The 70,887-nt window shown below is 33.5% G+C and overlaps 5 protein-coding genes and 1 non-coding gene across 9 annotated transcripts; 2 read left to right on the top strand and 4 right to left on the bottom strand.

Moving 5' to 3' along the window:
- Nucleotides 1-5,644: 5,644 nt before the first annotated feature.
- Nucleotides 5,645-20,518, top strand: LOC126705295 (uncharacterized). Of its 2 annotated transcripts, XM_050404188.1 has the most exons (18): nt 5,647-5,845; nt 6,496-6,669; nt 7,225-7,406; nt 7,871-7,976; nt 8,120-8,196; nt 8,905-8,992; nt 9,617-9,806; nt 12,067-12,193; nt 14,296-14,376; nt 14,484-14,585; nt 14,675-14,770; nt 14,989-15,063; nt 15,356-15,475; nt 16,269-16,397; nt 17,901-17,978; nt 18,778-18,864; nt 19,803-19,889; nt 20,010-20,518. In XM_050404188.1, the coding sequence occupies exons 1-18, from the start codon at nt 5,791-5,793 to the stop codon at nt 20,058-20,060; spliced, it is 1,905 nt and encodes a 634-aa protein (XP_050260145.1). In that variant the 5' UTR covers nt 5,647-5,790; the 3' UTR covers nt 20,061-20,518. The 2 variants fall into 2 exon arrangements, 1 of the variants encoding a protein (XP_050260145.1); XR_007648234.1 differs by lacking the exons at nt 19,803-19,889; nt 20,010-20,518 and adding an exon at nt 17,673-17,785 and having other exon boundaries at nt 5,645-5,845; nt 18,778-18,795.
- Nucleotides 20,519-21,977: 1,459 nt separating this feature from the next.
- On the top strand, nt 21,978-22,049 carry TRNAT-UGU (transfer RNA threonine (anticodon UGU)). Its single transcript has one exon. It is a non-coding gene; the product is annotated as a tRNA-Thr (tRNA).
- Nucleotides 22,050-23,771: 1,722 nt separating this feature from the next.
- LOC126706397 (B3 domain-containing protein At3g19184-like) lies at nt 23,772-31,692 on the bottom strand. 3 transcript variants are annotated; one of them, XM_050405812.1, is made up of 9 exons: nt 31,474-31,688; nt 31,102-31,370; nt 29,409-29,553; nt 29,237-29,338; nt 28,330-28,361; nt 28,066-28,228; nt 26,308-26,514; nt 24,168-24,351; nt 23,772-24,026 (listed from the first exon to the last, which is right to left on the bottom strand). In XM_050405812.1, exons 1-9 carry the CDS (start codon nt 31,606-31,608, stop codon nt 24,007-24,009), a joined length of 1,257 nt encoding a protein of 418 aa, XP_050261769.1. In that variant the 5' UTR covers nt 31,609-31,688; the 3' UTR covers nt 23,772-24,006. The 3 variants fall into 3 exon arrangements, with proteins under 3 accessions (XP_050261769.1, XP_050261771.1, XP_050261770.1); XM_050405814.1 differs by lacking the exons at nt 31,102-31,370; nt 31,474-31,688 and adding an exon at nt 29,650-29,766; XM_050405813.1 differs by lacking the exons at nt 23,772-24,026; nt 24,168-24,351 and adding an exon at nt 25,643-25,908 and having other exon boundaries at nt 31,474-31,692.
- Nucleotides 31,693-32,917: 1,225 nt separating this feature from the next.
- On the bottom strand, nt 32,918-36,696 carry LOC126706785 (B3 domain-containing protein Os01g0234100-like). The gene is made up of 7 exons (XM_050406334.1): nt 36,504-36,696; nt 36,332-36,412; nt 35,405-35,430; nt 35,147-35,312; nt 34,863-35,069; nt 34,145-34,235; nt 32,918-34,023 (listed from the first exon to the last, which is right to left on the bottom strand). Exons 1-7 carry the CDS (start codon nt 36,555-36,557, stop codon nt 33,305-33,307), a joined length of 1,344 nt encoding a protein of 447 aa, XP_050262291.1. The 5' UTR covers nt 36,558-36,696; the 3' UTR covers nt 32,918-33,304.
- Nucleotides 36,697-45,971: 9,275 nt separating this feature from the next.
- On the bottom strand, nt 45,972-50,384 carry LOC126706734 (B3 domain-containing protein Os01g0234100-like). Its single transcript, XM_050406268.1, has 7 exons — nt 50,254-50,384; nt 49,972-50,063; nt 48,517-48,548; nt 48,232-48,394; nt 47,937-48,143; nt 46,961-47,051; nt 45,972-46,844 (listed from the first exon to the last, which is right to left on the bottom strand). Exons 2-7 carry the CDS (start codon nt 50,026-50,028, stop codon nt 46,327-46,329), a joined length of 1,068 nt encoding a protein of 355 aa, XP_050262225.1. The 5' UTR covers nt 50,029-50,063; nt 50,254-50,384; the 3' UTR covers nt 45,972-46,326.
- A 6,847-nt stretch (nt 50,385-57,231) lies between these two features.
- Nucleotides 57,232-60,036, bottom strand: LOC126706946 (B3 domain-containing protein At5g42700-like). The gene is made up of 6 exons (XM_050406537.1): nt 59,713-60,036; nt 58,933-58,964; nt 58,678-58,840; nt 58,384-58,590; nt 57,739-57,828; nt 57,232-57,603 (listed from the first exon to the last, which is right to left on the bottom strand). Exons 1-5 carry the CDS (start codon nt 59,818-59,820, stop codon nt 57,754-57,756), a joined length of 585 nt encoding a protein of 194 aa, XP_050262494.1. The 5' UTR covers nt 59,821-60,036; the 3' UTR covers nt 57,232-57,603; nt 57,739-57,753.
- Between the last annotated feature and the right edge of the window lie 10,851 nt (nt 60,037-70,887).

The raw sequence follows: 70,887 nt of genomic DNA on the forward strand, positions 1-70,887 counted from the left end.
CATATGAACTAAGAAGATAGAGAAAATAGAAGTAGACACCAAAATACCAAGAGAATCACAAAGAAGACGGAGAACTTACCTGTACAAAGTAGACACCGATGAAACCTTCAGAGAAACGGTGAATCAATGAAACCTTCAGAGAATCGGCGAATTGATGAAACCTTCAGAGAATCGGTGAAATTGAGATTGAATCGGCGATACTGAGATTGAACAGCAAATTGGTGACTCCGAAATACAAACACAATAAGTTGAGATGCTAAACAAAACAATAAAATACTTTGCTGTGAGATAAGCTAAACCGATTCGATGTATGAGATAGAACAGAGAGGAGAGAGCGAAAAAAAGGGGAAAAAAATTGGTGAAGGGGATTTTATAGATCAGTGATGATGGAATTTGTGAGATGGTAGAGAGGAAATCGGTGGTGGCTCATGATTCATGAATGGGAAGAGAATAGAGCAAAACGGAAGAAGGGAGAAGAAAAGGGTATGGGAGAGTGGAGATGGAGGCGGTGAATCTGTGTCTGAAGGAGAAGATGAAAGTGATATTTTAATTGGGATGAGAGAGAAAGACGAATAAAAAAAATAATAAACAGATGTGCTATATTGGTCCGTACCGTGCCAAACTTATAACGGTACTGTAGCATGTTGTAAATTTTTGACACATTTGGAACACCTCATGAGGCTTGAATAGTGGTGTTTGGTGTGTCAAATGCCAAATATTTGGCATTTGACACACCTGATGGTAGTGCTCTTAGTTTGGTTTTGAGATGTTCAAAAATAAATTTGTTGTTTTCTTTATCAGTGGGATTAAGCTACATGTCAAATTAAGTATTTATGCATAATCATGTTTTATTGTTATAATTCTAAGTATTTTAAGTTTTGATATAAATGTTAGTTTGAGAATTTTCTATGTGCAGAGAAGTTTACATTTTTTTTTTCTTCTAATTTTATGGAGTCACGTAGAGACCTAACAAATTACATGGGTATCATGAATGGGGATATAGAAATTGATTCATAACTTTTGGGAACATCTCAAAATATTCCTATGTCAATTTTTGATTCTCCACCTCAAGTTGAAAATGCCTCTTCTACAAAAGGAAAATGGAGCTCTAACTTTAGTGTAGAGGAAGATCAACTCCTAGTGTCAGCATAGATCAATACTAGTGTTGATGCCATACACAGTAATGAACAAACACAAAATACATTTCGTCAAAAAGTTTGGGAATACTTCACGTAGTACAATACATCCGGTACCACACGTATTGCTATCTCTTTGATAAATCGTTGGGCAACAATTAGTGAAAAGACAAATAAGTTTTCTGGGTGCATGGCTAAAGTTAATGCACATCATCAAAGTGGTATAATCGAACAAGATAAAGTATAAATTATATTGCAATAGTGTTAACATACCCATTCACCAATGGAGTATCGGGTGATTTGATAGATGAATATGTACAGATTGGAGAAACTACTACATTAGAAAGTTTGAAAAAATTTGTTACTGCAGTAATTGATGTTTTCTCTGAGGAATATTTGAGAAAGCCAAACAATGAAGACATTACTAGACTATTAGCTCATGGCGAACGCCGAGGTTTTCCAGGTATGTTAGGTTCAATTGATTGCATGCATTGGAAGTGGAAAAATTGTCCATATGCATGGAAAGGTTAATATTGTGATCATATTCATAAACCTACTATTATTTTGGAGGCAGTAGTATCATATGATCTTTGGATATGGCACGCATTTTTTGGGTTACTTGGGTCAAATAATGATATTAATGTGTTAGAACGGTCTCACATATTTAGTGAACTTGTTGAAGGACGTGCTCCTGCAGTGCATTACTTAATCAATGGTCATGACTATATAATAAGATATTACCTTGTTGATGGCATATATCTAAAGTGACCAACATTTGTGAAAACAATCCCAGCTCCATAAGGACATAAGCGAAAATTATTTGCAGCAACTCAAGAGGCGTATAGGAAGGATGTTGAGCGTGCATTTAGAGTGCTTCAAGCATGTTTCGCAATTGTCTATGAACCTGCACGATTTTTCCATCTTAAAACACTCCAAAAGATCATGAAAGCGTGCATAATTCTCCATAACATGATTGTTGAAGATGAGTGGGATGATAATGAAGTGGTAGACTTGGATTATGAACAAATTGATGGAGTAGATAATTCTCCTATGCAAGTGTTACATAAACAAAGTGATGGATTTATGTCATACATTGAGAGGTATGGACGCATTAGAGACCAAGAAATTCATTTTCAACTTTAGTTGGACCTCATTGAACATTTATGGCAATTGCAAGGTGAGTCGTAGGAACTTCCTTTTTTATATGTTGAGAAGCATGAGTCATAGGAACTAGTGCGAGTGTGTGAGTTTTATTGTAATTTGGTTTGAGTTATGTATGTGGGTAATCTATGGATTACAATGTTCCAGCTATAATATGTGTTCTATTTTATATGTTTTCTTATAAAGTTCCTCCATTTCATAATTCACATTGTTCCAAGATTGCTTTTGGACAATTGAGACGATAATAGGTTATCATGACGATTAATAAATTTTATTTAGTCAAAAGATAAATTTGTATATATATAATTTGGGGTTAAAACAAAATATTATTGTTACTTTAGTTTCTTATTTGCTATCATGATGATTGAAAAATTGTTTTAGTAAAAAAAAAAAAAATGTATAAGTATAATTTGGGGTTAAAAAAATCACTTGTTAACACTAAATGATTATTTGCTATCATGCGGCGGCGGCGGCAGCATTGGTAGTGGAAGAGTTGGTGGGGGCAGCGGTGGTGGCAACGGTAGTGGTGGTGGTAGTGGCGGCGATAGTGGTTGCGGGTGGTTGTGATTGTTGTTTATTGTAGTGGATATATTATTTTATTGTAGTAGATATATTATTTTATTGTGATATTTATATTATTTTATTGTATTGAAAGCTAAAATAGATGCACTGTTGTAGCATTTGAGTAAGTAAAATAGATAAAATAACTTTTTATGGTGCCAAATAACTAAATTTTTATCTCTACTGTTGTGGATTTAAGAAAGGTAAACAATTAAAAAATGATAAATTACAACTTATTCGCTTGTGGTTTGATCGAAATTTAAGTTGTCTATCTGTAATTTAAAATTTGACACTTTACCCACCTCAGGTTTGATCAAAATTTAAGTTGCTTACTTGTGGTTTGAAATTCTATGATATAAGTGTTTTGCTAGATTTTTTTAAATCTTATTTGATCTTGTATTTTTATGTTTTTGTGTTTTTATAGGAGAGAAATATAAAAGTTAAGAAAAATTACATATTTAGCCATGTTTTTAACTAAAGTGGGTTATGGAATTTTAACTGAGCTAACCTCAGGTGGGTAAAGTGTCAAATTTTGAGCAAATTACAATTTACCCACCTGTGATTTGGCCAAAAATTAAGTTACCTACTTGTGATTTGAAACTTGACACTTTACCCACTTGAGGTTTGATTGAAATTTAAATTGCTTACTTGTAGTTTGAAATCCCATGATGTAAGTGTTTTGTTGAATTATTTTTGATCTTATTTGATTTTGTATTTTGTATTTTGTATTTTATTTTTTATTTTTTGTGTTTTTGGAAGAGAGATACATAAAAGTAGAGTAAAATTACATATTTAGCTATATTTTTAATAAAGTTAGGTTACGAAACTCTAATTAAGCTAACCTTAGATAGGGAAAATGTCAAATTTTAAACTACAGGTAAGTAACTTAAATTTTTGCTAAACCACACGTGAGTAAATTGTAATTTATTATTTTCAAACTAGAGGTAAGTAATTTAAATTTTGGTCAAATCACATGTGGGTAGGTTGTAATTTACTCATTAAAAAATTAGTATTTTAATAAAACATAGGGTAAAATAATAGTAGATAAAATGCAATTAATAGAGTCTTATATGCTACGATGGCAATACGAATGCTATAATAACTAAGAGTAATACTACAGTTACAAACTATTTTACAATATTTTTACAAATTATTGACATGATAAATTTTTATTAGTTCTAATATGGGTCCACTACTAACATCACATTTATGATTACCCATTTTTATTTAAAAATTACTAAAACTATATTAACCGTTTATAAAAATATTATAAAATAATTTGTATCGGTATTATTCTCAACTATTAATAAACAAGGTCGCTGCCCACGCCACACAAAGACCAATAAGCATTAGCATTGGAGAATGCTAATGCTATATGTAAAGTGTATTTAGCATTTTAAGCTTCAAAACATGTTACATCTCGAAATGCTATAGAATTGCACTATAGCAGTATTCTAAAAATAATAATAATATTTTAATCTCATTTTCCCCCGAAATTTCTCTTTCCTCCCTCATTATTTCTGTTATCTTCTCTCTCTCTTCCTTTCTCTCTTTTTCATCTGCTCTCTCCTCTCTTCAGAACCGAACATCCTCCTCCTCCCACCATCAACATAACACATCACAGTGGAGAAAACGTTGATCTGGGTTGATCAACGATGGAGGAAACGTTGATCTAGTGGCGGCAGTGGCGGCGGTTTCTGGGTTTTGATTGGGCTTGATATGGGTTTTTTTTTTTTTCCTGTTGTGATCGGGGTTGATCGGCTGTGTCTGGGTTTTTGTTCTGGTGGGATTTTGGTGGTTGATTTGGGTTGATCAACGTGGTGGTGTCTGGGTTTTGATCGGGTTGATCTGGTGTTTTTTTTTTTTTTTTTTTTTTTTTTTTTTTTTTTTTTTCTGTTGTGATTGGGGTTGATCGACGGTGTCTGGGTTTTTGTTCCGGTGGGATTTTGGTGGTTGATTTGGGTTAATCAACACGGCGGTGTCTGGGTTTTGATCGGGGTTGATCTGGGTTTTTTTTTTTTTTTTTTTTTTTTCCTGCTGTGATCGGGGTTGATCGGCGGTATCTGGGTTCATGAGTTCCTTTGTGTTCATCAATGGCTGCGGGCCTGTTGAAATAGGTTTGGGTTTTCTAATTGTGTAATGTGTATGATGAGAGGCTGAAGTAGTTAGGCTGAAGCATTTTGGTGGTGGTGTGGTGATTGATGATGGTGGAGCCGTGGAGGTGGTGGTGTGGTGATTGATGATGGTGGAGCCATAGAGGTGGAGGTGTGGTGTGGTGATTATGATGAGAGGCTGAAGTAGTTAGGCTGAAGCATTTTGGTGGTGGTGTGGTGATTGATGATGGTGGAGCCGTGGAGGTGGTGGTGTGGTGATTGATGATGGTGGAGCCATAGAGGTGGAGGTGTGGTGTGGTGATTGGTGATGGTGGAGTCGTTGGAATCTGGAAAAAAGTGACGGTTGGAAAGTAGTAATAGAGAAAGATTAAAAAATAATATTTTAATAAGAATAGAGTTTTGGATGTAGAGGTATTATAAAATAATATGGTATAATGATAAAGTAAGTTTTTAGAATGGTAAAATAGGATAGCATTAGCATTTTCTAACTGAAACTTATATAACGACCTTTCTCACAAAAAGAAAAAAAAAGAAAAAAAAAAGGGAAACTTATATAACGACAAAACCCTCACAATCGTTTAAAAAAAGAAAAGAAATCTCAGATAAATACAAAAAAACAAACCACGTAGTGCTATAACTACAGCAAATTTCAACACAGACAAACCCCACACGTTCTCTTCTATAAAAAAAAAAAAAAAAATCTCTGCTAATCTCATCTCTGCCTCTCTGTTCTGTTTTTCTCTCTCGCTCTATTGCTCTGCTATTGCTACCGTTACCAACCACATCAAGCTACCATTACCAACCACATCAACAAAAAAATGGAGCTCAAACCTGGTCTTTCAGCTCTCGTTACCGGTGGAGCCTCTGGAATTGGTAAACTAATAACCATAACTGTCCTTTCTACTCTTATCTGCGAAAATTTTGAATTCTGATTAATTTAGCCGATTTGACATCGCAAATCATCCATATACAATTGCAATGGATACTGCATTTTTTTTATTATAAATTATTGTTTTTTTAAATATCGATTCTATAGCGGAGAGTTGTGTTTGGCTGTGCAGATCGGATTTGATTGTGTTACAGTTATCTCTAACAGATTGGAAATTGATTTTTTTTATTTTTTTGCCTAACTCGTATACTGTTGGTTGATGTAGCAACCGAGATGCGATCAAATTATCAAAAAAAAAAAAAAAAAAAATTACGCCTTGTAAATGCTATTTCAGTGTGTATGAAATTTTGTTTATGCAAACTGATCAGTGATCACCGCAATTGGGTTCATGAATTCAAAATGATTGGTATCTGGCTTTTTATAGTCGGTGAAAACTAATACATAAATTGAACAATTTGCGGGACATCCAAACAAGCATGGACACTTCATTTGGGGTGTCTTACCAGTGTTGTATCCATTGTGCCATGTTATAATTTTTCAAAAATTGATTGTGTTGTACCTGTACCTGTGTCTGTGCTTCCTAGTGGCGATGATTGTTGTATGATGTGGTCATTTGGTGGTGGTTGATATGTAGGTAAAGCGCTTAGCCTTGCTCTTGCAAAGAAGGGAATATTTGTGACAGTTGTTGATTTCTCAGAAGAAAATGGAAGGCAAGTAGCATCCCTAGCTGAAAAGGAGAGTGCCAAGTTCCACTCCAACTTAGAATTTCCATCCGCTATCTTTGTAAAATGCGATGTGAGCAACACGAGTAAGTGAAAAATATTTGTTTCTGCTATATGATCTCATTTTTTCAGAGCTTCTGTTTACACAAACACACACCCGCATGCTAGAAATTGGCATTTGGTTCATGCTTAGCACTATGAACTAGATTTTCTCTCAAAATGAAAGTATAAACTGTTTGGTTTTTGGAGTATTTGTATCCAAAAGTATTGCATATTGTAATGCTGTTGGTTTGCTTGTCTTAATTGCATCTTCATTAAACAAAAGCACAAGTTTAGCATATGTTGTTATGTACTCGACGTAATGACACAAAAACATCTATTGAGAGACTAATGTATGTCACAGAATTTTGAGAGAAAGCTTTCAAGAAAAGATAGAAAAATACTTGTTCATGTGGCACGTTTTTGTCTGCATAAATTGGCAAGGCATCTGTGCACACGTACACACCCACAAAATTTGATTTAATATTTCTTTTAGTTTTTCTCACTTTTTGAATTATAAAGGCAAGTAATTTCTTTGACAGGCACATTTATATAATGTGTTTGTTTACAGATAATAAATTTAATCTTTATGGTATGAACAGGAGAAACAGCTGCTGCTTTTGATAAGCACTTAGCGACTTATGGAGGATTGGACATCTGTATTAACTGTGCTGGAATTAGTACTCCTATTCCATTTTACCAGGATAAAACTGATGGCACTCATTCATGGAGACACACTGTTAATGTGAACCTGATTGCAGTTATTGATTGCACTCACCGTGCGGTATGCTTAGTATTTTGGCTTGGTTGTCCCTTATAGTTGCCTAATTTAGTGTTTTTCTGCATGCTGCGAGAAGCAGTTTGGTTGACAATGTTGACGACATCTTAGAACCTTCAGATGCAGAGTTGTAGAATTATATTCCTAGAACCTTCAGATGCAGAGTTATAGTTGCCTGAAATGTTTTAATAGTTTTTATTGCATTCTTTACTTTACAAAACGTGTTACCATTATTTTCAGTTTTCTACCAGTAAAGCTTCTTTCTACCAGCCCATCAAAGGGTCATTTAGCAATATTCTAGGGAGAGTAGCTGCCTAGAAATGAGATATGATAACAGGGCTTTTTAAAATTTATATTCAAGAAAAGAAAAATTGAAAATGGGGGGCATTGATGTTTATCCTTTGGTTTATTCATTGATCACAATACAGTAATTGGTAAGCAACAATAATCACTTAAAATTCTTAAATCAGATTAAGGCCATGGAATCTGCACAAAAGCCTGGTGTAATTATAAATATGGGATCTGCTTCTGGTCTTTATCCAATGTACGCTGACCCTATCTACTCTGGTTCAAAAGGTTTGTTCTATTTGTTACTTATTTGGTAAATATATACATTTGATTATGTATCAAAGTAAACACATAAAGAATCCTAAAATGTGTTTTAATATCTAATTAGTGCCTCTTTAACATATTATTAATAATTGGTTATTTTTTTGTAGGTGGTGTTGTTCTGTTTACTAGATCACTTGTACCCTACAAGCGTAAAGGGATTCGCATCAATGTGCTTTGCCCTGAGGTAAGATTCTGGATGTTCTTGGAGCAGGCAATGCCTTTGAGCTACAAGGCTCTCAGCATATTTGAACTGTAATTGAATAGGCATGTGATATGCAAGTGCTGAAAATTATCTTCTTTTTTCCCTTTGGGGGAGACACTAATGTTCATTTTTGTGACGTCAATTTATATGTTCAATCATATTTCTCATAGTGAAGTTCTTCTACCAATCATAGTTTCCTTCTGAATTTTATATCATGATGCAAATACAATCAGATGGGCAAATTTCGAACTTCATTTGGTATAATTGTAAATAAATTGCCTTGCAGTTTGTGCTTGATTTGTCCAACTGAAAGTTTTCACTCATATGTTCTGCATAAAGAGTGCCTTTAGAAAATTTGTGAGCAAATTTAGATGAACCTAACATTGAACCAACTATGCCATGCTTCTCTTTGGATCAGTGGCTACTTAACTATTTACAGATAGCTGAATACAGATTTATTGATCAACTCTTGTCAAAATGGGCAAATATCAGAATTGGCTGGCTGAATAAGCATCTTAAGGAATTGCTAATGACCTTTTTCCTGTTTTCATTTAAAAAAAAAAATTTGTTTATGGGAGGATAAGTATAGCAATTGTGCTTTGTTCTGACTGTGGATTGATAATCAACAGGAGTTCTCTGTTAAGGTTTTTATAGCATATCATATTGAATGAGCCGTGAATTTGAATGCAGTTTGTTCAAACTGAGATGGGCTTAAAAATTGATTCTAAATTTGTTGGCAAGATGGGGGGCTTTCTTCCGATGGAAATGGTGGTGAAAGGTATGGGCTATGTCCTTTTCTTTCAATGAAATTTGATTGGAAGTGGCCATGTGTCATTTCAAGTTTCAATAATGCTGTATTAGATGCTTAGCAACTTTCTCAAGTCCATTCCATGTTTCCTTTTACTATAAGAAAGATGCAAGGTAATATTTCTGGTACACATTGGTAATGTTTATAGTGTTTTGTTTGTAATGCACTGAATATCTCTGTTATCTTAGCTCAGCTATTTTTAGTGGTTTGGCCCTATAGAGAAGTTAAGGTGGGGCTTGGGACAAGGATGGATATAGGATTTTTTTTCTTTTTCTGATAATGAGAAAAATATCTTGCCTTTTTTTGCTTTGAAAGTCAGTTTTATGTAGTGTCAACCGTATTTAGTAAAAAGGTGCAAACTGAAAACCCTTGAGAAAGGCTATTGGCTATGCATTTCCACATTCTTCTAGTATCTTGTATATATATGTGTGCTAGTTTTCTAGGCAGGTACTTCAGGCATATTATTATGAAACCATGTGTTTCTTCGACTTAATTACAACCCTGTAGAAGAAACATTTGATGCAATTTATGATATCAGTGATTGTTTAACTTTTCAAATCAATTAATGATATTCCAAGATATTATGTCTTTTAGGTACTTTTGAGCTTATCACTGATGAAAGTAGAGCTGGTTCGTGCTTGTGGATTACCAATCGCAGAGGCATGGAATATTGGCCTGGTCCTTCGGAAGAAGCAAAGTACTTGCTGCCTTCTTCAAAATCTAAGAAAAGTTTTCCATTCAAAGTTGCATCAAATTTCCAACTTCCTCATAGTTTTGAGAAAATGTGGGTAACTATGTCAAACTTATATCTTTTTTTATCTGTAAAACAAAACTAAGTACAGTTTGTGGCTAGCCCCTTTTTTATGTTATGTGGTTGCTTTATGTGAATCTATATGAAGCTTCAGCTAGAAAATGTACAAGAAATGTTTTTTTTTTTTTTTTTTTTTTTTCCAACTCTAAATAATAGTTTACATTTCCTTTTTGGCTATCTCTAAATAAGTTCTTCGACGAAAAAGGTTAGAATTTTTACAAATTTTATTTATTTATTTTTATTGGTAAGTTACACTGACTCCATATGGATTTCGAACTTGTGACCTTGCCCTCCACCTTCCTTTGACAAGGGGACGATGTACCATTTAAGCTAGAGCTTATTGGCTGAATTTATTACTAAAGATATTATTGTTTTTTCACATTTCAATTTAAATGTAAAGGGTAGTATTGGAAAGTTTTATACTAAGGTATGTGAACTCTTTTTATACTTGTCTTTAAAACTTGTGCATTTTCAAGTGGGGCTATTATTTAGAGATAGATGGAGTGATATATAAGAGTTGTCCATACTAATTTTTAATTGGAAAGTTATATACTAAGGTATGGTAAATCTTTTTATACTTGTCCTTAAAACTTATGCATTTTCAAGGGGGGCTTTTTATTTATAGACAGAGGGAGTAATATATAAGAGTTGTCCATACTAATTTTTATTTATTAAATTTTATTCCAACTTGATTATTTTTGTTGATACGATTTATATATGAAGCTTCTCCCTTAAGCATATGGCCATCCTAACCTTCTATTTAGGAAACTTCTGTGTACCATGGTCCTCTTATGCTTACAGTCAAAGCTCGTCAGAGGCATTGGGGTGCATTTTGAACTGCTCAGTTTGTGCCAAGGATAGCCAGCTTAGTTCATGTATTTTAGTCCTTCAACTTAGAGATTCTTCAAAATGATCCTTTCTTAATTCATTTGTGCAGACCTTACCCTAATTTCAGTAGTGAACTATATGTAAAAGGGAAAAAAAATGTTGAGTGGGAAAAGGAGAGCTGATTGGGTGGGTATTAGAGATCATTTTTTTAAAATGGCTAATTACACGCTCACCTAGTGGCTCTTGAACCCACGGGCCACGATCTCACCCTCCCTCCTTGTTTTTTAAAAGGAGAGGAGGTACCGTTTTAGTTAAAGCTCATGGGTAAGTGGGATATTAGAGACCATATTAGAGACCATATAAGACCTCCTTGTTTGGACTGTTGCTTTAGGGAAATGCTTGACGATTGATAATTTACGTAAAAGGAAGGTGTGGATTCTGGATTGGTGCTACATGTGTAAGAGAAATGGTGAATCGGTTGACCATCTATTTCTTCATTGTCCTTTTGCTTCGGATCTTTGGTCTATGGTTTTGGGCCTTTTTGGAGTTTCTTGGGTTATGCCGCACACTGTTCTGGGGCTGTTATGGTGTTGGCAAGGCAGCTTTGGTCGTCATCGAAATGGTTATATTTGGTCCATCATTCCTCATTGCTTATTGTGGTGTCTTTGGAGGGAGAGGAATAGTAGATGTTTTGAAGATACTGAGAAATCTATTCCAGACCTCAAGCTTCTCTTTTTTAGAACTTTAAGGGATTGGTTGTTTGCTTTGCAAGATAAATCTTTCCCCTCTTTTATTGATTTCCTAGACTCTTGCAATTTTTGTATTTGATTTCTTTTCCCTTGTTCACTCCCTGTGCACTAGGGTGTCCCCTTTTTATCAATATATCTTATTACTTATCAAAAAAAAAACTTTAGCAAATTTGAATGGAGAAGTTTGTAAATAGTAGTAGCTAATTAGCTATGGGAGCTTAAAGAATTAGTGGCTCTTATGACATAAAAGCAATCTATTTTAGTGCATTCACAGCGAGGCACTTGGTGTTTGTGTGAACTTGTAAAACTCTCTATGAGGTGGGATTTTGGTTGTTTAAATGTGATTAATTTAATTTCTTTACTAATGCTTCATTTTATTACCACTTCATATCTTCCTTTTATATATATATATATATATATATATTGGCTTTTACGAATAAATGAAACATAGAAGCAATCAGCATTTATACCTTTAAATCAACTTGCTTATTGATTAATTAGTCATGAATATCTTGAAAGGCAATTGTTTATATATTTTTTTATTTTTAATTCAAATTAATTTTTTTTACATATATTTCCTTTTATTATATAATACAGTGGTTTGCTCATTACCTTTTGAAAGTTACTTACTATTGTTTTTGTTTCTTGCTCTTCAGAGTTGTTCACACCTTAAGTCACAATTTTCGTAATGCCACCCGCATTGTGAGCACGCCATTAAGATTGCCTATAAAACCACATCATGTTCTTGTGAAAATCATTTATGCTGGTGTAAATGCTAGTGATGTAAGTTTTTTTACTCCCATTGAAAGGATTATTCTGAGTTTGAAAATTTAGTTTTTTGGGACAAAATTGTTTTGTTTGTTTGTTTGTTTATTTATTTTTTTTTTTGCATCTCTCTCTCTCTCTCAGCATATGTCTAAACTTCATCATGCAATCAGTAATAATAAAACTGAATTTGGTGGCTGTAGTGGTTCAACTGGATGAATAGCCACTTTTTCAGTAGCACTGTTGATATTTGCCGTGTACATATAAGTGGAAAACATGGCCAAATATTGTGCCTTGTCCTGGTGACAGATATGATTTTTTATTTTTATTTTTATAAGTTTGGCTACAGATATGATTGCCCTTAATTTAGTAATTCAGCAAGCTTAGACATGATTAATAAATTGTACTTAGTGAGCAAAGGCTTCTATTTTATTGTTTTTTGATATGACACTTTGCCTACATATAACATAATTCATATTTTTTATTTTATTTTATTTTAATAATACTACATAATTCATATTCTTACTTTTGTCTCTGTTGTTAGTTTCCATTAATGATAGAGTCATTAAGCTCTATCATTAGTCACTGATATATTAAAACAAGTATAAAGCTTTATAAAATAAGTTTCCAGTTGTAGTGTAACATATCTTAATAGTTCATAAGAAAACGGTTTGACCAATTACAGCAACTAAGACATCCTGGTACCTGAGATTCTGAGCAGCTTGTTTTAGGGACCCCTTTATATTTTTCTCATTGGATTTTGGCCATGTCCCAGCACTCTTCTCAGTGCTTTATGATGCAATTCAGAATATGAATTCGAGAAAATAGAGTTTAAGAAGGGGATCAGAGAGCTATCAAATTAGCAAGAACATCTTAACTCAATCCCTAAATGGAAGGGAGATGAAAAGCCACAAATGTTGGTCGCTGGAAGTTCAATCAATTCCATCAAAAAAGCTGTTGTTACATCTTCAAAAAAATCTTTATTTTTTTTAATTTTTTTATTAGTAATAAAGATTTATTGATATAAAAAAAGGACACCCAAGTACACAGGGGGTATACAAGGGGGTACAGATCAAATTCAAAAATTACATAAATCAAGTAAATCAAAAATTGAAGAAAAGGATTGGTTTCTACACATTGACAACCAGCCCAATAAGGTTCTAAAAAAGAATAACTTGAGATCAGGTAGAGAACTCTCACTATCTTCAATGCACCCACTATTTCTTTCCCTCCAAGTACACCACATCAAACAATGTGGAACAACAATCCATATATGTCCATTACGATGGCGACCAAACCTTCAGAAAACTCTTGAATAAGGCAATAAGTTGCTTCTGTATCTAAGATGCAATCCCAATCACTAGGAGACGTCATTCACATGTCATAAAAATTAAAAGACTTAACATAACAAAATACTTGAGTTCAAGACACAACGGCAACTAAAATCAACCAAGATTGATTGCATAATCAAACTTAAATAACAATAGGTTGCTTCTTTGTCTAATAAGGCGCGATCACAACCACTGGGATGTCATTCACATGCCATAAAAATTAAAAGACTTAGCACAAGAAAATACTTAAGTTCAAGACACAAAACAGCAACTAAAATCAACCAAGATTGATCAGATAATCAAATTTATGGATGTCTACACTTCCTTTTAGTGTTCCTCTTTGGATGATTAAGTGTGTAAAAAGTACTATTCCATATGCTTTGCATCATTTTAACATGGTTGTTAAGGATTGACAGGTCTCCATATCTGCACCGTGTCAAAGTTTGAAGAATCAATTGGTCCATTGCCCAATCTTGGTAGGTAAGTTAAAGCATTGGTCAGTCTTCTCTGTTGTGTTGAGAGAAGGGTTATGGTAAGCACTGCTGAGGGGAAAACCTATTGAGGATACAGAGAAGAGATTCTGCTGGATGTGGAGAATTAAATGGGATGGGGGTGGGGGAAAATCTAGGAAATAGATGTCTCATGAAGTCAGGCCTTTTAAAAAAAATATATTTGTTGCCAAGTATTTTGATGTCAAGATCTTTTGCTGCCATTTTGTACAATAACTTCTACTCATAATATAACTTTCTCTCATTCCCATGTGCACATACTGACGAGGATTATTGACAGGTAAATTTCAGCTCAGGGAGTTATTTCAGTGGCTCAGATAAAGGCCAAAGCTCCAATCTTCCCTTTGATGCTGGCTTTGAGGTTACGGAAAAATGATGCTATTTCTTGATATTCCAATATTCTGTGGTTCAAACAAGTATGGCTGCCTATGGTGGTTAGTTGATCTTCATTTCACTTTAATGTTGCAGGCTGTGGGAATAATTGCTGCAGTTGGAGACAATGTAACTGACTTGAAAATTGGCACTCCTGCTGCAGTCATGACTTTTGGAAGTTATGCTGAATTCATAATGGTACATGATCTTGAAAGACATAGTTTTTTATGTGTTGAAAAATTTTATTTTATATCTGTGTCAGTTATTTGAGGGGTTTCACATCATAGGTTCCTTCAAAACATGTACTCCCAGTGGCGAGACCAGATCCAGAAGTTGTTGCCATGCTTACTTCAGGATTAACAGCATCAATTGCTCTAGAAAAGGTTACTCCTCATAAACACACTTGAAATATTGTTTTCGTTTTAGGTGGACCCTTTGTCATCACCTTTGCTATCTCAATTCACTATTAGTATTTAGTGTTTATTCACTAGATTCTTTGTTTTGTATCCTTCAATGTTTTCTGTTATAAGTTCTTAAGACCTTTTATTCAGAGACCACATTTGCCTCTTTTGACAATATTGTTCCCATGTGGAGCTTTCAGGCTGGACAAATGGAATCTAGAAAAGTTGTTCTTGTGACAGCTGCTGCCGGAGGGACAGGTCAATTCGCAGTCCAGGTTTACTTTTGACTATGGAGATACTTTTCTATGACATGAATTTGCTGTTTCTATGAATGTGCTTGTCCACATTCAACAGAAGCAGACAGTGACTTTATATACTCCATCTTGGTTTTGGGAGACACCTATTGAAATCTGTTTTTAATCATGTTATTATATAGATAGTACCACAATTTTTATTACAGAAGAAATGAATACAATAGAGAACATTAATCTCATCACTAACATTAATCGCATTGATTAAAATTATCTTTCTTATATCAAAAGGCAATATGAAATTCTATATCTGCAGCTTGCAAAATTAGCTGGAAATACAGTGGTTGCAACTTGTGGAGGTGAGGAAAAGGCCATGCTATTGAAAAATTTGGGAGTTGATCGGGTGATAGACTATAGAGCAGAAGACATTAAAACTGTATGTCTCTTTTTTCCTCATTTTTCTTTTCCTTTTTTTTTTTTTTTTGGGTGGTGGGTTTGGAAGCTGAAAGTGAATTCGACTTAATTTTATGTGAGGCAGCAAGTTAACTAAATCAGCCGATTGGTTTGACTACATCAACTTCTAGTTTTCTTTGACGATTTTCAGTTTTCATGGGCTTATAGAATAAACATGTGAAACTAAGCCATTCATATATGCATGTGCACAATTGTTAGCCATTAAGATAAATCACAAATTCAAAAGGCAAAACAGGCACTAGTGAACAGTTCTTTTGACAAAGCTTAGCTACTTTAGCAACTTGGCTGGTTATTTGAGATTCCCAATTATTCCATTCCCTGATGTTAGCAATTTGTTGCAGTCAAATTGGATCATTTTCTTCTTGATACCCCTTCTATATTTATGAGTTTTTATAATTCATTAAACTAATGCATGCAATCTGCTATATAGTTGTTCCTCTGTGGTGAACTAATCTGTATGAGATTTACAAAATCATTTAAACTCAAGTAAAATTGATTTTGGATCTGTTTGTACATTCCCAATTTTTCAGTGTAGCTTCCGTATGAAATTTATGTCATTCTTGAAATTATTTATAGAAAGCAGCATGAATTTGCACGAGCCAATCATATTTCTCCCAGTTTCTGTTCATTTAGTCTTATTTAGAATTCAGTGTTTTGTAATGCACTTGGTCATCACTTGGATATGCTATATGCTTTGAATCTGATTCATCCCATTGAACATGTCATTTTTTCTACTTTTTGTCACGATTTCCCAGGTTTTGAAGAATGAATTTCCCAAAGGTCTTGACATCATCTATGAGTCTGTGGGTGGTGACATGTTCAACCTGTGCTTGAATGCTTTGGCAGTCTATGGTCGACTTATTGTAATTGGAATGATATCTCAGGTTCGGGTTTTTTTTTATATTTTATTTTTTATTTTTTTAAGTTAGCTTCTCAGGCAACTGATGTTTCAATGCATTTCTTTGTGTGCCTTAAACTCTAAAATTTTGCAATCAACAGCGTGATTTGAGAATAGTTTGCAATATCCGCCCATGACCCAAATCAGTGGTGCACATTGCAAAAGTTCTCAAAGTTTAGGGTCCACATTACAAATACCTTTGTAGTTTAGAGAGCACATTACAAACACAAACACTCTCATAGTTTAGGGTGGATAGTTACCCGCTAAACTGTTAATTTTGACACTATTGTAGACGTTAGGGTAGACATTGCAAATTAACTTTGAAGATTATTATTTTATGCATTTAATATGAAATCTTCATATCTAACGTTGGCACCATTTAAGATAGAGTTTCAATTATGATCAAGTCAGCTGACAACTGTACCAATACAATAAAATTTAATTAACTAATAAGACCTAAGATAAAATCCAATTGACTATTAAAATTAGAATAGATTTCCAAAATTAATATTAAAATAAATTTTCTTTTACACTCCCGCGAAAATTTTCCTTGTTAGAATACTTACTGATTTTAACTTTTATACTTCCTCACTAATAATATGGTTTGAGTTTAAAATTATATTGGCAGCTCATATCCTGTATGCCTTCGCTTACAAGTTAGATTTAGCTCCAACAAGACAATTCTTCAGAAGTATAAAATTTTTACCACTTTGCTTACAAACATGGTTAAAGATGTTGATAGTCTTACTTGAATTATGCGTCCTATCAAATTAGTCATAGATCAGAATATTGAATAGTAAGCTTAGTTAAAATCTAAGCCACAATAGGTCAAAATATATGACATGGATTCCTGTCAGTAATAGATATCAGTGCCTTCATATTTGTAACTGAATATGTTACAATGATTTAACTCTAATGCTCTTTTTCAAGTTTGATAAATTACCAATTGTTCCAAAAGCTTAAACTATTAGGAAATTGAGAATTTAAACATTTAACAATAATTCCATCACTCTCCCACTTTTGTGGGCCTAGACTCCCCCTTAACAAATCAGGTCCAACATGTGGAATTTTCAACCTTTTCAATGGGAGGGTATTATTGAAACAAGTTTTGAACTCACGACCACTTGCTCTGATACCATGATAAATTACCAATTATTCCAGAAATTTGAATTGTTTAGGAAATGATGAATTTAATCATAATACCTACATATTCAAAAAATTTAACCATAATACCAACAAAGTTCTAAGCCCTGTGCCACAGATCTTATGATTGACAGGTAACTTGGAAGAGTTCTTGTGCTCGAATGTATACTGACCTTGTAGACCCTAAAATCTACTTCCCATCAATTTGTTGAGTCAACAATAGAGCAAAATGTATGTGTACCACCATTTTTTGTTAGCCTTTTGTTTCTATGTTTGATGACTGTTCTTGCGCATGGCATCACTGGTTTCGATTTATCTCCAATAAACTGATTCATTCTGGTCTCAGTATCAAGGGGAGCATGGATGGAAGCCATCAAATTATACTGGACTATGTGAGAAGATTTTGGCTAAAAGCCAAACTGTGGTATGTAGCAGCCAAAAGATCAAACTGCTGTTGTTATACATTGTGATTACTCAATTTTGTTAGTTTTGGTTTCTTACAGATGTTCTCTCATTTAACTTCTTACATTGTTAAGGTACTAAACATATGATTTCTGGTCCAAGTTTCAAACCCTTGACCCCATCATAAAATCTTATGCAGACAATCACTCTCCAAGAAATAAGTGTTTTTCTTGGTCACCTCTAGAGAATGTGACTTGCATTGTGCTCTTACTGGTGATGTTGTCACTAATTTCTTTTAGGCATTGAAATCACTCTTTTTCTTTTCATATATATATATATATATATATATTCTTTTTTGAGTAAAACCAAAAATCTTACTTTTAGTTTATCACATTACTGGCTAGTAGTAACTTTGTGAATTGTTACGCTCTGAATTTTATGACTGTCAGCATTTTGAGATTCTAACACCACGTGTCAGCCTTTGCCTTTTGAGCCTTGATGCAGAGACCTGACTGTTATGCACTTATGTTTGTGTGTCTCCCAGGAAAAAAAAATTAATAAAAAGAGAAGAAATTTAAACTCATGCATTTTTTTTTTTAAAATTTAGTCATTGAGCAAAGTGTACAAAAATAAGTCTGCAAAGTTTTCATATGATAATTGTTTAGACCAATTCTTTTGTGTTTCCTAAACATTAAAAACAAGTGAGTTTCTTTTTCTGTGATTCTTAGCAACCAAAAGGAGATCTAAATAAAATATTTTGGGGTGACATGATATTGGACTTCTTTGCAATTTTGTTGTTTTAATGATACCAATGTTTTCAGGCTGGTTTTTTCCTGGTACAATACAGTCACTTGTGGCAAGAACATCTGGACAGACTATTTAATCTTTTCTCTATGGGAAAGCTGAAGGTAATGCATATATCCTGGAATATGTTTTATACTTTTTTTTTTTTGTGGGGGGGGGGGGGGGGGGTGTGCAAGTGAGCATTTGTTTCTGTCTAGATGATTGTGAAAAGGTGGATAAACAATGTGGAGTAGCAATATTGTTCCTTTTTCATGTCATTGTGTGTATGTGGAATCGCTTTTATTGCATATTGTGCTGTGCAGAAACATAACAAGAAAATTAAAGCTAATGCCTTTTATGGCATTTCATGAATTTCGTCATTATACATCATTAGCAGGACATGATTTACTATTGTTCTTCTCTTTATTCATCCCAACATTCAGACTAGGACATGTATCCCCCACTGCCCCTCAGCCCACCTCAACTCCCAGGCCTAGATTATCTCCAACATGTATAACTTATGGTCAATAATAGGAGTAATTTTCAGTGGGTTGGGGGAAGGGCCAACATTGGACCAGGCTGCTAATGTGTTAATACTTGTTGATTATAAAATTAAATATAGGGACAATCTATAATGGGGAGGGGCAACACCTCTAAAAGGTGATGGGTGCTTCATGATGTTCTATGAGATGTGTTTGATCTCTCTGACCATTTCAATCGTTTAATTGTCTATTATACATGTGATAAGAGAAGAGAAATGAGTAGAATATTTCTCTTCCTTGATAATCTAACTTAATTTTTTAGCTTTTGCATTTAGCTAAACCCGCACCCCACACCCCCCCCCCCCCCCACAAAAACAAAAAAAAAAAAACTCAGTTTATGATTTTTTTTTTCACATAATATTTATTCACAAGTTACTGTGATGGGTAAAAAATAAGGATCAATAATCCTATCAACTCACTGATAGACTGTGTCATTGTTAGCTTTTCCTTCAAGGAACTTCAATATTTAAATGAACTTAGGTGATCAGATGTTCATGTTTCTTCTAATTCTTTTGTATTAGGTTGCTGTGGACCCAAAAAGATTTTTGGGCCTCCATGCTGTTGCAGATGCTGTTGAATATCTACATTCAGGCAAAAGTGTAGGCAAGGTATGCATTTCTGGGGGAAAATAAAGAGAGACGTTTTTCTTCTTATTCTGTCTCAGAATGGTTATAGTTGCAGAAAAAATTGCCCAAAAATGTTTATCTTAAAATAGGAAACTTTTACAGGTTGTTGTTTGCATTGATCCATCCTTCAGTCAACAAATGGCGAAATTGTAAGCAAGTGTTGTCAAAATATCTCAGATATAATTTTCATCAACTTTTGAACAATAAAATGTCAGTGTGAAAAAAGAAGATTGTGGGCTAGCAATATATACTGCTATTATCTGATGGAGCTAGTCTCAACAGTAATGATACTTAAGAAGGCACTGGTGATAACATCTTGAGCTTGTTTCATATCATTTTGTCATTTATTGTGAGTTACTGTTGGACAAAAGCAAAATAGAATAGAAAATAATAGTACTATGAAAAGCTTTGGTGCAAGTTTTGGTCCATATAAGATCCAAATCCTTTCTGTTGTATATATACTTTCTAATAATGTTCACTGCCCTTTCTATTTATCAAACGATGAATAAGATGTAACAGAAATTCAAGGCTCTTGATTATGTAAGGAATTCCAAGGTTATTTAAATTAGCCCAAGCTTTATATATTGATTATGAATGGAATTGTAAGGTCATCTAGAAGCATGTTAATGCCTATTTCTATTGTTGAATGTAAAAAATTCTTGATGATGGAGATCATTTCTGTGCATTTTGGGTGATTAAGATGATGTCTCAACTACCAAGACACTCTCCCAATTAAGTTGCTGTTTCAAGCACAATAGATTTCAATTTCCAGGGGACATAATTGTACGCTCTCCAATTTTGAGTATCTAATGCTCATCCATTTAGTTTCAGTGCAGCTAATTGAAACTGATGCGAAATTAATCTAATCATTGATGCTAAAGAGAGCGAAGAATTTGTGACAAATCCATAGGTAGAACTCACCCTTGAAAACCGGCTTACAAGGGGAGGGTGCTCAAGAGTAGTAATTTTAATCCAGTCTTTAGGTCGCCCCTTCTGGGATCTAACCACAAAGTCGGAACTCATTTGATTCCTTACTTAATGGGTTACACCCACTTAATTAGGGTGGTGGTTAGCTCTGATATCAAATGTTACAAACCCATAGGTAGAACTCACCCTTGAAAACTGGCTTACAAGGAGAGGGTGACCAAGAGCTTATAAACACACGGTTAAGCTTACACTTAACTAATGTGAGACACTAGGATCATAACCAAAATTCAAATACAAATGATCATTGCATAGTGCAAAAAAGATTACAAAATAATAAAGGGAAGATGATATAGGAAGTTGAAACAATTGAAGGTTTGAAGCAGAGATTGTTTGACTTGAAAAGAAACGCAAAACATTCAAAATGTATGGATAAAATATCATTTTTGTCAATAAAATTTAGCTTAAAATTTGAAAATTACAACCCCAAAAATTTAAAAGGTGTCAATTTCATCTTTCTATTATCTAAAGAGAATTTCATGTGAAGATGATATTATCATGAGAAGTGAAATTGATACATTATTGATTTTTGAAGTATTTAATTTTGGGATGCAAAAATTGAACTTAGTCAAAATCCTATAGTTGAAAAACATATTTTAAAGAGAGATAAAAATGCGGCCTTTTGTGGAACTATAAAGTCTATGAGTATTAGCCAAAACCTCTATATTTCAATTGGCCTTTCTAGGTATTTCTAACAGAGATATTAAGAGTTCAAATCCTCCACACTTATTGTATCTAATATCCATCTAATTATTAAAAAAAAAAAAAAAGAGAATGTTTTTTAATAAAAAAAATTTTTATTACACACTTATTGCACTTTATACACACTTTTTTTTTTGAAATTGTGTTTTAACAGTGTATGACTATAATTAATCTTTTCCAATTATGGTAGAAAACTTGTTGTGTTTTGTGTCAAAACTGCAAAGGTAAAGTTGTGTCAAAACAACCTCCAAAATATCCCCATTGTTATGCGTCAGGCAAAACAGGTTGAAGAACGATGTCGCTTCCAAGCTTTACTCCGTTAGGTTCGGATTTTGGCTCGTTTCTCTAAGAAATAATTATTTATATGTAAACGTATCATCAAGAGCCCCTATAGCTCAGTGGTAGAGCGTCAGTCTTGTAAACTGAAGGTCTGTAGTTCGATCCTGCATGGGGGCACCCTTTTTTCTCTTTCATTTCCCTTTTATCTTTCTTTCGACCGAAGCTTTTGCTGGCACCACAATTTTCCACGTCAACACAATATTTAAAAAATAAAAAATAAATAAAAATTATAACTCCTCAAAACCCTAGCAACCTTACCCCTCTCTCAAGTTAAGAAATATAAAGCCACAGTTTCTGCAAACTCTCTCTCTCTCCAGAAGTAGGAAGCCTTAAAGCATTCAAGATCTACAATGCATGGTATAGATTTTCGCTTATAAAGTTCAGCTTTTGTAAGGTTAGTTTTGTTTATATATTAATTAATACATAGTACTTTGTTCACCATTGAATACTCATATAATCAATTTCCAATTCAGTGTTCAAGAATTAAACCAAAATTCTAACTGCGCTATCATAAAATATTATTATTAGTATGAATTTTATAGAGTTGCGGTGTTCAAGAATTAAACCAAAATTCTTTTAAATTATCTATAATATTTTGTCCTCTGAAAATTTTATCTTTTTGATTTTATTATATTGTGTTTCTTAAACTATAGAAAGATTTTCTTTGGTTTCTGCAAACTCTCTCTCTCTCTCCAGATGTAGGAAGCCCTAAACGCACGGTATAACATTCAAGATCTACAACTCACAGTATAGATTTTAGCTTATAAAGTTCAGCTTTTGTAAGGTTAGTTTGTTTATATATTTAGTCCTTACGTTTAGATTTAGGTTTAGGTTTAGGTTTAGGTTTTAAGAGATTTATATATTACTACTATGTGGCTGAATTTCCCGTGACATTAGTTTTATGTTTTTTTTTTTTTTAATTTGTTTTATGTAAGGTTAGTTTGTTTACATCAGTTCTTTATCTCAAAGATAAGGCTTTTATTTCTACCGCAAGAACTATTTAGGTATGTATCCCTTGCAAGCACACATGAACTTAAATTGTCTTTTAATATATGCATGCTTTATTATTTTCTAATAATTTTCCCGTGCATCGCACAGGTTAGCAACTAGTTTCCTTTAATCTTCAAGATCAACAACTTATGTTTCCAATATTTAGCAGCATTTTGTTTAAATCTATTTCCTAAAACAATGTAATAATTTAGCTCAAGTTTTGCTACTTATGCGGAGTGAGTTCGAGGAACCGTTAGTTTAGTTTGAGGATTATCTGATTCTTTCTAAATTCAAACGCTAAAAAAAAAAAAAATAGCAAGAATTAGATATAAAGTGTGTACATAAATGAAAACTCTAAAAAGAGTACACAGAAAGACCAATGAAATTGCTAGTAATAAGCCGAAGAAAAAAGTGAACCCTAAATTTAACAGGCATTAGACATTCAATTTACAATTTGGGCTTCGCTCTCATCAAACTAGCCAATTGTTGCCTAAGGTTGAAACATGCAATTGAATATTTGGCAGGGACCAATGAGATTGCAAGTATCCAATGATCTTGTTCCACCCCCCCACCCAAAAAAAAAAAAAAATCCAGGAAAAAAGAGCGCACAGAAACCTGCACAGTTTGCTTTCTACTGAAGAAGAAAAAAAAAAGCCAGGTGGTGGAAAGAAGAGCTACATAACCTTGCAACTAAATATAAAATAAAGCTTAATTACAATATAAGCTTTTTAATTACAAAAATTAAACAAATTTCATTGCAAAATCAGATAAAATAGTCTTTCCACAAGTATCGGACAAACATAAATTGGGGTCCAGACAAGCAATTTTTTTTTTAAGAGAATAAATCCATTAACATTATAAGACATAATATTACAGTCATTGCTATTATATTAAAATACATTCCATTGATAAATCTGGCTAATTAAAAGAGCTGAAAAAGCATTCCTAAATCCCAAGTATACTAAATAACAATGTTAAGAAAAAAAGTTAACCTAGACAAAAACCTCAAGAATGATGAACCAAAATTGGTACATTGCAGAGGAAACACAAAATTCCAATTCTGTACCACAGCTTTCTTGAAGTATCAAAGACTACGCTTTCTGCCTGGCAAAAACAGATATATATGGAAAGTGAAAACTGTGAACCATGTGAAATAAGTAGTTTGGTGAAATATTACGTTTATCAGTTGCCATATATATTTTAAACAAAGGGACTTGAAAAGGTTTCAGAGTGGAAAACAATTACTTGCTCTGGTTCTTTTGGCAATCCTGTCTAACTGTGAGGCATCTGAATCCTTGTCCTTGTCTTCATTGTCCAACTTTGAGGCATCTGAATCCTTGCCCTTGTCTTTGTTGTCCAACTTTGAGGCGTCTGAATCCTTGTCCCTGTCTTCATCGTACGGTAATTCAGATGCCCTAATGATGTACACCTAGGAAGGACAATTAAGGTAATTACTACAAAAAAAAAAGAGAGCACATTTGTGTTTGAAATTCAATTTATACAAATGAGGTTTCATATGTTTATAGGAAAAAAAAAATAGTTCATTAAATTGTTAAATCATATTGAGCTCCAAAACAAGATATTCTCCATTTAGTGAAGACAAATCAACATTATATTCACAGAATGGATTGAAACCTTCTACATATAAATATTCAATTAAGCAATATATCTAGTTTTGTGTATAGAAAAATGCATGAGGCAAAAAATTCACATCAAGATTGTGCAACATATACCCCACACCCACAACATTTTCAGTTGATGTGCTCCAAGGGCGAAGCCAAGGGGGGGGCGAGAGGGGGCAACTGCCCCCCTGACTCCACCGGAAATTTTACATGCATACTAACATTAAGCAAATTTCCTTGACATAAAAAACAAAACACTCCACAGTCCACACTAGGAACAATGATAGAAAAAACAAAACACTCCAAACTTGGGAACAGTGAAACCTAGCATCAAAAAGATGGAAGAAAAAGTTACGATGTAGTCTTTACACAACATTTTCAGTTGATGTGCTCCAAGGGCGAAGCCAAGGGGGGGCGAGAGGGGGCAACTGCCCCCCTGACTCCACCGGAAATTTTACATGCATACTAACATTAAGCAAATTTCCTTGACATAAAAAACAAAACACTCCACAGTCCACACTAGGAACAATGATAGAAAAAACAAAACACTCCAAACTTGGGAACAGTGAAACCTAGCATCAAAAAGATGGAAGAAAAAGTTACGATGTAGTCTTTACACTCCAAGTCTATATCATACCAATCTTGTACCATGCTTTTTTTTGCCTTATCCCAAATTTACTCTTATCATCACTCACAGACTCATTACACTTTTTCTAGCTAATCACTAAACCTTCTTAGTAATCTTCAACTACAAGGCTTAAATTATTTGAATGAACTAAATTAGATGTTTAAAATTTATGAATTTAGATTACTATCTTACATTGATTTTTATTAACAATAAATTCATTATTTTTGTTCATTGATGATATGAAATTAAGAAATGATTAATTTCATTGTTATTTATTTTGATTAACAATTATTTGTTTTTTTATTTTATTTTAAATATTGATTAATATCTTTAAAGCTAATTTCGTCTTACAATCCTGCATGGACTGAAATCCTGGCTCTGCCACATTGTGTCCTATTTGAAATTATCACTCTACATTCTGCAAGAAGGCTAAAGCTCAAAGGAAGAAAATATGGATATTACAGTTTAGCATCCAGAAAATTACAAATGACAAGGAATTTTGAAACATGCAAAAAATTGAAGCCTGAAGGCCCTGAACAAAATTGTAGTAGCCCCAATTGCGCATGTTGAACAAGGAATTTTTCAGGGTTATATACTAGCTGTTTTGTTGATATTCAACATTATTACATCATGCATACCCTAACAAGTAGCAAAGTTGGTTGGGATTGCATCTCATGAAGTTGAGGTCATTGATTCGAAATTTCCCATGCAATCTCCCCCTTAGGGCCATTCAATCCTAAACAATGCATGCAATTCAAGGAAACTCAGAAAAGTGTTGTTCCGAATGAGATTAAGCAAATAAAGTTAGTGCTGCCTTGTGAAATGCCTATTCTTCTACTCATAAACACATCTGTTATTGTAGAGGTATTTTAAGTGGCCATTTTGCAGTAGAGTATTTAAGTTATAAAAAGGAATGACCTAGTACAGATTTTACAGAAATTTGTCAATATCAGAAATCTATCCACAATTGTCAAATAAATTTGTCAACACTCAACATCAGAATTGTACTGCAATTTTCAACATTGGCATATAGCACAATTTCCCATGCAACATTAATGCATCTTTTCTGCATGTGTAATTGCTTTAAAGCTCTAAAAGGTACCAATAAGGCATCAATCTGAGTCCACCTGCTCACCTTAAAAGTAGTAGGGTTAATTAACTGGAACACTAATGCATCCCCATCAACTAGTTCATGATCAATAGCAAACCCTCTCCAACCACCGCTAAGACCATTTTTTTCAGCAAGGTATTTTGTTGGGAACTCATCTTCATCCTCATCTACCAAAGTTATCATCTCATCCTCGTTGGGAAGGTGTTCCTTGCAAAAGTAGACTGGCAGACCCTATTGATAGGTTGTAGCAGAAATTATGACAGAAAGTAAGAAATTACATCCACTCGTATCAGCTATATGAAAAAAAAAATACCAATAATAATGTTATTATTCATTCTTTGAAAAGAACAACAAATCATGCCCAATTATTTAAAATGAAAATCAATGTAATGTCTGAAGTACAGTCAATTTTATATATAGGGGCAAATCCGTGATTTCTGCAATTAAAGATATTTTAGTAATTTAGTTCTAGAATATTCTAGGAGATCCAAAATATCTTAGATTTTATTTTCTTTAGGTCTAAGTTAGTGTACAAGTGGGAATCCTAATACTAGAGTACAAGAAAAATTCTTTATATAAATTGTGTTCAATGTAAGGGAGATGGAAAATAGACCAGTAAAATTGAGTGTTTTGAGCATAAACTCTTCCTCATTTTCTCTTATTTCTTTCTTCAATTCTTTTTTTTCTTTCTCCAAGTTATCATTCATGGGTACTATTCATATAGCGTTGAAGAGTTGAACACCCTAAATTTCTCTCTTATTATTCTTCTTTACACCGAAATTAAGCCCTTTCTTTTACCCTTCAAAACCCTAACATAGTTTCTTATACTAAATCGGCAATTCATCAAACCACCTTTAGTTCCTAACTCAATCCCATATCTCCTTCTTAAACAATTCTAAACCTAGATTTATAAATTCTCCGAACCCTAAGCCAAAAAATTGGGGAATTTGTCTTCATGTGGTTGTGGTGGGTCAAAGTTTAGCAGAATTTGTAGAAATGGGATTTGGAGTTGGGGAATAAAGAGTTTTAGTGTTGTATTAGGAATTAAAGATGGTTGGATGAGTTATTTGATGGCTATTTAGTAAAGAAAGTATGTGGGGATTTCGTGTTTTGATGGGTAAAAGAAAGGGCTTGATTTAGGGTTGTAAAGAAGAAGAATAAGAGCGAAATTTAGGATGTTCATGGGGTGTATGAATTGTACTCATGAAGCATGACTTAAGTGAAAGAAAAGAAGAAGAAGAGAAGAAAGAAAGAGAGAAAAAGAGAAAGAAAAGAAACCACAAAAGCCAATGTGACTCTGCTCAAAACATTCATTAATTTTATTAATACTCTCCATCTCCTTTGGACACATTGTGCACAATTTATATAGTAACTAGTAGTATTAGGACTCCTATACTGTGATCTCCTAGAAGATTCTAGAATTAACCAAATTACCAAAATACAATAAATTGATTAATTCAAAGGAATTACAAAAATTATAGATTTTCCCTCGAATATAAAATTTCCCATAACTAATCAAATAAAAAACTGTTTTAGGTTCATTCTTAGACAATAAAACCACATGACTTTTACTTCAATTTGACTTCATATTGAATAGGTGAATTCGCTAAATAAAAGCAAATCCATCTTCATGGCTGCATCAAATATATGACCAAGTTCCATCAATAAACTACATAGGAGTCCAAGAATTATAAGTGAGTAAATACCCAATACCTATATATTACTAAATAAACAGTCTTACTCAGAATATCACTTATTTTCAAGTACAAGGCATTGACATACCAGCCAAAATCCTCCACTGACATGTGACTGGAGCATGGGCTTTAAAAATGTTGGGAAATCAGATCCCAAATCCGATTCAAGCTGTTCTGCTCTCTCAATGGCATCCTGTCTTGCACCATCTGAAGCATAAAATCGGCTCAACAAAGATCCCCGCCGATAGCTCCTACAAGTGAACCCCACAATAATCATACATAAGCAACCCTCAAAATTCTCAGTCATTTATTGATTAGTAAAGTTTTTTAACAATGAATCACATATGTCAACCTTCTGAGACTCCCCAAGGGTTCAATTGGTACCTGCCATGAACCAAGAAATTGGCATATCAATCCAAAATAGAGACAGAAAGCATTTCAACAATATAAAGGGATGTCTAACATCCATTACCACCCAAAACATTACCTCCACCAATTTAAAGAAAGAATAAAAATACTGAATTTGTAATGGAAATCAATCACTATAATGACTTTACATTGACTATATAATACAACAGCCTAGACTAAAAAAAATACAGAGAAAGCAGAGAATAAGACAATACTAAATAATGAAACTCAAACCTAATGGTTGCTTTATGTAGAGTTGATTATTATAAATAAACCACACATGAAAATTAATAGACAACATCAAACCATCTTGGGTAAATTGCATCCTTGGTTCCTTACATTTCAATTTTGATCCCTTAAATTAATAAAGAAGCTTTAATTTGGTGTTTAAAAAATTCAGAAAGGGAACAATTCCATTTCCATCTCTAAAAATTTTCCACCATTTTCTTGTTTGCAATTTTGGTCCCTTAAATATGGGTTACTCATACTCCTCAGTATTCCACTAGTTACGTTAAGGGGCTAAATTAAAAAAATTTGAGGGACCAAAATCAAACCTTTTAAAATCAAAGAGACCAAAAATTCAATTTACCCAACTATCTTCTTTGTAATATTTACAATACTAAACTAGTAGATGCACAAAAGACACGCAAGTTGCAACTCAGGACTCGATAAAACAAAATCTAGAACATTTAATCTGAAATCAAACTAGTAACCAGTAAGCCCCTTAAATCTTCTCTAACAAAACGGTTATATTTACCAACTACTCATTAACTGTATTCAGCCAACATTATTATCTTAAAAAAGAAAAAGATGGAAACTTTAGGTAAAAGCAAAGTGATGAAAGAACTGACTTCCTTGTAATTGGGAGGGGGCTTGTTGGCAGTTCGACTTGATCTTCGGACCGGGACAGAAGAGACATCAAGTGATACTCTTGGCCTCTTCACCTGCTTTGCCTGTCCGAACAGAAAGAAAAGTAAAAAACCAAAAATAGAGAGAGAGAGAGAGAGGAGTTACGAAGGATACCGGAGAGGACTTAGGAGTAGTGGAGGAGGCCTTGAGAGCGAGAGCTAGCTTGCCAATATTGAGCTCCTCCATTCTCTTCTTGTTCTCTTCCAGCCTCTGTTTCCGGCATTCCTCATAGCTTCGCTTCGATTCCACCATTTTTGTTCTATCAAACCAAACCAAAGACGATTGATTTTGTTTCAAAAGCTTTTAGTATGAGAAGCTCTCAAAAGGTGGGGAAGTGAAGTAGTGATACACATACACTGTGCTAGAAGTAGCTGACCGTTGGACTTGGGCCGCCCTTAAAAATAAAATAAAAAGCCTTTGCCTTTGTAATTAATTCCTACTACACGAGTGAGACTTGTGTTTTGAGCGCCAATTTGTGTAAGTTTTTGAAACTTTAAATTCAAAATGTGACAACGTCACTCAGCACTCAGAAGTACAAAAAAAAGAAAACAAAAAAAAACAAATATCAGTGGATGTGGATTTGATTATTCTTGGAATTTTGGACATCGAGCCGAGCCGTTCCTGGGATTTGGATTTGGTTACTTGCTTTTACACTAGTGTAGTGACACTGAAGTGCTGCCATTTCCGTGGCGGCATTGGTGTGCCCAAAAGTGTCTGGTCTTTTAGGATCATATATATTAACTTTCTCAATTAAATTAGGACCTATCAATTTTATAAAAAATAAAATAAAAAATTTGGAAAAGATGTATGTGTTGTAGTCAATGTGATCATATATCTAAATTTAATTAAGGAATTTAGTGCCTATTTGGACGTACTTTTAGTTTTAAATCAGTTTATTGCTTATTCTTTCTACTATTTGCAGATTTTATATAAGTCATCTACTTATTTTATTTACAACATTCTCAACAAAAATTAGATAAACTATTCCAAATGAAATCTTTTTTGGTTTTTCGTAAATAAGGAATTTGACAGGCTAATACATACCCTTAAAAAAAAGAAGGTATGGTACCTAAATTTTTTCCTTTTTCTTTTTTAGGTACACATTTTTTCTTAACCTTTCAAATCTTTTGTTTTATTTTATTTTTTGGAATAAAGTTTCATTCTAATCCTTTAAACCCTTTAAAGTTAAGACTATAAATAAGTTGACCCGAACTGTGTAACAAAAGTTTAAGAATATTCATTTAATTCTATTTGGAACTCAAGTCGATGTCAAGTTTATCAACAAACTTGATTATATGTTCAAGTTTGGTTATTTGATTGTCAAAGAAGTTTGAGCATGTTCAGATACACTTGATTATAACTTTGTAATGATTATTTAAAAAAGTAAAATACCCTGCAATCCGAAACCCAAACCAACAAAAAAACTTGATTATATATGTTCAAGTTTGATTCTTTGAGCATGTTCAAAAGCACTTGATTATTATTTATTTTTTTCTTCTCATTTATAACAAACACTATAATTAATAAATAAATAAAATAGTTGAAGTTATACTTTTGTAATGATAACCGGCTTATTCAATTATTGATCTATTTAAAATTGTGCCAAAAAGGTAAATTAGTGTAAGGAAAAAAAAAAAAAGTAAAATATAACGTGACTAGACACTAAAATATGCTGACGTGGAGCCCATCTACCAATCAAATAAAGATAGAAGTACTGCGCACGTGAGCAGCAGAAAATGGGAAATTCACATTCATCTGAAATGAAATCAATCCCTAGCCAAGAGAGGGAAGAGGAGAAGATGCTTGCTTGGTTTCGGATGGCGGGTCGGGTACCGTCGTGGCTTGATTAGAGGATCCGGTGAGCATTTGGACCACTTGTTTGAATGAGGAAAGGTCAGCTTTGACGAAGGCTGTCGGGTACGGGTCGGCGGACTCGAATCTGATGACGGGTGGTTTTGAAGGAGGTTTGTTGTGTGAGAGATTTTTGGCGGTTCGGACTCGGGTCTTGCTGGCGATCCGACTCGATCTTCGGACCGGTAATGAAGAGATATCTGGAGTGACTCTCGATCGCTTCACCTGTCCGTACAAGAATCAAAATCCAAAAAGCAATTAATCTCAAAATTGGAAAAGCCGAAAAAAGAGAAAAACACAGAGAGTGAGAGAGAGTTGTGAAGGAGACCGGAGAGGATTTAGGAGTGGTGGAGGCTTTGAAAGCGAGAGCGAGTTTGCCTATTTTGAGCTCTTCCATTCTCTTCTTGTTCTCTTCTATTCTCTTTCTCCGGCATTCCTCGTAGCTTTGCTTCGATTCCACCATTTTTTCTTTTCTGAGTTCTGTTCACTTTTCCTCTTTGACTTTTTGTTTTCCTATGCTGGAGTTGGACAACAAACAACAGTTGAGCTTAATTACTAAATTTTGTAGCTTAATTGACATTTTTAACTAACAAATAACCGTAGTTAAAGTTAATAATTTCACTTGTATGGTTATTACTCATTAGAATTATCATGTGTATTATCTAAAAAAAAAAAAAAAAAAGAATTATCATGTGTAGTTGCAAAAAATACAAAAAAAAAAAGGGGGGGGGGTAAATTAGTCATTTGGTCGTTCAATTGTGCAATAAAGTCTAATTTGGGCCCTCGATTGATTTGTGTCAATTTTGTCCATCAACTATCAAAATTAAAATCAAATTTATTTCATCATGGAGTTGGTTCTACTTTTAGTTAAAGTTTTAATGGAATTATCCAGTTTGAAATTAACTTTATTTTGAAAGTTAAGAGACAAATGTTACAACCAAAAAAAAGATAGTTGGGAGACAAAATTGACATAATAATTAATAATTAAAGTAGGATATGTGATGGTTGGGGCAAGAATATGGGTGATGATATAAAGATAAGGATAAAAAAAAAAGGTTGGGTAATTATCATTTTCCTTAGAAAATTTAAGTCAATGGAAAGAATGAGGGGTGGAAGAGTACATATATTCTCCCTGGTTTCACAAAATTCTCTCCATAGCAAAGGAGATAACTTTTCCTGGCTTGGAAAAGAAGGAAAATTTATGAGGTATAATTTTAATTAATTCAGTTAATCAAAAAAAAAAAAAAAATCTTATAGAAAGTGGATGGATTGAGAAAATAAAGTAATAAAATAAACACAATACATTCACTTTTATATAGTGTCATATTTACCAATTTAACTAATTACATTTTTTATTTATGTAATACAAGCATGATAGCAATTTTATACAGCCTATATTGTTTATCTTCTCAAGTAAACAAAAAAAAGTTAAATTTATTTATAACAGTCCACTTTTTTTATAGAGATAAAAATATTTTCTTTCTTATAATTTTTTTCTCTCTCTCATATTTTTCTTCCCTCCACAGTTTCGACTTTCCTATCATTCAAATCAAACAAACCATTGATATCAACCAAAGGACTACCTAAACACCATACCTCTAAGCACTCGTACTTTTAGGTCCCGAGGAAAATGACTAAAATGGCATATCAGCAGAAATTTTAGGTTATATTAGCCTTTAAAATAATTTACTAATTTGAATAAACATGTGGGAGCTAGATTGTTTGGAAACTCTTAGAACACCAGGGAATGAAGCAAAGACATGATTGTGTGCTTATGTGAGAGATTGCAATAGCTCATAAAACTCTCCAATAGTTACATCTTTATCATATGTAATCCAGAGGCTTACAAAAAGAGAGAACCAATACGTACATATTCTGGCCATTACTAGCAGTTGATGACTGCATCAGGAGCATCAGTGTCTACAGTGATCACTGCTATAAATAGCCCAATTAACTTATAACTTACAAAAAGAAAGCAGCTTGAAGTTACTGTGCTGATATACAATGTTCCTTTGTGAATTGATGTGCGTGGAATTTCACAAAAAAGCTTTATACTTACAAAACATCTCTTCACCATGAAGCACTGAATATTCCTAGTCCTGGAACATACACCTCTAGTTTACAAAAAAGTTGCGAATCAATGACAGAAAAGCTCCTCGTTACCAAGGGGCATTAGCCACTTCTTGGAACACAAGCTCAAGCTTGTCAGCAGCAACATCTAGATTCTCAATCTCAGCATCAAGGCTTTTTATTTTCTCCTTTACTTCCAAAAGCTTTGCCTCCAAAGTTTGCACCTCCTCTTCTGCTTGAGCTCTTACAAGTGTAGCTTCTTTATACCTCTCTAATTTCAGTGAAATATTCAAAAGCTGCTCTAGCCGAGCACGCAGGAAGCCCACATTCATGCCTAACACCTCAAAGGCTTTCAAAGTCTTGTCCCAAGTGGACAAACTTTCTTGTGAAGTGGAAATCTTGCAGGCTCTAATGGCATCAGCAACATTAATAGTCTCAGAAATCATTCCAGCCGCCAATTTACAGTTAAGACCCTCAAGTAGATGTTCATGAAGAAATGATTTCTTACTGCAACAGAGCTCAAAGTACTTGGTCAGAAGGAATTTGGGGAGCTCAGAGTTTATAACCAGACCATTAACAAGAACGGCGAAATCTTCAATGCTTCTAACTTGTTTAAAATCAACCACGGAATCTGATAGTCTGATTCCATCCAAAATTTCTGAGCCAATATCACTGTCATCTTCTGAAAGATCCACTATAGGCCCAGGATCAGTAACACAGACCATAATACTATTCTTTTGAGTATTTTCTTGAGAAAGAGTCTTCAAAGCCTCATTTACTGGCTCTTCACAAGCCCTAGTATCCTTATCTGCATGATTTACACAGTTGGAAATAAATGACAATATAATGGAAGAAGAGTAGCATGCTGCAGTTATTTAAAGAAGATCAAGGAAAACAAGAACAACAATGTGAACTGCAAAGCAACTTACCGTACTTCATAAGTTTCATGCCAGCATCCAATTTCAAGAGGGCAAGAGCACCATCCACTTCATCCGAACCATTTGATCTGACAATGTAGACCTAAAATTGGGCAGGAAAAAGATGCACAGCTAATATGCATTGACAAGTAATAGGCTAATACCTCCAAGCAGTATGTAATAAATCATATCCTACAAATTGACTTGCTAAATTCCCCAAACAAAAAAGTATATAGGAGTGGACGAGACCTTTATGGGTTTTAATTTCTGTTAAGGAAAAATTCCAAAACAAGAGATTAAACCAACATTTTTGGTCCTCCTTTCAATTTTTTTTCCTAGTCTTTGCAGAATTCACTTATAAAAAGCAGGTACTTCGATGCAAGAGTCAACACCCAATAAGATAAACAATATTTACTCATTGAGTTGAATTGGTTTTTGACTTCCCCTCTATAGACTTCTCCAACCAACAGATTCAACATCAATTCTTATACTTTCTTTATTACTATTTTTTCTCAAAAATGACCACATATATATATATGATCTTTAATCACACCAAATCACTGTACAGGCATAGCATTGAATACAAGCATTCTAATCAAGTACTCAAGGAACATTGGGTGGAAGGTAGTGTTGGTAAGTCAGTTTGTAAACCTCTTGTATTAAAATTGGTAATAACTTCAGCATTTGTAAGGTAATGTATAAGTAGTAACAAAAAGGTTCAAATAACTACCTTAAATTTGGAAGGCTTGACTAAATGGAAAACGACAATATCTCCCTCCATTAATTTGTGAGAAATGGAAAAGCCTCTCCATCCAGCACTTAGTCCCACCTTTTCCGCAAGATATTTTGTTTCAAATGCTTCCCCACTTTCATCTTCCAGAACAATTGCTGTATCTTGCATAGGCAAATGTGCACGACAAAAGTGCTTTGGGAGACCCTGTCATTTAAAAACAATTGACACATACAATAAGTCTGTTGATTCCTACCCAATTCCACAGACAAAGTGAGATTTACCAGCCAAAATCCACCAGAAACATTTGATGGGAGCATAGTCTTGACAAGGCTAGGGAACTCAGGTTCTAGATTTGCTTGAATCTCTTTTGCTTGTTCTAATACACAAGACTGAGCTTCAAATGTATCATATAAGCTGTCTACTGTTGCTCTCTTCAACCGCTTAGGACTGTACTTAAAAAAAAGGAGGCAGCACTGTTAAAATGTCATTAAATCTCCAATATATCATAACAGATTAACCGGCAAATCAATCATACTTACCCTTGTAACTTCTTATTATTGACTGCCTGTTCAAGAATCCACAAAAAATTCCATTAGTTCAGTACTATAATACATTCAAAAGAATATTGAGATATTAGACAAACCAACAGAACGTAATTACTGTATAATACAAAGACAATAAACCGTATACTAATTTGAGAAATGTAGTATAAGACTAGCCAATGTGGTACTTCAGTACTCGTATCAAGCTGGCCAGCACAAGCAACTACAATATAGCCTGCATTTGGTTTAGTAACATTTTCAGAAATAAGGGGTACGTAAAGTAGGAGACTAGTGATTATGTAAACAACAAAACAGATAAATTTTCTTCTTCACTGATACATTTTCCAGGACTCCCAAAGGAAGAGCAATGCTAGAGGTACAGAATTTTTCACAACTTGTTAAGGTGATAAGTTGTAACTTGAGCAACATCATTTTCTAATGAGCCCACCACTCACACAGATTTTATAATATACCAATCACAGCAGACTCCGTCAATCATTGTGCAAAAAAGTTTGAAATTTCTGTAGCATTAGATTTGTTGCACACGCAGTACAGAAAGTTTGTACCTTTTTTTTTTTTTTTTTGCACACAAAAAAAAAAAAAAACCCAACAAAAGTATAATGACTTCAAAAATTATTTTATGTTTTCAATAGACCAAAAAAGAATGAAAAATGTGTATCTCTTTCGTTTTCTAAAAGCTGTTTTAAAACCCAGTTCCAGTTTAGGCTTAAGAATCAGTCATTTCCCCAAATTTCAAATTTCTTACTGTGTTCATTTTTCAACAATTTCAAAAAAAGAAGACGAAAGTTTCAAACAGCATCGAACAGACTGGTACACAGAACAGACTTTTCAACACTAAACAAGATTAAAGTTTCACATTTATTTTTTGTTCAAAAAAACAAAACAGAGGACAGTGATTCTCACTTGCTTATCAGCTATTTGGTTAAAGCCCGGAACTTTTTTCAGCAACAGCCTTCCCATGGTCTTTGTTGGCCGCCCTCGCTTCTGAGAGTTGAAAAGAAAAGCAAAAAATCACAGTAATGAACAAACAGTCAAACAAATGGCATAATCAGATAAAGAGAGAAAGTGGGTGAACCTTGGGAGAAGAAACAGTTGGGCATTGGCTCTGCTTTTGATCAGCTACAGCCATGGCTTTTGTTGAAGTTTGAGTTAAAACTCAGAGTTTCCTCTCTTGTGTCTATTTGACTTTGATTTTTTTGTTTTTTTGTTTTTGTTTTGGGGAATAAGCAACAGGGAAGCATTTGTGTATATAAAGTTCTAGAGGGAAAAACCAAGGACCGTTTGATTTAAAATTGTTAGCTAAATTAAAGGCTGAGTTTAAAAATTGCCTAGAAATAATAGGGGGATGGCTGACTGGCTGAGCCGGTTACGTTTGGTACTGAGCAGTGAGTTTTTTTTTTTTTTTGGGTGAGGGAGTTTTAATTTATGGCATTTGCTCTTGATGATAATTCTTTATCATCAGACTAAAACACCAATCGGTTTTTGGTGTAGACGGGGATTAAATCTCAGACCTCTTATTCAATCATTAAAAACTATATCAGTTGAGCTAATTAGAACTTACAAGTAGTATGAGCCTTAAATTTTAGGATTGAGCTCTAGTGATCTTGCACAATATGTAAAAGTTGCTAAGATTATTAAAACTTTTTTTTAAAAAAGGTTAAAAAATAATTGGATAAATTCTATTAACTTATCTTTGAGTTTTTGGTTAATGTTAACTAAGTTCAAAACATTTTAAAATTGATTAATTTGGATGATATTCATTTTTCTCTTTCTCTTTTAAGGACCAAATTTATTAGTTTTGAGATATTTTGGACATGTTAAGCGGTAACACAAATCTCAAGTTAGGTTAATGAAATTTACCCAATCAATTTTACATTTCACAAGGGTTGTAATTACACGGTAGATCCAAACCCAAATCTTAAGTAGTGGTGTCTGTTGGAAAAACTAGTTTTGCATCTCATACAAAACAAGTTATGAAAACAACACAAAGATCTATTTCATTCATGAGAGATAACATACAATTTTGAATTCTAAAACAAATGACAAAAAGCGTACCTTGATGTAAAAAAAAGAAAGTAGATAGTATCTTAAGAAGACCTTCAATCTTTATCTCAATTTCTCATGGTGCCCAAGATGTGTGGTTTCTCAATTAGCTCTTATGTACATTGATTTTCGTTTTTGGAAAATGTATTCAAGAGATGTTTTAGAGAAAACTATTTCTCTTCTTTTAATCATATGTATATTTTAACTACCTAAATAGTTACTTTATTTAGTAACTCTTATTAAATAAATAACTAATTATCTAATTGTGTTAGTCTTTTAGGCCAACCCAATTGGACTTTAGTATGTGACTTGGGATAGGACCAAATGGACAAATAAGGTTCTAACTCCAATGGGCTTTGAGCTTCTATCAATTCTTGATAAACCCAAAGTTACCATTAATTATATAATAAGTACCACTATGGAAATATAATTGCATCCTAGGCCTTATTAATAAATTATATCCCAAAACTCTGATATAATATCATTTGACCCCTCCATAAAATATCCATAATGAACAAAGTTATAATAAACTATCACTTTGTAAACAACTATTTTATTTCTTGAGTTCCATGTTTAATCCTTTAGTTATTTATATTTATGAAATCTAATTTCACTAAATATAAATTCAAGTAACTCTTTACTAAAGTTGCCGGCCTTGAATCACTAATTCCCATTAAATTTATCTCAAGGACATATTTTGTGTCTCTATATAAAAAAAAGATTATGGATTCCATCTTGAGAATATGTGTTCCCTCAATACTACATGCGGTTATCCAATATACTAAGATTTTGATTGTTAAATTAGATCTCACTCTTGATATATCAAAGCAACCTACATTTTATGATTGAGTTCACAATCTAATTTATAAGTCATTTATGTAATACACCATGACTACATACGGTCCAATACTAATTAGGTAATATATATATTAAAAAAAACTTTTTAAAACCAAATTTTAAAGAAAATTTAATTAGAATCAAAATTGGATTTTGCTTTTGTTAGCTTTCTATACAAATTAAATTGTTTAGATTTTTGTTGTTATTTTTTCTCTGAACTAATGAGCATATTTTTTATACTTTTTATATTCAAATATTTTGTATGCAAAGATATTGAAATTAACAAATTGTAATTAAACTAAATGATCCCCTGCACCATCCATTTAATTTAGGATATACAATTTGACCAACTTATTAATTTATTTTGTGTTATATTTAATGGAATTTCACAGACAATAATTGTGAATTGATATTGTATATATAGTATCCAATAGTAATTTTCAAAATTATATACCTAATAACAATGTAATGAGAAACTTGACGTAACCAATATTATGAAAATTATAAAGGAAAAACTATTTTAGTACCTCCAAATGTCATAGTCGAACTATGTCCTATATTTGTAATAACTCAAACTAACATTAATAGCATCATTACTGTAGGGACACAATTATTCAGCGACCCAAGAATGACATTGGGCTCGTGTGTAAAAGGCCCGAACAATATAATTCATAGAGATTGGGCTAGAAAGGTTGGACTTTGGTCGTTGGACGGCGGTTTAGTCGTGATTTCCATGGAAGCTCATACGAAGGTAGGTTTGGCTAGGATAGCTAGGCTTCACATTGGTGTAGCTCGGAGGGTTTGAGTCCTCGGACTTAGTCCGAGGAGCATCACATTCTTCCCACTCTTCTTTTTGTGGGATCTTTTTTTCTCCCCCTTCTCCCCTAGCTCTCTCCCCCTTTTTATACCAGTGTTTACTTCCCGTTTTTTTGTCTTCGTGTCAGTTTTGCCTTTTTGGGGTATTGACTTGTCCTATCAATCCATACGTCAGAGTGGTTGGGAAAAGTTAAATAGCATGGTCTGGAGTATGGGCTTGTCAGATGCAGGGCTCCACATTACAGTGTTGGCAGCTTCCTCCCTTGTACTGCTTTTGTACTGAGTTTGTCCTTTTCTTCAGGCGTTTTGTGAGGTGTTGAGCGCGAGATCGTCCTCGGCCACATTCTTGGGCCTTTGAGGGGCTTTCATCATACGTCCTTGGCAGAAGGGCTCCTCGGCCTGGGCTTTGGGCCTTGAATACAAAGTGGGTTGGGACCTCAGATTTCGGGCCCCACAATAGCCCCTCAAAATCCTACTGCCCGGCCTTGCGATTGGGGAGGAGGGTTTTGGTAATGTTAGGCCCAAACCATGACTTGCCCAGCTCAACATTTCTTTAATGCTGGGGTTTCTTCCTTTGCATGGGGGGCGCGCCAAATTGTGAGACATCCCTCTAGATTGTCTCACGCGGCGCCTTTGACGTTTCAGTGTTCGAGGCGTGCCATTAATATGTCTCCTTCACGAGGCTATCCAAACTTTATGGTTGCAGGCGGCACTGGGAGCTGAGCAAAGACTTTCTCGTTCGTAGCATTCCTTGGGAACATGCGTAGATTAAATGCCACCTGTTTGCCCTCTGTATAAGTAGGATAGGGGGTTACTCCTCCTACATATAAACCCTTCGGCCTCCTCCCAATTCATAATCCTTCCGCCATATTCACAATCTCCATCTCTAGTGTCATCCACCTTTAGAGCAATATGTTTGAGGCATGGGTGGGGATGAAGGATCTATATCCGCTTCAGAGGCACCGAATCCTTCCAAGACTCAAGGTGTTACAGCCTAGACAGGGAAGACATAGACTCAAGATGATCTTTCGCTCTGATAAGGTGGGAATGGTATCTCTGCCTCTTTCAGTCAAAATTCGAAGTAGGCATTGGTCGCATCAGATTCTTGGTGCGTCAGAAGTAAGGTTTTCCGTCATCAGCGCCGTCTGCTATATCGCAGGCGTGGCTAACATGAAGGCTCATCAACTTCCGGCTCCCTGCACCTTTTCTTCAACGGTGCCAGCCTCAAGTTGGGCTATTTGCACCTTTTCTTCAACGGTGCTAGCCCCGAGTTGGGTTCTTTTGCTGCCTGAGTTATAGGCATGTAAAAGTATTGAGGAATGGTCTCCTTAGACAACATTTTGGAACGGCAGCATCCCTCTTCTCTGCACCTCTTCTTCGGCTTTTTCTTCACTTTCTTGTATCTTTTCTTTCCGCTTATGTAGTTAGCTTTTAGTATGAGCTTATTCAAGCTTTTTTCATTGTACGTTGTACTATTTCTTTGTGCTAATAAAAGATGAATTTGTTTCCCTTAAAATACTTTTTCTTTTCTGCGGCAATTACTTTGTGAATGGATATGCTACATGTGTATGTTCCTTTAATAATACTTAGGACAGGAAGCCTTGTAACAAAAAGCCATTAATTTGAACCTATTGAAACTATCAAATATAATAATATCAATCAATAGCAGATTAAACTTATGAGACTAACCGAGGTAACAGCTGAGTGTACCGTGACGCGGGTGAGGCAGTTGCCTGAGAATGAGAAACCCAAAATAAACCATCCGAGATGGTTGTCGAGTAGTGTGGAATTTTGGCCGTGTTTTCGATAACACCTGGCCTCTGATCCGAGGACCGAGGTATGATTGTACCGGATTGTGTCCAAAACTTGTATTTTTTCTTTTAAGTAGTTGGTTTCCCCATAGGCTTGAGTCCGAGGACCATAGAAGGCCTTGGTTCTGTCCAAAACTTGTGTTTTTTCTTTTAAGTAGTTGGTTTCCCCATAGGCTTGAGTTCGAGGACCATACAAGGCCTTGGTTCTGTCCAAAACTTGCATTTTTTCTTTTAAGTAGTTGGTTTCCCCATAGGCTTGAGTTCGAGGACCATACAAGGCCTTGGTTCTGTCCAACACTTGTATTTTTTCTTTTAAGTAGTTAGTTTCCCCATAGGCTCGAGTTCGAGGACCATACAAGGCCTTGGTTCTGTCCAAAACTTGTATTTTTTCTTTTAAGTAGTTGGTTTCCCCATAGGCTTGAGTCCGAGGACCATACAAGGCTTTGGTTCTGTCCAACACTTGTATTTTTTCTTTTAAGTAGTTGGTTTCTCCATAGGCTTGAGTCCGAGGACCATAGAAGGCCTTGGTTTTGTTCAAAACTTGTATTTTTTCTTTTAAGTAGTTAGTTTCCCCATAGACTTGAGTCCGAGGACCATACAAGGCCTTGGTTCTGTCCAAAACTTGCATTTTTTCTTTTAAGTAGTTGGTTTCCCCATAGGCGCTAGTCCGAGGACCATACAAGGCTTCGGTTCTGTCCAAAACTTGCATTTTTTCTTTTAAGTAGTTGGTTTCCCCATAGGCTTGAGTCCGAGGATCATACAAGGCTTTGGTTCTGTTCAAAACTTGTATTTTTTCTTTTAAGTAGTTGGTTTCCCCATAGGCTTGAGTCTGAGGACCATACAAGGCCTTGGTTCTGTCCAAAACTTGCATTTTTTCTTTTAAGTAGTTGGTTTCCCCATAGGCTTGAGTCCGAGGACCATACAAGGTCTTGATTTTGTCCAAAACTTGTATTTTTTCTTTTAAGTAGTTGGTTTCCCCATAGGCTTGAGTCCGAGGACCATACAAGGCCTTGGTTCTGTCCAAAACTTGTATTTTTTCTTTTAAGTAGTTGGTTTCCCCATAGGCTTGAGTCCGAGGACCATACAAGGCCTTGATTTTGTCTAAAACTTGTATTTTTTCTTTTAAGTAGTTGGTTTCCCCATAGGCTTGAGTCCGAGGACCATACAAGGCCTTGGTTCTGTCCAAAACTTGTATTTTTTCTTTTAAGTAGTTGGTTTCCCCATAGGCTTGAGTCCGAGGACCATACAAGGCCTTGGTTCTGTCCAAAACTTGTATTTATTTACTTTTCGAAGGTTAGCCCCTCGACCAAGGTGGGGAGAGTTAGCTTGATGTTGGAAGCCCTTAGAGCTGCCTGTGCCATCGGCATTGCGAGGCGTAGCCCCTAGCGGAAATTTATGTCGGAGCAACAACTGCATGTCGCTGGAAATGGAGGAACCTTTGCAGACCTTTGCTTGATAGAGGCTTGACTCCACTGCCACTTGCGCCAACGCGCAAGCCTTCCCACAGACGGCGCCAATTATAGGGACACAATTATTCAGCGACCCAAGAATGACATTGGGCTCGTGCGTAAAAGGCCCGAACAATATAATTTATAGAGAGTGGGCTAGAAAGGCTGGACTTTGGTCGTTGGACGGCGGTTTAGTCGTGATTTCCATGGAAGCTCATATGAAGGTAAGTTTGGCCAGGATAGCTAGGCTTCACATCGGTGTAGCTCGGAGGGTTTGAGTCCTCGGACTTAGTCCGAGGAGCATCACATTCTTCCCACTCTTCTTTTTGTGGGATCTTTTTTTCTCCCCCTTCTCCCCTGGCTCTCTCCCCCCTTTTATACCAGTGTTTACTTCTCGTTTTTTTGTCTACGTGCCAGTTTTGCCTTTTTGGGGTATTGACTCGTCCTATCAATCCATACGTCAGAGTGGTTGGGGGTGGTTGGGAAAAGTTAAATAGCATGGTCTGGAGTATGGGCTTGTCAGACGCAGGGCTCCACATTACGGTGTTGGCAACTTTCTCCCTTGTACTGCTCTTGTACTGAGTTTGTCCTTTTCTTCAGACGTTTTGTGAGGTGTTGAGCGCAAGATCGTCCTCGGCCACATTCTTGGGCCTTTGAGGGGCTTTCATCATATGTCCTCGGCAGTAGGGCTCCTCGGCCTGGGTTTTGGGCCCTGAATACAAAGTGGGTTGGGACATCAGATTTTGGGCCCCACAATTACAATTTATCATTCTTGTGCATAAGCACGAGTTACATTCTAGTTATTTATAATATGCCAATAAATTAGATTTTAGGACACAAATCCTAATAGTGGCTTCACCCAGAGAGAGCTACCTAGTAGAGTTTTATTTTACAAAGATACACTTCTAGATTTCAAGACCCAAATTAATATTAAGAGAATCTTAGTAGTGGTGGCTTGAAGAATTGGCAAGATATTTGTTCATTTGGATATCTCATAATTTTTGGTAGTTTATTTGCTAAATATATGACATAAAAGATATAGTTTTTAGTAGTTTTTATGCTTAACGTGTGACAAAAGCTAAAATCTAAGGGTATGTTTGGTAACTGTTTTTTCTCCTTATTTTATATTTTTAAAAACAATTTTCTATTTTTGAAACTAAAAAACTTGTTTGGCAACTCAAAATGAACAAAAAACAAAAACTGTTCTCAAAACTCAATTTGTAAAGAAAACTGAAAACATACAAAATGTTGTTTTCAGTTTCTAGTTTTCAAAAGTCAAAGAAAACACGCATTTGATTTAATAAAATTGTCTCATTTAATGAGTTAGCATTAGAATTCAAATCCTAATAACAACATATTTTAGTATTTTTTTTTCTTCAAAAATTTTTTTTTTTTTAATTTCATCTAACCAAATATGTTTTTGATTTCAAAAATACAAGAAAATTGTTTTTTCTTTATATTCCCAAGAACAAGTTTTTAAAAATAGAAAACAAAAACTGTTACCAAACATAACCTAACTTTTTTTTTTTTTTTTAGTTAGTTATATTTATTATTTTTCAAAAAGATGAAACAAAAGACAAAAAGTTAGAAGCTTTAGGGGCTGTTTGGATTTTTTTTGTCATCACTTATTGTTCCTCACTCAATTTTCGTCGCTCATCACTTATTACTTTAAATACCCCAATTTCCTCAACCCCACCCGTTTGGCACTCATTACTCAATTATGCCGCTACTTTTTGTTTCAAAAAAAATTCAAAAAAAAAAAAAACTAAAAAGTCAAGATATGCGGCTAGGCTTTGTTTCAAAAGAAAAAAAAAAATTCAAAAAAAACCCAAAAGTCAAACATTGCGGCTGAACAGTGAGAGAGTTGTGAGTTTAATTATGGAAATGCCGTTGAAAACAGAGTTATGGAAACTGAAAACACCTAAAATGTGTTTTCAGTTTTCATAACCCATCACTAAAAAATTAGAGAATTGAGTGATGAAAACAAAAACTGGAAACAAAATCCAAACAGACTTCTTAGCCATGGTCCCATCATTTTTGAGTTGTGAGTTATGGAAATAGAATTATGAGTTATGGAAATAGCTAATCCAAACCGCCTCTAAAAGTGGCATCTAACAAAGTTATTTATTTTGTACCATACTTTACCGGATCAAAAGTTTTCATACTAGTTACCAAAACTGGTATGGTTAAGCGGTTAAGCCCCTTGAAATATTTCAGCTTAAATACCTATTTCAACATGTTTGGGCAATTCCTACGGAAAACACAATTTGGGCCAACACAACTTTGCTTTCTCTTAACTTTGTTTTGTCAAATGGTAGGTATGTGATCTATTCATTGCTTTTTCTTCCATCATGTGAATTTATTGAGATAGTTTGTAACCACAACTTTTGTGCAATCATTATTGCCATGACTTGATGTAGTTCAGTTATTGACTACAGTTATTCATTTTTTTTATCTATTTTTTTCCCAAATTGAGGAGATAAAATTTTGGTGAGACTGGAAAAAAACACCCAGATTTTACTAATTTTCTATTCTCTCATTCTCTCCAACCAAACACTCATAAAATCATTTTTTCTCCACTCTTTTCTTCTTCATTTTCTATTCTCACTGTTTTACCCCGACCAAACAAACTTTGAAGTCCACCACTTAAACAAAATTTGGTCCCATAAGAATTGTGAAGCTGTTATGATACTTTGGTGTTTTCGTTCCCTCTCCTCATATATATATATATATATATATATTGATAATGATGATGGGGGAAATATATTTTTGGGCTAACATATTGGACTGAGCATGGGTTTGCTTAAATATTTTAAGTGGGAGACGTACGTATGAAGCGTGATACACAATGATCATAAGAGGAACTACACAAGCCCACAGCCGTGCACAATGAAGTCTTGTATCTCTGTCATATTGAAACCACAATGCTCCTTTTTAGGTGATAAATAATAAGAATCCAATCTTAATTTCAACCCACCCAAAGATGGGTATTTAGGTGGTTGGTTTTAAGTTTTTACAAAGAAAATTACGCTCCTTTATATAAGAGAAATGAATTGAAAATGGACAATGAAAGAAGATGACTACTAATACAAAGTAGATAACAAAGAAGATGAGGACTAAAACATGAATAAATAAAAATTAATAGTAGCTGTCAGCTTTGGTAATCTTTCATGGACACTGATATTTTTATGACTTCAGAGCAACATTTTAGAATCCTGATTCCTTGTGATTTTCAAGCCTTTATTGAAGAGTTTCAAAAAAAATCAAGAAACTTTTTGCTTAAAAAACTTTCTCAGATTAAACAATTTTTATTTTTTATTTTATTTTTATTTCTCAAATTCTGGGTTGAAATCCTCATTTTCTGGATCAAATATATTGATTTTTTTTTTAAAAAAATTTATTAGGATGATATCCAATTCCTTTTTTGAGAATATTGGAATAAGAATTTTTGAACTTTTTTTTTTTTTTAAATAAAAAATTTCTAGCTTCACTGATTTTTCAGTCACTGATTGCTGACATGCAGCTATATCAAAACTCAAAAAGCTTACGAAAATAACATGACAGAGTGTCAGTGATGCTACATAGCAGTAGAGACATTAGAGATACTTCTCATTGCTTGGATTCGTTAATCTCTTCCTGTGACATAAGCTAACAAGTTCCACAAAAAAACAATATATACACATATAACTTCAAAAGCACCTTCTCACCATGGAGCATTAACTACTTCTTGAAACACAATCTCATGCCTCAGTCTCACCACCTTCACCTTCAAAGCCTCAATCTCATCGTCAAGTCTTTCTTTTGTTTTCTTTAATTTTGAGAGCTTCAATTTGAGAAAATCCATTTCTTCTTCTGCATGAGCTTGCTCTAGTCTAACTTTCGATTTCCTCTGAGGGTCCTTGACTGCCGCTGCTTCCATAGCAATGCTCATCAGCCGAGCCACTCAAGCACGTAAGAACTGAACATTCATGCCCAATAGCTCAAAGCCTTTTAAAGTATTATCCCAATCTTCAAAATCAGCTAGAGGGGTCAGAAGTTCACAAGCTCTAATGGCATCCACAATGTTGATAGTCTCAGAAATTATTTCAGCAGCCAACTTTCTACTAATATTTTTGCGCAGATTGTAATGCAGAAATGAATTCTGAGAACAGCAGAGATCATAATACTTAACCCTCTGGTAATCTGAGAACTGGGAGTCTATGGTTTCGCCATTCAAAAGAATGGTGAAACTGCTGATGCTATTAACTTCTTTAAAATTAGCAATTGACCCTGTAAGTCTTAGACCACACAGAACATCTGAGGCAAGATTTTTTCTGCCATTTTCATACTGATTTGCTGCATTCCCAAAACTAGTAGTAGTATCTAAATCCTTCAGGTTGTTTATTTGAATAGTCTCTCCAAAAATGTCTTGCATAACACAGTCGAAATACATAGTGTCTTTGTGAATTTTGATCTTCTTGTCTTCAATTGTTTTTTTGTTCCAAGTTCAACATCAAGGAGAAAAAAGAGTATGCCATCAGTTAATTATGGGGGCAGTCACAAATTCAGGAGTAGAACATAGAAACAAAATACCATACCATAATCATTTCCTCTTGCACAAGCATCTAAATTTGGAGGGCCAAAAAGCCCATCTACTCCAGCTAAACCATTCAGTCTCACCGTGTATACCTATGAGAGTGAGATGGGAGGCAACAATTAGCCTATATCCTTTTATTTAAAGGAAAACAGATTAAGAGTTTGCAATAGAATTTTAGTAAATAGACCCAAAAAATAAAAGGCAAAATAATAGAAGGAATCCGTATCTCTAGTACAAATCCTAGGAGCCATTGACAAATTGCTTGAAATTTGGTGATCTAAAAGGGAATCAACGTGGGGGTAAAACTCACTACAGTCATGACCTATGCTGCTTTTTAGCTAAATTCCATCTTTTACACCTCTGTTTTATTGAATTTGCAATTTATGGTCATTTTTCTTTTTGTTACAACTTTTGAAATACAAGTCATAAACTTGTAATACAGTCCTATAAATTCTAGGACATTTCCTAGAGTCCGTAGTATTAGTTTATGTAATTTTCTCAATTTTGCCTTTTTTAGTGATTTTCCAAATTTTTAGCCTAATTTCATATCTAACACGAATTAGGGTTTTCTTTAAGGATTTTCTAGCCACCTTAGGATTTCTTTAATATCTTCCTATAAGATAGTGATTGGCCTAATAGAAAGCAAGTTATTCAATAATACAATTTGAGAGAGAGAGAGAGAGAGAGAGAGAGATTCTCTCTTTTTTTTTGGCGGATTCTAGAATAGTTCTCCTTGTGGATTCAAGGAACCTCTTAAGGATTTAGGGGTTTGTTCTTGAAATAGATGTGTACTTTTTCTTATGGATATCCCGCTATGTGAAAATGAAATGCTTCTTCCAGGATCTTCCTTTCCAAAATGTGGCAATAAAACAAGTTATAATCAAAACCAGAATAATATAGGAACAATGAACAATAAGTCATTTATATACATGGACAAAGATAAACATACACTCAACTTAAGAGACTCAAATAATTACCTTGAACTTGAAAGTCCCAACCAACTGGAAAACCAGAACATCATCTTGGCATAATTTGTGCGCAATTGAAAACCTTCTCCATCCAGAACTCAACGCTGCATTTTCTGCAATATACTTTGTTTTGTACTCTTCCCTACTTTCATCTTCCAAAATAACTATTATATCATGCCTTGGCAAATGCATTTTGCAGAATTGTGCTGGAAGACGCTGCCATTAAATAAGTTAGCAGAAACAAATCTGTCTGGCACCCAGCTATTGTTACATTCTTGACCTTGGGATAGAGTTTTGAGCTTACCAGCCAATAGCCACCAGTAACATTTGACCTTACCAAAGTCTTGATAAAACTTGGAGATTCCGCTGGCAAACTAGCTTGAACCTCCATTGCTTGCTTCAAGGCAGAAGACTTGGCTTCCATGCGGTCGTATAAGACCTCAACCATGGCTCCATTTTCTTTAAAGCTTTAAGTAAATTACAAAGGCATCAATGCAAAAGGAGAACTTTGTTCTCTTAGGCATTGACTTTAATGACCAAAAAGAAGAAAAAAAAAAAAAAAGAAGAAGAAGAAAGAAGAAAAACCAACCTCCGGGGCTTACATGGAACAACAGATAACACCTGCTCATAATTCACAAAATAAATATTTCCCATCAATATGTCAATTGATTATATGAAATGCAGTTATTCCATATAAACCAACCAAGGAACTGGGAAATTCAGATGTTGCAGTAGAGACATATATAAAAGAGATCTAATAAAAGACAATCTCTATGAAATGTCTACAAGATCAATTTCTATTCCAAAGGTTATAAGGCTTATTGGCTCACACCATCAATTTTGGAGCTTTTTGTATATTAGTTAGGTACATTATGGCAGGTTGTATACCATACTCAGTTTAAAAACTTAGGCACAACTTATGGGGGCGGGCTTTCAGTGGATAGACTCTGTGTTGTTATAATGACCAAGTTTATGTCTTAATTATCTGAAAATCATAAGCAAAATGAAAACAGATCTAGACCATGAAAATTAACACGTCCCTAAAACTTAATTAAGTGAAGGGACCAAATTTGAAAATAAACCCGTACAAAAAATGTATACTTAACAAATATGAGACTCTCCAACACCCCTTATTACTTCTATGCCACAATTACACAAACAACACGAGCATGTAGAGCCAAAAAACAAACAAATCGGTCCCTAATATCATAATTAATTTCTGCTTTTTGGGAAGTCTCACATTGTTCCTCTGGTGTGAGTTTATGCATTAGGTGAACATCCCTTACCTAGTCGTTCAAACAATTGAGAAGTCACAATCTGTCAAGAATTACAAACTAAGTTGGAATAATAACTCCAATTATCACGGTATACAAGGTTGGATGCTGTTGCTGACTATGGTGTGGTCCTAAAGGAAAAATGAACAGAAAGCTATGGACTACACAGACATTGGTTGCATCAATCAAAGTGAGTGCCTAATTATACTAGGCTTGATTTTTATAACATGCATCCTCCTGGCTCAGGGTTCATACTTCATATTAGTCCCTTAAATTCTCATAAGCTTGCAACTATTTTCTAAATAAATTAATTCTTAATCCCATAAAATTCCAAAGGTGTCTGGGGGCTGATGATAAAGAATAATCATCATACTCATAGCGGCTCAAGCTTAGAATTAGTTTGTATTAGAATATTCATATGCAAGCGAGGTTAGTTAAGTATTGAAGTCACACATGAATGCTAATAACAAGAGTGAAAGGTAAATATAACATAATTGGACCAAACTCATTGGTTTAAAGTTTGAGTAGTGTTTGTTATACACAAACCTTTTTATACACACCCTCAAAAAAGCACTAAATTTTACACATTTGTACGCATATCCCAAAAAGCAACTGAAATTTGTTTTTTGGGGTGTGTGTTTACCCTTAAACCTTTGGGTCAAGTGACAATATTAACCCCTCAATTTGGACCCAACATCGTTTGGACCGTTTTGTCAAGCCTAATAAAACAGAACAAACACCAATAAATTTACTCAAAGATAAGTTCTCACTTGTTCAGTTCCACTTCCACCCTCAGAATCCAAACGCTTCTCATGGGTCAGGGACATCTTTGAGACGGTGGGCCAGCTTTCCTCTGCTTAATCTGATGGGGTACATAAAGATGCAAAGTGGTCAATATGCAGAACCAGACATGCAAATGCAAGGAAATGAGAGGTAGAGAGGGAAAGCTTTACGAGGTAGAAAATCATAGCAAAAGTAAAAAATAAAAGACTGAATCAAAGAATACAAATAATGAAATGGTGTTTTGCCTAAAGAGAGAAAATATGTACTACTTTTGTCATCCATGTGAGGTTGGCTCTCTCCTCTGAATTTTACTTTACTTTTTGTTGTTATGGATGAGATGCTCAAGGCCTCAGCATTGCTGACTTGCTGTTGTTCTGCTGTTTTTTCCACTTTATTGTTTGCCTGCTTGAGTTTATTTTGGTCTTCAAGGAGATATATACTCTTTTTTTTTTGGTTGTTGTTTAATTGTACTTTTAAACCTTTTTTTTTTTTTTGTTGAGAAATTTAACAAATAAAGTTTAAAAGTACAGTTAAACTTTAATCTTCAATCTTAGCTTAGGTATTTAAAAAAATTTCAATCTAGTCTTTAAAAAAAACCCAAATAGTCATAAATACATGTGTCAAAAGTTAACTCTAGCTATATATATATATTTTTTTGGAGAAATAATTACAATATGCTGTTAATCTCATAACTCGAACCCTTTCCTTCCTAGACCCTTAAGCATTTTATATATGAAAATGTGTCAATTCAGCTACAAGACATTTAGCTATAATTTTGAGTTGAGTTTAGGATCTTTTTGACACAAACTTACATGTACAAAGACTAAAATAATGGGTTTTAATTGGGTCAACTAATATTTAGCAAAAAAAAGAAAAAATTTTTTTGGGTTAACTACGTAAAGTCTTGTCTTAGACTGATGATTTCTTTTTAAAAATATTTACAATATATTGCTAATTTTGTAATTAGAACTCTTTCTCTCTAAACTTCCAATTACTTTATGTAAAGTAATATACTAATTCAACTAGAAGGCAAGAGAGCAATAATTAGAGAGTGAACATAATCAATTTAATTTTATCCTATCTATAGGAAAGAAAAGTGATTAAAAATAAAATATTTCAAAGGACGAGTACTAATATTTATATTGAAACATGCGATGATGGTTGAGGATTAAATGTGTAATTAAATATTAGTTTATTGAGCTTTCCATATATATATATATATATACACACACACATAAAGCAAGTCATAGTAAAGGGGTCTGAAGGCTAAATCCACAAAACACGGTAAACATGATAGATTGTCAGTGGTGTGTGTATATTGGGACTGTAGGGTGACTTTTTGAACAAGAGCAAAGCTTGGGTCCATTACCTTTAGCACATTATCTTTAGCGCATTGATACAATGAATGTAGTTAAAAGTAGATGCGGGGCACTATTAGAGCATCTGTATTGGTAGATGCATAATTTTTATCTATTTTACAAAAAAAAATAAAAATTATTTTTATTTTATAAACCTATTTTTATCAAACATCCATATTAGTTTGTCTATTCTACATATTTATTCAATAAAATATTCATTATTAACTCAATACCCAGCCACCATCAACAATTAGAGTAGCGGTGATCATCAACCCACACAACCACAATCATCAACCCACCCATCAAAATCCCAAAACCACTAATCAAAATCATCAAAACCCACTAATCAAAACTCACTGATCAAAATCACCAAAATCCACTAATCAAAATCATCAAACCCACTAATCAAAACCATCAAAATCCACTGATCAAAACTCACCGATCAAAATCACCAAAATCCACTAATCAAAATCATCAAACCCACTAATCAAAACCATCAAAATCCACTGATCAAAATCCTAAAACCATCAAACAAAGAAAAAAGATAGCAACAGCAATTAGCAAGAGCAGTGGTGATCGATGAGGCAGCGGCGATTGGTGTGAGTAGCAGTGAGATCAACCCCTCTACTAGAAAACCCATTGATCAAACAACGAGAAACAAAGGAGATCGGCAATTGGAGAGGTCTTTGTGGTAATTGGTGAGAGATCAGGTGAGACGAGAGATCAGTGAAGGTTTAATGGTGATGATTTGATCAGGTGATGATTTGATCAGTGGCAGTGGTTTGATGATTTGATCAAATGAGAAAAAGGAAGAGTGAGGTGAGAGTGAGAGCAACTAGAGACAAGGAGAGAGAAAAAATTATTAAAATATTAAATGCAAGTGCTACAGTAACTGTGCATATATGCATGGTTACGGTAGCAATTGTGCATTTATGCACAATTTTACACCCATTTGAGTGTTTTTTGGCCAAAATGTGCAAAATAAAGGGTTTTTTGTATTTCGCAAGACTTTACATTTATTGATGTGGATGCTCTTACAATGGCTTCAACGAGGATGAGTGTGCTTTTAAAAAACAATTATTATACTTTTTGTGATTAAATTATTGTCACATGAGTAATGACTAATAAGTGATCATTTAATATACTTTTATTTATATGACTTGAAACATAATTTGAGCAAAAGTTTAGTTATATATAGAATTTTTTTTTTAAAAAATTTATATATAAATTAAATAAGCTGAAAAAAAGCCATACTGAAGAGGCTCTAAAGAGACATTTGACAGTTTATTGTATCAATTAAAGTAAAAACCATTGGGGCAAGGTTATAAAAATCACTCAGCAGAAAAAAAAAAAAAAAGAAGGCGTTATGAAAATTGGTCCTCAATTTTTTGGTCTAATCGAGGTTGACCGATCGTTGGATGTGATGTTATAAATAACCATATTAATAATTAAATTATAGAAATAAATAACAAAATATATATAGTAAGCCGTAATATTTATTAGAGAATAGAAAAAACTCTAAGGGTATGTTTAATAACTATTTTTTTTCTCTATTTTCTGTTTTCAAAAATAATCTTTTATTTTTTAGACCAAAAAACTTGTTTGGCAACCCAAAATGGACAGAAAACAAAAATTGTTCTCAAAATTCAATTTGTGAAGGAAACTGAAAACATGCAAAATGCTGTTTTCAATTTCTAATTTTTAAAAATCAATGAAAACATGCATTTAATTTAATGAATTTGTTTCATTTAATGAGTTAGCATTAGAGTTTAAATCCTAGGAATAACATATTTTTAGCATTTTCTATTTTTTTTTTGAAAAACCTATATTTTTAATTTCAACCAATCAAACATGTTTTCGATTTCAAAAATACAAGAAAATCGTTTTTTTCTTTATATTTCCAAAAAAAAGTTTTTGAAAAAAAAAAACAAAAATTGTCACCATAAGTTATTACATTTATTTATATAAGATAGAAATTTTACTCTAGCATAATTTTAGTGTATATGTGTGTGAAGCTTTTTCCTAGAGACTTGAATCTCGGCTCTTACCTCTCATTCTTTGCAAGCACTTATACTTGTTGAGTGACCATGGCACCAATGGTGCGTGGTGGTCATATATTATTACATTAAAAAGGTAGAAAAAAATATAAAAAATTAAATTAACATTATAATAATCCTTTCATGGTAATTTTTTTCTTTATAATTTTTATAACGTAATTGAGAATAAAAGGATTTGATTGAATATATAAATTTCTTTTAAAGAATCTAAAATAAAAGAGTTTGAAATTAGACGTCAGTGAACTAAACTATTCCTTGAAAAGAAAAAAACTAGTTTTACCCCCCACGACTTAAGAATCTATTTGAATACCACTTATATTGTTGAAAATTGAAAACCTTGTAGCAAAATAATTTTTTAGAGGCAAAACACTATAGCAAAACCTATGGCTGTGTTTTTAAGTTTTTGGTGGTCCGTGAACGATAACCATGGGACCCACTAAAAAAAAATGCAAAACGCAAGTTCATTTGTTCGCAAACGCACACTAAGTGTGTGTTTGGGTAACGCGTTTTGCAACATTAAGCATTGTTCATGCGTTTTAAGCGTGGGACCTATGAAACTGTTGCAAACAAATGAAGAAAAACACAGGCCCACTGCACTGTGTGAACAGTGTTTTGTCATTTAAAAAATATTTTGCTACGATATTTTCAGTAATAAATTTTCAATTTTCAGCAAAATAAGTAGTACTCAAACAAATCCTAAGTCTTAGCTACAAAAGGTCTTAGCTACAAAACTTTAATTCATTTAAAGTTTTAAACTATTCCTCGAAAAGAAAAAACCGGTTAAGACTTAAGACTCCCAACGACTTAACTACAAAACTTTATTTCATTAACTCAATTCTTGCGTAAGGTAGTTAATTTGACAAAGTTCAATAACAAATAAAACACAAATAACCACAATCACACTAGAGATAAGAATTGTATACAAAGTGAAAACCCATTTTAGAAAATACTACCGTGGTAAAAATACTCCGAGGATGAAACCCCAAAAGGCAAATACACTATAAAAAATTGTTGCAATACAAACTAAAATTGCACTACACACCTTCATCAAAAAAAAAAAATTGCACTACACACCATTCAAGTATATAAACACTATACTCAAGCTTCCCGCTCCAACTAGCAACTGCAGACTCCTGCCATGTGCCTAATTAAGTGAATGATTGTCACTTGTAGACTCTTGCCCAACTTTAGAAATCTATATATATATATATATATATTATAAATAGTGGACATCATTAATTAAAAAGAAGGTGACTATCTCTCTCTAAACTTACTCTACATAAATTCTATTAGAGAAGTCACTCAAAGAACACCCACCAAACCCATGAAATTCTTTACCAAAAACACTCATTCTTCCATTCAAAACACCAGTCCTTCATTCCCACATTCATTCAATTTTTTTTTCATATACTTGATTAATTCAGATACCAACTATCTCAGCATCTTTTGTCAACATTCAAGCACTTCAGTATATCTAACACCAACAACTACACAACTAATACTCCATGGAGGCCTTGGGGACAGTCTGTGGATCCAGTGATTAACAGAAGGTCTTGGCGACCATCGAGGAGTTCGTGAGCTTTATCTGATAAAACTATTAGCAAAGGAGAATTTTCCACTCATACCTATAGAGGAGGGTGTGCATGCAGGCGATTCCTAAACTCGTATCTTTGTTATGTTTAGAATGGTCTTTCCTGATTTAAATTTATTGTGATTGGATTGAATTCTTTGAAAAAAAAAAAAAGAAGATGTATTTTATCTTTATTTTAAGGATTTCATAGGTTTCGGTTGGTGTTAGTCATAGATATTATGATAATTTTGTTCTGATTTTTACAATATATTTAATTTGTTCCTTTTTCACATTCCATGCCATCATTAATTGTTGCCATGCATTTTAATATGTTCATCATATAAAAACATAATAATGTGCATTATAGATCACTACAATTGGGAAATGTTAGATTAGATTACATAGGATAGGATTTAATGTTTTTGTTACTATAAATTTTCGCTACATTTGATTGGAATTTTTAATTTCGTGATTTCACTCTCTTGAATCCATAAATCCATGTATTTAGGATGGAGATGATAGGTGTCTCATCAAAAATTTAAAAACGATCACTTGAAATGATGTCATCCATGTATCTCCCATGTATCAGTAAAATTTTTATTAAAAAAAGAGAAATGTTACGTTCACAATGTTTTTACAATTTTTTTTACAAAAAAAAATCATAGGTAACATATTGTTATTGGTTCTAATTTGAATCTATCTCTTAAATTACTTTTTTACCTACCAATAAATACCCATAATAGCTTGCCACTTAGGATTTGTTGTGGTTTCTCAAAAAAAAAAAAAAATTATGAAAATATTGTGAGTATAAAATTTCTCTAAGAAAACATAACGATAAAACTCAAGATAAAACACCTGATTTTCTTTTTTGCATATAAATCACATGTTCTGTATATTAGGTTCATGCATATTCTTTCTTCATATGAAACAAGAGAAAGTTCACTGAAAAAAATAAAAGCTGCATCAAAAGAGTCGGAAAAATGGATAATTTAACATTAAAGTCTTTCTTTTAGGAGCTACCCATGAAATGATCTCATGCATAAGGTAGAAATCTTATCTAGGATTTGTATTTCAATATTTTCACATTCTCATACATTTTTAATATTGTTGTAAATATACGGTAATTAATTTCATGTTTTGATTTATATGTTTTCTTTGAGGTTAGATTTCTTTTGACTATCATGTTAATTTTAATTTTTATGGTGAATGTGAACGCTATCAACATTCTTTCAATATCGATTATAAAAAAAAAAATATATATATATATATATATATTCTTTCAATATCATTTATCATGTGATTATATATTGATTGTGGTATGGATGGGAAGACTATTTATATTGGTATTTTTTTTAGGAACATTTATATTTATATTGGTCATTTAATCTTACAAGACTGGTTATTTGACCAAGCAAGGTAGGTGCCTCCACACCTTCCCAATCTAACCTCTGAACCTAGTCTAGGGGATATAGGTCTTATCTATAATACTTTTTCATATATATATATATATATATATATATATTTTTTTTTTGTAATATTTTGGTGGATTGTGACTAGGAAAATGAGTTTTGTAATTGCATTTTTGTTAATTTGTACTTAGGAATCAATATCGTGTAATATTTTTTGTTCAAACATTTTGCAACTTACTTCATGTATTACTAAAGTTTGTTTTGAGTTTATCTTATTTTTTATTGTATAAATTAAATCAAGTGGCAACTCCATATGAATAGGTTATAGGGACATATCCATTGTTGAATCTCTACCTTGAAATTCGTTATTCGAAGTCTTGGTCTCCTCATGTTGCGATTCTCGCACACCCACATCAATTAAAAAGCCTTGCTTCTTTTTTTTTCTTTTTTTTTGATAACTAAAAGCCTTGCTTCTGAAACTATGACATTCATACGTGGTTTTGTAAACTTTAGCCAAATTTTTTAAAATAAAATAAAATAAAACTTCTTTTTCTTATATATCTAATTAAAATATTCATCATGACTTTTGTTTATATATATATATATATAAAAGAGAGAGGAGAGAGAAATTTAGAATAAAATAGAGAATAAAAGTTTTACAAAAGGCTACCATGCTTTCTAAAACTTGTTGAGCACTCTAGTATTTTGTAGAAATTTGAATAGCATGGGGGCCAGATGTGAATTTTTTTTTGGGTGATTCTTTACTACAGTATTCTTTAATTTGGCTAAAAAAAATGCTTGGAAGAGCCAAATGCTAATGCTCTCTTTCTCTCTGGCTGAAATGCATTCAAAATTAGAAAATTTGTACTTATATCATTTCAAATTATAGCAAGTTCTCCTGTGATTACAAGCACTTATTATGTACAATATTTCCAATGGCTATCACCCTGTTCATGGCAAAATTACAGTTGCCTAATGGGTGTATAAAAGATGACTTGGGACCTTAACATCTACATATAAACGTTCAAAAAAATTGGTTGAAGTACTCTTAAAGCTTTTCACTTGATTGCAATCATGAACAGCTCATGAAAATCTGCTTTCTTCCCAATTGCCTGAGTTTTTCACACTGGACTTTTCCAAACGATCCTGGCATTTGTATCATCCAATACCTTCCTGCTATTCTTTTCAATCGGAGATGGTTTCGAATGCTTTTCCGCAGCAGTTACTACTCACAAATTCAAGGGAAACAAGTGCAGATATTACAGAACATACTTTTGGGGCCATTCACAAACAATATATAGATTAAAGAACATGACCCTGCAGGATCATTCACAAACAATCAAGTAGCATTTAAACTTACCAAAATTTGATCCTCTTACGAGCGAGCTAATTTCATCAGCCCAACAGCTCCATCTACTTCAGTTAAACGAATTTCTCTAACTATGTACACCTATAGAAATAAGAGATGAGATGGAAAATAGAGGGAATTTATAGTTGAATCAAGTAGCAGCTTAACATAGCTCTAATATATTATTTAGACCAAACAATCCATTTGTGCACATGGGAAGATGTAACAAGAACAATGAAAGTAAAATTGCTCAAGAAAATGTCTCGATATATTATCAAAGAACTTTTTAGTCTTCATCATGATAAGCAACATCAAACTTCAACAAAATTAGCGCTTCTGTCAAATAATTGAATTTGAATTATAAATCTTCCCAACTATTTATAGTATTAGAAATCATTAGCTATGTAACTAACACTAACAGATTGGCATCCTTTTCCACTACAATAGGGTCTAACTTAAGCCCTAATCTGCCATTTACTAGCTTCAAAAAATCTTTCTGCAGTACAATTTCAAAGGTTTTGGAAGTGCTGACTGCCTCTTACAAGCACTTTCAAGGAAAATCAAAACAGGAGGAGGAAAATCACAGTACCACAGTGTTTTTTAGAGGAGTACCACAGTGAATGCTCATAAGCATGACAAAGAAGTTTACATGGTTACCTTCAACTTGAAAGGCAGGACCAACTGAAATACTAGAACATCTCTCTCACATAATCTATGCGCAATGGAAAAACTTCGCCAGCCACCACTCAGTCCCTTCCTAGCCTCTAGATAAATTACTTCAAATTCTTCCCCTCTTTCATCTACCAGTGTAATTATCGAATCATGGCACGGCATGTAATCTTTGCAAAAATCTCTTGGTAGACCCTACGATGCAATAAGTTAGCACATACTTATCAGAATTGCACTCCAAAAATTGTATAACATATATCGAAGACATAGTTTGGGGTGTACCAGCCAAAATCCACGAGTAACATGTGAGGGAAGCATTAATTTAACAAAGCTAGGGGTGTCAGCTGCTAGATATGCTTGAACCTCTTCCGCTAGCTCCATGGCAGAGGACTTGACATCATCACTTTTGTACAAATGATCAATGATAGCCTTCTTTGGTTTATTGCTACAAGTAAAACATGGATTTAGCATTTTTACAAGTGATTTAAGCTCTTTTATATTGAACCTAATTAAGTAAAACTTTAAATATATTCTGACCTTATAGACGTCCTTGGCTTCTTGGATCCTACCTGCTCAATATCATTCCCAATTAGTTGATGATTCCAATCCATGAGAAGAAACTACCAAGTAATTTGCTTAACAGAATTTACAAATTAAACAGTGCAATTAAAATGACACAAGAATATCTACTCCAAAGTGTGTGTGTGTGCACGCACAATTATGTAATACAGCCATTTGGGAAATATGGAACCATCACAGCCAGATTCAATTAGGATTCCTTTGGACTAATACAGGTCGTACTCAGTACACAAAATTCCCACTTTTACAGGGTCTGAAAGACATGATTGGTAAAAAACTTGGTTATAAATCCAATTGTTGCAAGAGAAGGAGAGAGGATTTGTAATTGACTTTCCTTATAAAAGAAACCCAACAATGTCACTGAGATACAAAACTCTTGGCGACCACATAAAGATACGAGGTTGAACCCAAAGTAAATGTGCCACCATGAGATTTATGGATAGAGGAGCCAAGTACAATTATAATTTTAGCAAAAGATAAGTAAACAAATGTGATAGTCATAAAGCAATTATTATCATATTCTTTGCAACCAAAGCAAGAAAACCTAACTAAGGTTTATTAAATTCTCTCCTTTGCTTAGTAGTATATGTGTACTCAGGCCATTTCTGCTGTCCAAAAAGTCACTGATGGGTGTTTCTCCTAGTCACCATGACAATGAACAAACAGCTAATATGCAAGATCAGATCACAAAAAAAGTAAAAGGGTAAAGAGGAAATGCAGAGGGAAAGAGAAAGAAACCATGGGCTTAGAAAACCAGGCAAAAGCCTGTTGGTCTTCCATATTAGCATAACCCTCTTCTAGTTTTTCATGTTTGTGTACAGATTCATCCAATTGCACGGCCTTCATAGCTGACACATACAGATCTCTCTCTCTCTCTCTCTCTCTCTGTGAAGTTGATTCCCTCAGTGAATAGCACCCAAGTCTGAGTCTCTCTCAGTCTCTGACCTCTCTTTCACGGTATTGGAAGATAGGAAAAGAAAGTGTTATTTTGTGTCACAATACTATTTTGTGTCACAAGACTAGACCATCACTTTTTATATAGGGCATACCGTTTTTTCTCTATCATTCACTGTCGAACACATTTGTCACTTTATTTACTCGGTGGAGGAAAAAGAGGTTGAGTGTTGACTGTTTTGTTTAAAGTTTACTTGTTTTGGTATATGGTTGATCCCTTGCCGTACTGACATACTCACACCATTCCGTTTTGGGAAAGAGATAAGCCAATGCAATAGACTTCTTTAGTCTTAAACACATGTTGATAGTAACATTTTTTAGGACCTTCGTTGTTCTTTCGTTTTATTTATTCATTTTTTAATTTATTTAACTACATCTGAGATGAGATCAACCAGTGTGGTTAGTCGAAGGTACTTCAATTTGGTCAAGTTAGAGACAAAACTTTGATGGAAAATTTTGACCAAGTACATACGAAAATTTTCTTACCTCAATTGAAATCTGCTGTTGCTATAATTAAATAGGACTCTTATAAAGGTTTAGTATAATAATACATTCTCCTTTTGCCTTTTTTTTTTTTTTTTTTTTTTTTTAAGAGAAATTCTAACGAATACTCTTAGAGCATTGGTTAATAACTATTTAAAGAAAGTTTTTTTGGGAAAAGAAAAGAAAAAATTATTTTGACATTTTTTTTTTTCATTTTTCATAAAAGTAATTTTAAAATTTTTTTAAAATGGATTATTAATCAATACCCTATGTGCACTCGTTAGTATGTCTTTTTTTTTTATAGGTTGTAGAGTAAAAGGCTTGTCTAATAATATTTAATGTGATTAAGTTAACATTTATAAGTGGTTCTAGTATCATTACTATTTTTATCTCAATTTTAATGTGGCAGACTATGAGTGGTTGTTTATCACTTTCACATGAACTCACCATTTATTTTTCTTATCACTCACAGTCTGTCATATTATAATTGTGGTAGGGTTATGGTAAAAAAGTAGGTGGTCCTAGAATTTTTCAACATTAAATGTTGAGATGAATGGGGATGTAATTATGAAGACTCTTGGCTTGCTTATTGCCCCAACCTCATTAGCTGAAAGCAATGACTTCGGCTGACCGTCTGACTTCCCAGTTATGGAGGGTATATCAGTCGGGTTGATATCTTTTGCCGAATAGGTGCATTGTAGTTCGATTGAAGCTAATTTGAGATGCCGAACAGAGTGGGGGAAGCACTCAATCATGATCTCTAATATTGTGTTATAACAATTAGCAAGGCACTTAAGTTGGGCTTTATGATTTGCTTATTCCTCCGTACCAGTGCGCCTCATTCCACTAAGCTCCACCCCATGTCCTCAAGGTAAATATTCTTAATTTTAATCACTTGAATTTGATTAATCAATTTGTAAAACCTTGCTGGAATGCCATGTGATTTTATCAAATATTGCCAATAAGCAAGAATTATAACAAAAAGGTTATGGAAGCTCTAAAAAATATGAGGCAAAAAGCCATCCAAACACTCCGAGGAGAATAGAAGTACTTCTATAATTTTACCAAAAAAACAAGTAAATAAATGCAATAGTCATAAAATAAAGTACTATTAACATATTGTTTGCAGCCAAAGCAAGAAAACTTAATTAAGATTTGTTAAAAAGTCACAATTATTCTATGTGGCAGATTATGACTGGTTATCTATCACTTTCATATAGATCCATTACTTTTTTTTTTTACCACTCACAATTTATCACATGGACAATTATGGCAAAGTTGTGATTTTTAAGGTGATCATGTTCCTAAAAACAAAATTGGTCCTAGAAATTTTGATTTAATTTCTCTAGTTTGCATACTATTATACATATAATTAGAAGGCCATTTCCACTATCCAAAATATCTAAGTCTTAGTCATAGGTCTTTGTCTACGACAATGACAAACAACTACTCATTTCATTCCACTTTGTTTGTCCTGATTGAAAAGTCAAACTTTTTAAGGGAACATCATTTATTGTCTTATCTACCTTTTAAAAATGTATAAGTTTTCAAAACTACCCTTAAATAAATTTATCAAAAAATTAAATTATTAATAAAATAGGGGTATAATAGGAACATTAGTAAATTAATGATTTTTATTTTTAAAAACAGGATAATATTTTGGGACATCTTAAAATGGAATAGAGGACAAATAAAGTGGGACGGGGGGAGTAATATGCAATACCATACAAAGAGTAAAGAGGAAGGTAAAGATAAATAAAATGAATAATTTTAAGGCCACACTCTTCACCAAAACTATTTCGATAAATTGTGATTAACTACTTATCACTTTTATATAAACCTATTATTTTTTCTTCACCTGTACTCATAGCCAATATGTGGATATGTGTGAGAATGTGAAGTTGATTCCCTCAATGAATAGGACCCAAGTCTTATCCAATTACACTGTTCTCATAGCTGACATATGTGTATGTGTGTGAATGTGAAGTTGATTCCCTCAATGAATAGCACCCAAGTCCGTCTCCTAGTCTCTCTTACGCGGTATTGGAAGAGAGGAAAAGAATTCTTTCTTATTTTCTATTTTTATTTTGAACAAAACGAATGAGAAAAAGAAAGTTGTGTCGACCATTTTGTTTAAACTTACTTGTTTTGGTATACACTGATCCCACTCTATGACTCAGACCATTCTGTTTCGGGAAAGAGATAAGCTAAATACAACCACTTGTCCTAAAAAGCTTCTAAAAGTCTAATCATGAATAAAGTAACAAGCGGCTATCAAATCACAAATTATTTCACAAATTTAATGCAGCAAACTGCAAGTAATTATTTACCACTAACACATAAATTCATAATTATGACAAAAAAAAAATTATGACAAAAAAAATTGTATAATAATTTGCCATACTAGATATTTTCAATAAACGATAACTTTGATGATTTTCCTTCTTGCTTCTATTTGTCTTTTTCTTTTTTCTTTTTTCTCAAAAGAAAATTATAGGATCTTTCCCCAAAATTTGTGCCGGATTCAATTCTGGTAGGTGGATGAAAAATTAAAGTGTAAGCAAGGTCGAAGTTGCAGATGATGCCAGCTAGCCAGAGCTATTGTAGATAGAATTTGACTTGCAGGGAAGCGAAATCAAAGCTAGAGATGACTTTCGAATTCATTTATATCCATATTGTCTATATAAATACAAAATATTAAATTAATTCACTCTATTTTGTATCAGATGTTCCAAATTAGAGTTTGAATTCACTCTATTGTGCCAAATACCTTTGTAATGTAAAACTACTACTTCAAGTTCTTCAAGTCCATTTAAGACTTACTTGCAATCAATTTGATGCTACTTCGAGCTTATTTAAACCTACTTCATTTGAAACAAATTAAAATTCTTTTACTAAAACTTATCATTAACTCAAGAATAACTAAAGTAGAAGCTCAATGAAGGATTAAGTTAAAATTTGTGCCAATGGGTCACAAATTAGTTACAGATCTTGCTGCGGTTCAAGAGAGAAATGCCCGAAGAAGGGGTTTGTGGTTGGACAAACTCTATGCAAAATCATATCTTAAAGATGAGATTTCACTTTCTTATGAATCTCATCTTGAGATTTCAACTATTCATAATTAGTGAAGATGATATTTTAAATGTACCTTTTAATTAAATCGCATGTTGAAGATGCGTGAGAAATGCTATCAAATGGGATTATAATTTTTAATACCTCTGATAGTGAGCATCATATTGGAAGCCCAACTATAGAAATTTAACCCTGAGAGTGAGGGATTTACAATAGAGACACATGATTTATTTTGGACAAAAATAATCGGTAAAAACTTTAAGAAATTACTACATTGCCTTGAAATCATATCACATTGTTCCAACCCATAAAATAAAGATTACGAAACCCCATTTACTATTTAAAAATAATAATAAAGTACATGATTTTGTTTCTAAGTTACATATTATAATGAATGAAAATTACATGGATAACTAGTAATGTACATTCCTCTATTCAAATTCAAAGGCTAAGTAAGCAGTAGGACAGGAAATTAGTAGACACCCATCTTGCCCGGTCCAAAGACCAATCTCCTAAAAAATGGACAATGATGATTTACCCGTTTACCATAGGGAATTGGGGTGGACCTAGGGATATGTACATATAGTCCATAATTTAGATATATTCAACTTTCAACACTCAAATAATCCAAACTCTTACTTGCTGGCATAATATAAAAAATTTGACTTACTTCTAGTACTTTTTTAACTGAACATCTCTTATTATTTTAAATATACAATGACAAGTGGTAATAAATTTTGTTGGAGATATTACACAAAGTAATAATGAAAGAACAAGATTAACATAAAAGACAAACAAAAAATAGATAACTTAGAAGCACAACATCGTTTTCTTTAGATAAAATTTGCCCCCCTACACTATTGTTGCTAAAGGGTTATTGCAAATTTGTCCCCAAGATACAACCAAGATATTGGATTCTACAGATCTTTTTTAATTGGACATCTCTTATTATTTTAAATATACAATAATAAGTGGTAGTGAATTTTGTTGGGGATATTACACAAAGTAATAATGGGAGAAAAAGATTAACATAAAAGACAAACAGAAAATAGATAACTTAGAAGCACAATATCATTTTCTTTAGACAATATTTGCCCCCTATACTATTGTTACTAAAGGGTTATTGCAAATTTGTTCACAGGATAAAACCAAGATGTTGGATTCTACAGATAGCAATTCTGGATAATAACCACGGGATTTCAAGTGAACCTAAGCTTCTATTTATACCCATAGGGTTATATTTCATCAAAAGGCAAGTATGGAGAGTTAAATTGTTTCATGAAACCATTCATAAGGCTTGAAACCTTTTCAATCTTTCTGAACAGTCACTAGAAAATTCTGAAGAAAATCCTGATTTTTTACTTTCGATTGGTTGAAAGTTCCTTTCAATCAATTGAGTGCTCTCTTCGACTAATCGAACAAGAATCGAACCTTGATTGAGATATCTAGAGACTCCAAGATTATTTTCTTACTATTTTCAATTGATTGAGCCAAAGATTCGACTGATCGAAAATGCTGAATTTCGAATTTTTACTTAGAAAATTCCAGAATTTGAATTTTCACTTAATAAAATAATATTCTCCAAATTCAAACATCATTATCACAACCTATCCATATATATACAATAAATTTTAATATCCACATTTTATTTAGTTAGTGGGTGACGTGGCGGTTTCTTAATAAAATAAAAGGAAATTCCAGTTAAAAAAGTACTGGAGGTAAGTCACACCCAAAAAAACAATGTATACCACAACATAGATCAAGGAAATTTCAAAATTGTATAATTTACTAACAAAATTAATCAAAAGCACTTAAAACAGATGTAGAAAACCAGGGTCAAAATTTTGTGGTTGGACCTATATAAAATCCGTGAGCACATTGTGGTTGGATAGAAGATCATTCATTATAAGAGTCTAATTTCCTTAAAAGAAAATAATAATAAAAAAGTTGAAAGCCACCAGTGATGATAATGTATGTTAAATAATTATTGGATAAATTTTTTTATTTTATGTAATGAAATTTCTATACCTGATGATGATGATGATGATGATCGGTTTAGGGGTGTGGACCGTGGCAAAGCCACATGTAGGCAAGGGGGCACTTTTTAAAATTATTTATTTACCCATATGTTCTAATTATATTTACAATTAGCTCCTAAGAAAATGTCACTTGTTCCCTTAAAATTTTTTTATATATTTAAATTCTTGTTTGTATAATCATATTAATATGTTTAGATTTTTTTTATTATAAATTAATTTATAATCCTCCCAAAATATATTTCAAAATATAATTGTGGGGCCAGAGAATTTGTGTCCCGACCCACTTTCCATTAGGGCCCAGGGCTCGTACCGAGGAGAGTAGTTGTCGAGGACAAGTAGTGAAAGACCAAATAACCTAGAGATGCAGTCGAGGATGATTTTGTCCCCGGCATCCCAAGGCCTAAAAGAGAAGAACGACATGTCATCAAAGGCAGCCTCCAAAATGCTCCCAAAAGAAAAGGCGAGTAGAATAGGACTCGCACGAGAGTACAGCGTGGGAGTGGTTCAAGGAGAAGACGTCACCTCCGCATTGAATACGCCAACAAACGTCCTAGCTACATTGATGGGAAAAGACTCCTGAACAGTGTGGTTTCGGTTATTGCAACTAACAAAAAGTAGGAGGAGGCGGCTGATGGGACAGGTACTCGAGTAGTTACTTGCCTGATTAACAGATGGAAGGTCAGGATCAACTGAGAAGAGTTATATAATGTAAAGGCTTATGCGCCAAAAAAAGGGGACCATGGTACCCAAAAAAGAGAAAGGAAGAATAAGAACATAAAGCTCAATGGACAAGGTCCACACCATGAATACCTTGACTAACCACTGTCCGGTGACCAAGGCCTAGACTTTCAGCCCACGCTCTACAAATTTTATTATTTGGGTCTTTAACGTGCGAACCCAACGCCAGTTTAGGATCGTTACAAATTGAGTCCTTACAATAATAGATATAGGTTATATTCCAAATGATAGTAAAATGTTTTTTCTTTGGTAAAATGTAATAATATCTCTTCAAATATAGTTCATTTTTATTTTTTATTTTTTTATGTCAGTTATTTTTTAATTGTTTTAATCATGTGCTTACAACTTATAATTGATTTGGTCACAATTTTGCTCCAATATATTGTTGGCAAATTGTTAAAAACAAAAAATCAAATAATATTCCTGTTGCTTATAAATCGTGGTCATATGACATGTGATTTGAGAATATAAAATAGTCTTTTATAATTGTAAAATTCAAAATAAAAACATAAAATATAAAAAGAAAATTTCAAATTATTCAACATATAAATTATAATTATACTTTAAGTTTCAAATCTTATCATATTTATTAAAAACAATCCTTGTAGTTTGTACTTTTTAGATATAGAATAATCATATACAATTTATATAAAATTATATTTCTATAAGATTAAGGGTAATCATGATTCCTAAAAGAAAATTTTCTGATTTCCTCATCTGGTGTGGATGGGTTGAGTTGAGTTGAGTTGTTTTTAAGTTATATTCCACCAAAGAACAAGTAGTTTATGTCTTATGATATGAGTTATGATTTAAAAATAAAACTGGAGTAAACATGCTCAAAACAGTTTCATTAACCCTTTACTCGGCCTAATCAATTGAGGAACCCCATAAAAAAATTTTAATTAATTAACCGAGGAACCAACTAATAACAATCAAGGCTCATAAATGCACAAAAAATTGAACATGCCTAAAGTGTACCTCAGTAAAGCCCTCACATAAAAGTGGCAGCCGAAAAAGAAGTCTTTAATTTAGAACCACTTGTGCACACACCAATATAGCAAACTGCACGCGCAGCTACTCAGCCTCCAATAAACAAAGCCCAGAAAACCAGATACAAAAACAGAGAAAACTTCCATATTGTTCTCTAGGATTGAGATGCTTGATATAGAGAGTTGAAAAAAACAAACTTTCAATCTAAATTATTAATTTATAAAAATAAGAAAGAGGTAAAAAAAAAGAAAAAAAAAGGTGTAAGTTAAAAAATGAAGAGGGCAAAAATTTTCATAACTTTTTGTCATAACTGTGACATAACAAAGTGTGATTGGTAAAGAAAAAAAATAGTGAATTCATGTGTATTTGATAATTAACCACTTATAGTTTATCACATCAAAGTTGTGGTAAAAAAGTTGTGAAATATTTTGTGATCCTAGAACTACTTCCTAATGCTCTGTTTGGATGTTTAAAAAACTAGTCGCTAACTCGTGCAATGCACGGAAGAGTCAAACAAAAGTTATAAATTTTCACTTATAAAAGTTACAACTTAAGAGGAAAAAAAAAATACTAAGACCAAAAGTGAAACTCTAACACCAATAATGTTGTATGGTCTCAACTTTCAGATGAATAAAATGACATTGTTAGGGAGTGAAGACAAATAAATGTATCAAATATTGAGTAAAGATTGCTTTAGTCATCTGGCTTAAATAGTAAAACTATTTAAAAAAAAAAAAAAATCATTTGGACACTTTTAAGCCAATAAACAAAACAAACCCTCATCACGCACACAAACGTGAGAAATTTGGAAAGAATAGATGTTGAAATATATGAATGTAAAAAAGAAGAAGAGGTACCAATTGAAAGGAAAAAAAGAGTATTAATCGAGTAAAAATGCAAATTGATCAAATATATGAAAAAAAAAAAAAAGGGTGAGGAATTATTTTCTAGCAGAAGATGGGCCACTAATAACATATTTCATAATTTAAAAATAAATTCAAATCTATAAAGATGTATTTCATGCCTCTTAGCCGACCTTTTCTTTACATACCAACAATAAAAAAAAAAAAATAATAAAACAAAGTTATAAATCAAAGTATACAATTATTTTAAGTGTTAGTTTTTTTTTTTATTATAAATTATTATAGTTTCTTGATTACACCTAGCATCATTGTATATGAACGCTAAAATACAAATATATTCGTAACAGATTAATGGTGAAATATGTCTGGTATTCCATAGCAAAAGTGATTCTCATAGGATTTGAAATCATGAAAAACAAATAAACTTACAAAAAATATTCAAAAGATTTTCTTTCCAGGAAAAATAAAACTACAGCTCCCCAATCTTTAATCTCTCTCTCTATATATTAGTATTATATATATACCTACCAGTCCTTCATTGAGGCATTCTCTTAAAAAAAATCATAAACATTGCTAATCAATGAAATAAACTCCAGTATGCAAGAGAGCAGGGAAAACCGATTATAAAAAAAAAAAAAAATTCTGCCCAGACGCCTTTGATAATTCATTCCCAAAAAAAACAAAAGGGTAGAAATTTTATTTACCTTCAGCCTTGCAATAAGGTTGCTCTCTAAGAAGCTTCAACATTGTAAATTGCCAAGCAACGATGGCTAGCATGAAAACCACCTTCTCCTTCTTTTGCGAACTGAGTTTATTTCACTTGAAGCTATGTGGTCCAATTCTCGTGCTGCCAACTCCACTGTGGGTTGCAACTCCACTGTGGGTTGCTTTACCGTAGGATTATAAGTCAAATAAAAAGATGTTGTATTAGGTTTAGGGTTTGTGCCGTGGAGGAATAATTCAAATTTATTATTTTATAGAGTCCAAAATGAAGAAGGAAATACATTAAAGTAAAAAACCTAAAATTTAAAAGAAAAATAAAATAGTGATGACGTGGAAAATTGTGGAAGTTTCAGAGGTTTCGGTTTTATATATATATATATAGATGAGGGGGAGTAGAGTAAAAGAAGGGAAAGTAATTCAATTATATTGTTTGAAAGTTTTTTAAGGAATGAGGAGGAGGCGTTTGGAGGGGGTTTAAGGGTTTTCAACTACCTCTAACCCCTCATTTTTAATTCCCCCAAATTAAAGAAATTTGAAGGGAGAGTAGAGTAGATAAATTATTGACCAAATGAATTCCCCAATTAACTCTTTCTAAATTAACAAAATTACAAACTGATTAAATAAATAATCTTTGTTTTTTTCCTGAGAAAATTTAAGGTGAATGAAAAAAAAATTTGAATCTCACTATTTAGATGTCGCCGAGTCCTGGGTTGTCGACAATGACGTCACTAGGTCCACATCGCTTGCGGTGATCGATCTCAAGTTGATGGCTGTGCATGAGATTGGGCATTTGCTTGGGCTTGGACATTCATCGGTGGTGGAATCGATCATGGACCTTGTGATCATGTCGAGGACTAGGAAGGTTGAGCTTCATAGCGATGATGTTATGGGGATTCAATACTTGTACAGAACGAACTTGGCGGGTAACAATGGTTCATCTTCGCCGTCATTTGGTTGTGAAAGGGATAAAACCCTTTTCGTCCCTTCATTTTCACACGATTCTCACTTTGGTCCCTAACTTTTTTTTTTCACCGATTTTAGTCCCTATCCTGAAAAACGCATCTCATTTTTCTCCCTGCCGTTACATCAGAGACGAAATTCACACAACTGGCAAACGGCATAAGTTAAGAACATTAAAATAATAATAAAATTTTTTATTTTAACATTAAAAAATGCCACATCAGCATTTAAATTTAAAAAACTAATTTATCAATTTTAACTAAATAAAAAAAAACTAAAACATAATTAAAAACCAAAAACCCTGTGAATCAAGATCTAAATGTATTTAGAACAAGAACAACAAAAATACAAGAACCCAACCCAGATTTAAATACTTTTTTATTTTGAGAAACAACCCAGATTTAAATACAAGAACAACATTTCAGTCTTTCATCCTCTCCTTTCCATTAAAACCCGCACAATCTCAAACCCACACAATCCCATCCTCTCTATCTCTCTCTTCCTCTCTCCCTTGTCCTCTCAAATCCACAACTTCACTAGTTTCGCGTTGGGCCGCCGCCAACCATGCCGTGACAGCAACCAAATCAATACAAGGCCGATCTGCAAGTCAAGAGTCAAGATCCAAATCAATACAAGGTTGATCTGCCTCATGACGGAGGTGGAGGACTGGCCAGAGGGATGAGGAAGATGATGCAGCGATGGAGGGCGTAAAGCTGAAGGTTGAAGCTCTCTGGTCTACAAATTATTTTTATTTTGATTTTTGGGGTTTCAAGGGAGTAATGGTTGATTGGCTTCAAAATGGTTCAGATTTGGGTTTATCTCAAAAACAACTTGGATGTGGGCTTCGGCTATGTATGTGGGTTTTGGGAATTTGGTACAGATTAAGGTTATTTTCTTTCTACTAATGTTATTCTTTGTTGCTGGGTGTTCTTATTTGTTGAAGTTTCTTGTGAATATTGTTGTTTGCTGTGATGGGGTTTTGGGTGAGTGGAAAATGAGAGATTTTTTTTTTTTTGGGTTTTAGGCTCTGTTTACAGTATGGTTTTTGGGTTTTTTTTTTTTTTTTTTTTTTTTTTTTTGGTTGCTTTAAA

This window comes from Quercus robur, chromosome 11 (assembly GCF_932294415.1).
Source record: "Quercus robur chromosome 11, dhQueRobu3.1, whole genome shotgun sequence".
NCBI lineage: Eukaryota > Viridiplantae > Streptophyta > Magnoliopsida > Fagales > Fagaceae > Quercus > Quercus robur.

What these genes read in the sequence shown, in the direction of transcription:
- LOC126705295 (XM_050404188.1), top strand. Translation starts at nt 5,791, where the DNA reads ATGGAGCTCAAACCTGGTCTTTCAGCTCTCGTTACCGGTGGAGCCTCT. An exon ending in ATGCGATGTGAGCAACACGA is followed by an intron (nt 6,670 to 7,224) that starts GTAAGTGAAAAA and finishes TGGTATGAACAG; the next exon opens with GAGAAACAGCTGCTGCTTTT. An exon ending in GATGGAAATGGTGGTGAAAG is followed by an intron (nt 8,993 to 9,616) that starts GTATGGGCTATG and finishes TATGTCTTTTAG; the next exon opens with GTACTTTTGAGCTTATCACT.
- LOC126706397 (XM_050405812.1), bottom strand. Translation starts at nt 31,608, where the DNA reads ATGGTGGAATCGAAGCAAAGCTACGAGGAATGCCGGAGAAAGAGAATA. An exon ending in CCACTCCTAAATCCTCTCCG is followed by an intron (nt 31,371 to 31,473) that starts GTCTCCTTCACA and finishes TTGTACGGACAG; the next exon opens with GTGAAGCGATCGAGAGTCAC. An exon ending in GACCCGCCATCCGAAACCAA is followed by an intron (nt 29,554 to 31,101) that starts GCAAGCATCTTC and finishes TTGGTTTGATAG; the next exon opens with AACAAAAATGGTGGAATCGA.
- LOC126706785 (XM_050406334.1), bottom strand. Translation starts at nt 36,557, where the DNA reads ATGGCTGTAGCTGATCAAAAGCAGAGCCAATGCCCAACTGTTTCTTCT. An exon ending in TTTCTGGTGGATTTTGGCTG is followed by an intron (nt 35,070 to 35,146) that starts GTAAATCTCACT and finishes TTTAAATGACAG; the next exon opens with GGTCTCCCAAAGCACTTTTG. An exon ending in TCAAGCCTTCCAAATTTAAG is followed by an intron (nt 34,236 to 34,862) that starts GTAGTTATTTGA and finishes GCCCAATTTTAG; the next exon opens with GTCTACATTGTCAGATCAAA.
- LOC126706734 (XM_050406268.1), bottom strand. Translation starts at nt 50,028, where the DNA reads ATGTCCCTGACCCATGAGAAGCGTTTGGATTCTGAGGGTGGAAGTGGA. An exon ending in TTACTGGTGGCTATTGGCTG is followed by an intron (nt 48,144 to 48,231) that starts GTAAGCTCAAAA and finishes ATTTAATGGCAG; the next exon opens with CGTCTTCCAGCACAATTCTG. An exon ending in TGCAAGAGGAAATGATTATG is followed by an intron (nt 46,845 to 46,960) that starts GTATGGTATTTT and finishes AAACAATTGAAG; the next exon opens with ACAAGAAGATCAAAATTCAC.
- LOC126706946 (XM_050406537.1), bottom strand. Translation starts at nt 59,820, where the DNA reads ATGAAGGCCGTGCAATTGGATGAATCTGTACACAAACATGAAAAACTA. An exon ending in TTACTCGTGGATTTTGGCTG is followed by an intron (nt 58,591 to 58,677) that starts GTACACCCCAAA and finishes ATTGCATCGTAG; the next exon opens with GGTCTACCAAGAGATTTTTG. An exon ending in TCCTGCCTTTCAAGTTGAAG is followed by an intron (nt 57,829 to 58,383) that starts GTAACCATGTAA and finishes TTATTTCTATAG; the next exon opens with GTGTACATAGTTAGAGAAAT.